The sequence below is a fragment of the Hipposideros armiger genome, unplaced genomic scaffold (assembly GCF_001890085.2).
Source record: "Hipposideros armiger isolate ML-2016 unplaced genomic scaffold, ASM189008v1 scaffold_358, whole genome shotgun sequence".
Classification (NCBI taxonomy): domain Eukaryota; kingdom Metazoa; phylum Chordata; class Mammalia; order Chiroptera; family Hipposideridae; genus Hipposideros; species Hipposideros armiger.
The window spans coordinates 688585-760673 of NW_017731708.1; the positions used below are offsets into that span (position 1 = coordinate 688585).

At 36.5% G+C, this 72089-nt stretch overlaps 2 protein-coding genes across 6 annotated transcripts in view; both read left to right on the forward strand.

Moving 5' to 3' along the window:
* The first annotated feature begins 3092 nt into the window (after window positions 1–3092).
* CFAP206 (cilia and flagella associated protein 206) lies at window positions 3093–34658 on the forward strand. Of its 3 annotated transcripts, none has more exons than XM_019661709.1 (13): window positions 3093–3391; window positions 4594–4702; window positions 5725–5808; window positions 7959–8049; window positions 9417–9605; window positions 10536–10694; window positions 12408–12616; window positions 20269–20388; window positions 21587–21785; window positions 22912–23052; window positions 26456–26649; window positions 31161–31301; window positions 34249–34658. In XM_019661709.1, the coding sequence occupies exons 2-13, from the start codon at window positions 4595–4597 to the stop codon at window positions 34477–34479; spliced, it is 1866 nt and encodes a 621-aa protein (XP_019517254.1). In that variant the 5' UTR covers window positions 3093–3391; window position 4594; the 3' UTR covers window positions 34480–34658. The 3 variants fall into 3 exon arrangements, with proteins under 3 accessions (XP_019517254.1, XP_019517256.1, XP_019517255.1); XM_019661711.1 differs by lacking the exon at window positions 34249–34658 and adding an exon at window positions 27282–27438 and having other exon boundaries at window positions 31161–31247; XM_019661710.1 differs by lacking the exons at window positions 3093–3391; window positions 4594–4702; window positions 5725–5808 and adding an exon at window positions 5832–6054.
* Window positions 34659–44743: 10085 nt separating this feature from the next.
* The window catches only part of SLC35A1 (solute carrier family 35 member A1), a 28069-nt gene continuing 723 nt past the window's right edge, over window positions 44744–72089 (forward strand). The window contains exons 1-9 of one of the 3 annotated variants that reach the window (XM_019661718.1): window positions 44793–44829; window positions 47466–47518; window positions 48836–49013; window positions 60816–60975; window positions 61159–61311; window positions 66960–67026; window positions 69077–69253; window positions 69702–69836; window positions 71898–72089. The exon at window positions 71898–72089 is cut by the window's right edge and continues 723 nt beyond it. In XM_019661718.1, coding sequence (XP_019517263.1) covers window positions 48877–49013; window positions 60816–60975; window positions 61159–61311; window positions 66960–67026; window positions 69077–69253; window positions 69702–69836; window positions 71898–72025 — 957 coding nt within the window. In that variant the 5' untranslated portion in view covers window positions 44793–44829; window positions 47466–47518; window positions 48836–48876 and the 3' untranslated portion in view covers window positions 72026–72089. Of the gene's footprint in view, window positions 44830–45534; window positions 45598–47465; window positions 47519–48835; window positions 49014–60815; window positions 60976–61158; window positions 61312–66959; window positions 67027–69076; window positions 69254–69701; window positions 69837–71897 lie in introns of all 3 variants that reach the window. The other 2 variants (XM_019661716.1, XM_019661717.1) reach the window with 2 other exon arrangements.

A 72089-nucleotide genomic window follows, 5' to 3' on the forward strand; every position in this document is an offset into this window, starting at 1 on the left:
TCTCTAGTAACATAGAACAGCAGCTTACATGAATGGAAGAATAATATCACATTAAAGACATGGAATAGAAGTGTTTTATCCATATAAAAACTGATAATAAATAACATCTGTCAGGACAAAGTGAGAGAGAAGAGATGGGATGGAGTGGGGGAAGGGAGATGGAAGAAGGAAACAAGGGAAGATAAGAGAAAGGATGATGGAGAAAGGAAGGTAGCTTGAAGGAGGCAAAGGGGGTCAATAAGAGAGACCCAGGGTGGATAAAGCTTAGGTACACTGCTAGCAAGAAGCTTCAGAAGATTCCCTCATTTGTGCACTTCCCTGTGCTGACAACTTTCTCTCCTCTTCCATCACTGGCACTGTCTCCAAAGTTCTGAACTGGGTACTTGTTGCTGCTCTCCAAATCGAGGAATAAAGAGAACCTAAGGGTTATATTTAGGTCATGGTTCACACGATGACAAGACTCGCAATGGCCTGTGAGTAGATAATGATTTTAGGAATTGCCTGCTTTTGCAAAAGGCTTATTTACAGATATGTAATCTACTGCAAAGACATTTCACTTTTCAAAGTGCCTTCACGTCTATTACCTCCTTTGGCATCAATCTGCCTTCTCTTCTTCTCCTTCCTTTCTCCTCCAGTCGTCCCTGTTTCCTTTTTCCATTTCCCTTTGATCTCCCAGGTATGTAGGACAAGCATTCTTATTCTCATTTTACAGATCAGATGAGGTAAAATGGTTGTAGGCTCTTCCTGAGTAAGTGATATCTAGCTCCCAAAAGACCATCTATGGCCATTAGGATGTCACCTTGGTAGAAACTTGAGGACATGAGTGGATCAGATGTCTGGAGGGTGAGTGGAAACTATCTTAAGTCTTGATAAAGCACCAATAACATTTTTAAATCAATGATTATATAACCTATTCATGTTTTTTCTTTAGGGGGATCACAGTTTATTGTAGTGTATTGTAGTGAAAAAGGTACTAGGCTGAATCCAAATATCTGAATTTTAATAGTAATAATGATATTAGCTAATACAATAGCTACGTTTAACAAGTGTGTATGCCAGACACTGCACTAAACCGCTTACTTGTATTATTTCCTTTAATTTCCACAACAACTGAATGAGTTCAACACTATTTCCTGATAAGTGATGTAACTAAGGTTTAGACAGTGTAAGTAATTTGGCCAAGGGTTTTAGTTTAGGCAGTCTGATATGGTTGCTCTGTGATATCACCAGGAACTCAGGCTCCTTTTTAGATATTTGTTCTACCATCCTTAAGGTGTGTTCCTTATCTTCATGTTCACAAGAAGGCTGCTGGAACTTCAGCCAGTACATTCTTATTTTAAGTACACAGAAAAGGGAAGGAGACATAAAATGAAGGTTTTTTTCTGACCCTGTCCAGTGATTCCACTTACATCTCATTGGCCAGCACCATGTCACAGGCCACCCCTAGCTGAAAGAGGGATTAAGATATCTTTCCTTTTCTTTTTCCCCCCAGCAGATAATATTGTCATTCACAACATAACTAGGATTAGTAAGGGAAAAGGAAACTGATTTTAGGTATGAAGTTAGTATCAGATATATACACAGGAAGTATTTGTGCCAGGTTTTGCCCAGTAGTTTAAAATTATACTTAACATGATGGCATTACTCTTACCATCTTAAAAATATTTGATATTCTAATTTATAAGTAATACATACTCATGAAAGACATTTTGCTAGATATTTTAAAGTATAAAGAAAACAGCCATGATCTCATTGCCCAGATATAACCATTGTTAAAATTTTGCTATATCACTTTCTTTTGATTATTTGGACTTGCATATTTACAATTTCAAAATTGGGCTCATTCTCTACAAGCAGCTGGCCCCCTTTCATCGTTATTTTTTCTTTATTTTGTCTTATAGATCATAAGACAGTATATACTCATTATAGAAAATCTAGAAATACCAGAAAAGTACAAAAATTAATAACAACCATTCTCAAATAATAAACAAATAAACAAAATAAATAATAACTTACCCTTACTTAGATCCAAACACTACTAATGATATTGATAAATTGACATGTGCACTTTTAATATATATATATATATATGTGTGTGTGTATGAATATGGTTGAAGTCATATTGTATATAAAATTTGCATTTGGTTTTTTAAAAATATAAGACAAAAACTTAAGATTTTTGTTCACATTTTTTTGTAATGTCTGCCTAATATCTCACTTTAATCAACATTTCTTAAATATCAGGTCTGTAGAATTCCAATGTTTTACTATTACATATCTTGCTATTCTGATAATCTATTTTTGCACAAGCTTCATCCACATTCCAGGAACATTTTCTAGAAGGGAAAAATAAATAAAATACTTTCATACTATGACTTGCGTATTTTTGTGTTAATTTATTTTGTAGTAATCTGGGAATGTCCTGACGCAAAGTATATTCTGTATATTTGTTTGCAATTTGAGAAAAATTACTGACAGTGGTCAAAAAACAAGACGTTGTTGTTTGATGTCCTGCTTCTAATGTCAGTTGAATCCTGTTTTACACTTTCATGTTGCTGGCCTAAAGAACATTAATGTTAAAGTACAAAACCTCAATTTGCCAACTCCTGACAAGGATGTGTCATTATCATGGGCTCCTTGAATGTTCAGTTTTCTCCTCTGACATCTTGGATCATCCTGTTACGGACTTCCTTTGACAACAGCACATGAAATTAAACTTTGGTCCTTTTTACTTTTGTGTTTTAATATCAGATACTTTCATATGAACTCCATTTCTCAACGATACAACCTCTCGGTTTTCCCATCCTCTCCGAACTGGCTCCTGCCTCCCAAAGACCCTCCTTTTTTTAAATGCCTATAGGTTCCCACTCTAGCAAGTTAATACTCTTGTTTAAGAAATCTTGTGTTTGTCACTCTTAACCTTGCGGTGTAGTGAACCTGCCCTTCTCTGCCTGGGGTTTGGGCCTCTGTGTTTTTTGTTTGGTTTTTAAAGTTCTTCCCGCCCATCCTTCGGGGAAAGACTCTCAAGGTTGGCCCCGCCCACACCACGGCCCCACCCCCTTCGGTCTCTAGCATTCGATCGCCATGGTTACGCGACCGCTGCGGAGAGCGCCGAGCTGCCCTGAAGGCCTGGGCAAAGATCCCGGAGTAGTGTCGGATAGACACGACTCTTCTCGATTCCGGCCAATGTCATCCCACCCGGGGCTCCACGCCCTTGAACCGGAGGTGTACCCCGCAAAAAGGCGAGCGTGGGGCGGCGGGCAGAGCCCCGGCCGCTGGAGGATCCGGTCTAATCTGGTGGAGTCTTAACTGTTAGTCAGGACTCCTCCCGCTGCGCGGCCGCTGAGCGGAATCAGCGGTCACTTCGGTTTGGAGGCGCCCAGGTTCGCAGGTCAGACCTCTAATTCCCCTTCCTGCCTCTGCTCCGCGGCGCTGGCACCCCAAAAGGCCAAAACTCGGAAGATTTAGTGCTTCAGAGAGTGGGGCGGGGAAGGTATTGAGGGGAGTCAGTAGCGACCCAATGCAGGGAACCTGACGGCGCTCGCGCGCGCGCTCGCGCACACAAAGACACGGACATGCGCACAAACGCGCGGCTAACGGTGCTTGTTACAAGCTGCTATTTTAAGAACTTTATGCCACTAAATATATAAGTATATAAATTATTTTAACCACTGAATATATAAAACTCAGTCCTCGAAACGACTCTGAGAAGAAGATAGTAATCGTATCTGTGTGTTCAGATAAGGAAACCGCCTTGCAGAGAGGTAAAGCAAATGTCCAAGGTCTCAGCTAGGAAATGGTCGGGTCACAGTGTATGGCAGCCAGTCTGGTTCTACTGGACAAAATGCCAACTGCTATCTTGCCTGAACACTAATAATGCTGAGAGTTAGCGTTATCTACCTGGAATGGCCTTTCTTGTTCTCTACACGCTAAGTTCCCCTGTGCTCAGTTACTGATACTCAGGAAAATGAGGCAACTCCATAAACATTAAAACCTACCACCTTATCCTGGTTTATAATGGAATTAATAGCCAGAAGTTCATTTTTTTCCCCATGACGCATGACTCTCACAATATATTTTGGTGTTTTGCTTTTATATTTTTAATTAAGAGCCTAAACTCCAACTTGAATGTGCAGGAAAGATAATTTAGATCTGAGCAAGAATTGTTTTCCAAGAGTCCTACAATATGAAAAGTCATTTAGTAAATATGGTGGAATAAAAATTTTCTTTTTCAAGCCGTTCTCTGCCACCTACACAGATGGGGTAGGGTTTCTCGTTAATTCTACAACCCTCCCCCCATACTTGTTTTTAAATTAAAAAATATCATGATATAAAGTGCTTTTGGTAGCCGCCATCATTTAAATAAAGAGATGTTTCAATCATTTGAAATCCCAATTGCTCTCTCTGCATCAATAAAGTCCTTAATTTTGATAAATCTAAAACTAACCAGTGAAAACATGAGGGGGGCCTCAATGCTAAGTACTAAAGTTAATAAATTATATTATGACTTTACAAATGAAATAGTGGAGAAATCTAAAGAAGAAAAAATATAAATACAATTTGAAAAAAATAACTATTGTTTTATTTTGTTAGAATGCCTCCCACGCAGGCAGAAAGTGTTATAAAGAATATCATTCGAGAAATAGGACAAGAATGTGCAGCCCATGGAGAGATTGTTTCTGAAACTCTGGTTGCTTTTATGGTAAGAATGAATATTTTTGTAAATTACTGCTTTATTAAAAAATGTTAAGCGGTGCCCATTTTCCTCTTAAAATTCGGTAAAGCTTTCCTAAATGTTATTCAGTTGAAAACATACTGATGTCATTGGACCAGTTAGCAAAAAATATTTTTTAAAAGTCTATAAGACATATCAGTTCTAGACTAATAGAGACTGATTTAGAAGATCTTGATGAGTTTTAGAAACATCAGTAATGTTGTATTGGAGTTTTTGTTTTTTTTTTTTAATTGGGGATTTGGGGGTGGGGGAACAGACAAGTTGCTGTCCTTTTGTTCTTCAGTCTAGTTGTGGAGGATCCTGCTTCACTGGCCCATGTTGTTGTTATGATCATCGTGCTCTTTCCGGGTGAGGCAGTCGGTCACTGGCCATTGGACAGCCACTCACGCTGGCTGCTGGCCTCTCATGGCAGCCCACTGCAACCAGCTGCAGCAGAGGTTGCACCCTCTGCCGCACCGGCCATTCACGGCAACCCAGCTCTAGGTCGAGCTGTTGTTCACAATCTTAGCTGTAGAGGGTGCAGTGACACTGACCCCCATGTGGGAACCGAACCAGTGGCCCTGCTGCTCAGATCTCGCACTCCCAAGCCAACTCTTAACCAACTGAGCCACTCTGCAGGCCCTTGGAGTTTTTTTAACGTCTATTTTTGTTCACTTAAAAAATTACTCATTGCTTTGTTCTCTCGATTTTTTCTTTTGATTTAACAATACACAATAATAATATTCAAATAGTTTACCAATCTAAAATCTAGCCATTGCTTTCAACATATTTCTCCATATAATTTTTCTAGCACATATTCAAATTTGATGGTTACTGCTTCCTTTCTTCAACCTCTAATGAAGATGCTGATGGCTGGGTAATAAGAAAATCAGCTGAATAATTATCTCCTGAGTAATCAAGAGGCAGATGCTTATAAAATGAAAATGTATTAAACTAATTTCATAATAATATGAAATAAAATTATTTAATGGACTCTTTCCTACTCTCAGGTGAAAGCTGTTGTCCTGGATCCAAGTAATGGCTTTAACATGGATAGAACCCTTATAAAAAGTGATGTGCAGAAACTTGTTAAGGTGATTATCCAACAATTCTCAAATTTTGAAATATTTATTTGCCATTCTAAATACAGCGTGTTATTTCCTTCAGCTCCACGAAACAAAAACCCACCAAATGGTGTTGCAAACAAATAAAGAATTTATTCTTTTCCTCATAAAACAAAGTCCAGAGGTACATAGGCTGTTTCTCCTGGCTTCCTGGGTCACCAGTGTGATTATGGATTTCATCCCATGGTGGCAAGATGGAATTTCACTTTGAGGCAGGTATGGGGGTGGGAGGAACAATTGGGTCTCTCACTTTCTATCCCGCCTATCCGCTTACATTTATTGACCAGAATGATATTGCAAGTGAGCCTGGGACATTGATTTTTCTTCTTCTTTTTTAATTGAACAAATCTTTGCCCCAATCCAAAACGGGGCTTTACTAGTAAGAAAGAAGGGGTGTGATACTGGCTGGTAGCAGTGTCGGCCACAGTATTTTAGAGACATCTTGTTAGTAAACTAATGTTACATTGAGAACATTTTAACTGCTTTGTCATATACTCTAAAGTTACATAGTACTACATTAAAATTCATATCATTGCTTCAGTGTAATTTCTATTTTTCAATTCTAAAGGAAAAATTGAAGCCAAATTAAAATAATTCATAGTTAGAAATCAAGTAGATGTGCCTGAAAACCAGTTTTAAAAACTAGAGAAGGCAGGAACTTTAGACATCATTAATGTTTTCATATGTTTTAAGTTTGACTCACTGGATTTAGGTGCTTAAATATTTATTTTCTAAATATTCCTAAACATATTTCCTAAAAATTCAACATTTTTATTTCTCCTTGGCCTAATGATTTTAATTCCCTCCTCTACACAAAAGACTTTATACAGTTTTCCCAAACTTGTATATGGATATTTTCTGGGTTCTAACAAATGATAGAGAAAATTTTTATCATCCCCATCTTGCCTCACAGCAATTCACATGGTGGAGCACAGGTCTGGTTGCAGATGCTGGAGGGGTCAGGAAAAGCTTTGGAAGCCTGAGCCGGGGAATATGTTAGGATGACTGTGCGGTAGAGACGCCACGATTCTCCAGGGCAGCCTAGAGCTGTGTCTCTCCATGCTGATTTTAAATGTGGTATAACATCCATTCTTAGCAATAGGAGAAATGACTGACAGTCAGCAATTTTATTGGAAAGCCATGGAGGAGAATCAAGGAGGAACAGAAAATAAGTTTTTCTCCTTTTCATGGCTCAAGAAGTTTTTCTTTTTTCCTGTAATTCAACAAAGTTGGGAAAACAAGCTCAATGTACCTTTAATGTGACAGGAATACTAACTATAAATGTATATCATAATTCAAGTGACAAAGTTTATTTCCTTTTTTTCTCAATTAAAAATCACGTGGATGAGCTAATCTTTGTGAACTCTGTGTTTGGAACAGTACTTCTGCACCTGGAGGGATACAGGCCCACAGGTGGCCCAGCAAGGCAGGATTGGTGCTGAGGAGGTGGGGTGAGGGTATATTAAAGATATAAAACCTAAGGTGTGAGACAGGAAAGAGTGGGGTGGAGGGGTGGAGAGGAGAGGAGAGGAGAGAAGAAAATAAAAATTCATGTTGATCATCTAATCTAAAGGGGCAGAGCAGAGCAGGGGCATGAGTCATTCATGGGGGGTTGGGGGTGGGGAATAAGAGAAAACAGAGCAGAGGAAGCAATTTTGAAACTGAAGGCAGAGCCAGAGAAATTTTGTGAGCAGAGCTTTTCATAAAATGCTTGTGACCTCTAGCATCAGCTAAGAAGGAGTGTTGTTTAAGGCTCAAATAAATAGGAATGAGGAACTCTAGAAAAGCTCTAGACAGGAGTTTAAGCTTCATGGAACATTTAGACTGCATAGACTAATCAAAATGTTAAGTGCCTTGCTTTCAACTAGACTGTTAGCCACCTGGGTATGGTGATATTGGTTAACTCAGGGGAAATAACATCACTTAATAAATGTTGGTTGGGTAAATTACAGATCATGAAGTCCTCAAAGAGAAAATAATAATAAGAGGGGTTATTGGTGGAGAAATATCAGAGACTATTGCTTTGATGTTTCCCTTTATTTTTGAAAATAACTTTAGAAAATACTTCTGATCATTTCAGAAACTATAACTAGAAGCATTCATGGGGTATTCTTTTCTAGCTTTGTGTGAGTCGGCTATTGGACAGTAAAAATCCATCCTTGGACACCATTAAGATGCAAGTCTACTTTGACATGAATTATACAAGTCGAGGTAACATAACATAGCTATTGTGATATGCGTTTTAAAAAGATTCATATTGTATTTAAGGTAACAAGGACTTCATTTGATTGTCAATGAACAATTTCATTTTCTGGTCTATCTTTTGAATTTTTTTTCCAATTTTGAAGAATGTTGGAAATGCTAAATGAGAAAAACACCAATTCTAAGTATGCCCATAATAATTATGTTTCCAAGTCTATTGTGTTTTAACAGTTATATCACTAATACATAATAATTATAAATTAAAACAACCAGTCCATTGAAGTTAGAAGTTGCTGATTTTTTAAATTAATTTGCTGATTTTTTTGTCCCTTGTTTATTTATATTAACTCATAATGCTTACCTAGATTATGTAACTACCCAAAAATGAAATGAATAATGGTAAATTTAAGAACATATTTACTTATGTAAATAGTTTCTTGCATACATCAGAGAAAAACTGGAAGACAAGAGAAAAAGGAAAATGAATTCCTTTATACACTACCCTGCTGTAATGTAATCGTTATTAACCATTTGGTAATTTCCATTGTCTTTTTTTTCCCTGTATATACTGAACTTTCAGTTATGCTACATATGTAAAATTATATATCTTGCTTTTTTTGTTGAACAATAATGAAATTTTTAAGCAAAACTAATCATGGAATTGATGACATAATTTATATTTTTTAATTGAAAAATGTTCTGCTGTTTTTGTGGTAAGATTATAGGTATGAACTGTGCATGCTTAGTATGTTAATTATCATAATAGTAAAATGAGGTGTTTTGTTGAGTTAGTTCCAAGAATTGTGCTGCTGGTAAATTGTGGCTTCCACCACAATTAAGCCTAAACCTCATTGTATCACAGGAAGAAGGGAGAGGGATACAGTTCTTGATGAAACATTGTATTATCAGTAATGCTATTCAGAGGAAATTTATCTAGAACTAAGATAGAAATACACATAATTGAACAGGAATATTTTCACTACATTAATGTGTATACTATATGTGCTTACATATAACATATGTATATTGTACACATATTTATACTATACATGTTTATAATACATATTATGAATTGTCTGTATGCTTTCTGCTTAATTGGGAAGTTGTAGCCCTCTGATATTAGTATTTGGGTTGTCTATTTAAAGTCTTATGTGTTTTGACAAGTACACCATTTAAATTGCTGTAATAAATCTTTACCACTAAATATTTGTCTTGAGGCTACCTGCTGGCCACTGTTTATTATGACATCTTAAGAAAATACTTGGTTTCATGCAATAGAATTGCCATACCCAAGCCATTTTTTTCTCTGGTCCTACTTTCTTATGTGATAATTCTAAGTATCAAATATATGGATCATTGTCCTTTGTCAATTTTAGAGGAATTTCTCGAAGAACATCACCGGGTCCTGGAGTCTAGATTAGGCTCTGTTCTCAGAGAGATTACAGATAACAGAGCATGTGCTCGAGAAGAATTGGAAAGCCTCTACCGAAAGGTTGTCAGCTATATGTTACTGCGCTCTGGGCTTGGATCCCCTACAGATATCAAGATTGTCAGAGAGGCAACAGGTAAAAAATACACACATTTGCCATTCCATAAGTGAGAATATATGAACATTGAATATTATAAAATGTGTTAAATTACATGTATTGAAGATTGAAGTTTCCTTTTCATCTGAAAAAAAAAATCAGCATATGTAAGTGGTTAAAACTTACCCAGACTCCTTTTACACTGAGTATCAACTCTAAAACTCAAGTAGCACCTCTGGAAAGTGAATATTGTTAGATTTCGTAGAGCTGTACATATTTGGGGATCTATTACTCCTCATGAGAGAAAATTGGCAGTATGATTAAGGGTACCAGGCTGATTGGGTAATGGGGACCACTGGAAAGGGATATTTTGCATTGATGAAAGAGTTGAGTCTGTCACCTAAAGCAGATGATGGAAAAGGACACTGTTTTATCCTCAGGAAATACTTGCCTACTTTCATACTTTAAGACAAGAAATAGGCAATATCTCTAACCTTCCTATGGCTTTCTTCCATAATTATTTTAAAGCATCATTTTTTTTCCTACTCAGAGTAATTAGAAACCTTGTTTTAATGCCCATTGCCAAAAATTACTGATGGATGCTTAATTATTAAAAATAGACACAAGGCAATGGCATTATTTCAGTAGCCCAGCTTTTTTTTTTTTTTTAGCTGAACCATCCTGCCACCTGTTGGCAGCTCAGCTGCAGCTCAGCTCAGGCTGGGAATCAAACTGCTGTTGCTCAGAGCTTGCACTCTTGAGCAAGCTCTTAACCAACTGAGCCGCTTAGCCAGCCCAGCCCAGCTTTGATATGGTAAATTTTGCTGTGTATTCTGTAATCAGGTATCAGAAATTTAAAGTCATATAAGTAAAAGACAGGCCTTTTAACTTTTGCTGGAAGAAACATGTGATTTAAGCTCTGCTATTTTTATTCTATCATTTTGTTGTCCTTTTTGTGATTTGTTTTAGCTGCCCTACAGAGTGTTTTCCCTCAGGCTGAGCTTGGGACATTTCTAACTCTTTCTAAGAAGAACAAAGAACGCCAGCTGAAAGACCTCTCCATGCTTGTTACTGGAATTCGTTTGTTTAACCAGGACTGTGGAAAGGGAGGAGAAGGCATTGATGACTGTAGGTATATCATTAGGTTAATTCTGTAAGTTATGTAGGTTTAAATTTTAACTTGCACAGTGAAGAAAATACTACCCAGCACACTACTAGCATTCTTAGATTTAAGATTTGCAGTTTTGTACCTTAGTTACAACTACAATGTATAGTAATTTTTAATTTTGCTGGAGCAAGACTTTAAATTTTATGGGAAAGGAATGAGGGGGCCTGCCCAGAAGCCAGCCCCTGTCCCATTCATTGAGCTTCATATACTTTGCTCCAAATAACGAAAAGGGAGTAAAACTCAGTAATTTAAAAAATAAAAAATTACCCTGAAAAGAAAACAGTTGCTGATGTAGTTAATGGAATGAAAAGGTCCAAGAGGAGATATCTGCTACTCTGTAAATTCTGGAGCATTTACTATGCTGTAATAGACTTAATACATTCACTATCTGTAAGTTTGAAAGTACTCATGAAATATGTAGTCAAGGACCTACCAGTAGAAGTAACTTCCTTATGAGTTTGGTGCACATATAGGCCCACTGATAAGGGGTTAGTGTCTTTTACGAGATCACTGATCCACTGATCTAGTACAATTGGGTAACTTATTGCATTTTAAAAACTCTTTCAAAAAGTTAAATTCCCATTCTTCATAATGTTCCCTATCTTGTTAGACTATTCTGTTATTTTTCACTATCCTGATGAGTTTCTTAAGTTGGACACTTCTCTTATTCTCTTTTTTCTCCTCTTTCCTCTCCCCTTCCCCCTACGCCTTCTTCTTACAAATAGAAAAGATTAAACAGAAGGAGAAATAGAGTGGCTTTTCCAGAGACCCCTGGTCAATAGCACATAATACCGAAGGCTATCAATTCTTTAGGCACTTCTGTCTTTTAGTGACAAAAGCTGATATGCTCTACCTTTTCATTATTGTTCTGTCAATATCTTTTGTTTAGACCATCTTTTTTTTTTCTTCTTTTTTTGGATTCTTTTTTCATGGTGTGGGACCCATGAAATACATACCTCATTATTATTAATTTGGTTGAGAAAAAAACTAAATGCTGAAATATCACTTTCTAGGCTTTTTCGTTTTAATTCTTTGTAAATTTCTTCATGTCTCTCTCTCTCTCTCTCTCTCTCTCTCTCTNTGTCTCTCTCTCTCTCTCTCTCTCTCTCTCTCTCTCTCTCTCTCTCTCTCTCTCTCTCTCTCTTAAAGATTTTTTTGGGGAATTGGGGAAGGGGAACAGTGTTGGGGAATCGGGGAAGGGGACCAGCCAAGTTGTTGTTCTTCAGTCTTCGTTGTGGAGGGCGCCAGTCACCATCTGGCTTCCCGTCAGCAGCTCCTGGCCTCTAAGCTCAAGGTACTGTTTTCAATCTTAGTTGCGGGTGGGTATAGCCACAATCCTATGCAGGAGTTGAACCAGTAGCCTTGTTGTTAAGAGCGCACGCTCTGTCCACTGAGCCATCCAGGCGGCAGCTCAAGGTGCCAAGTTCAGTCTTAGTTGTGGGTGGGCATAGCCCACCATCAAACAGGCAATCTTGTTGTTACTCCAGCTGAGCCATCCTGCCATCTGTTGGCAGCTCAGCGACAGCTCAGCTTGGGCGCAGTGTCACTGGCCCATGTGGGAATCGAACTAGTGGCCCTGTTGCTCAGAGCTCATGCTCTTAAGCCAACGCTTAACCAACCTAGCCACTCGGCTGGCCCTCTTCATGTCTCTCTTAATATGCCTTTAAAAACAGTGCCAGCTATTCTCCGTGAAGCAATTCCAGCCACCACTCAGCATATTGATTCCCAACTTCAGATTGCCCAGGACCTGGCTTACCGCTACACGGCCATCCTTGAGAAAGTAACAGAGAACCCACTCATGAGTATGGAACTGCAGTCATATATGTTAAAAGAAGCACTATATAATGTGCGACAGTATGAGATCTTCCTTCAGACCATTTTGGTAAGTTAATGTCTTAAGATCTGGCCTTCCACATAAAATGCAACCGTGTCAGATATTATGGTGCTGAAACAAAAGGTAAAACCAGGTATTGATAAAGGAAGCAACCTGAATAACTGTTTGGTTTATGTCACATCTATAGGACCAGGAGCTAAAATAGAAATGGGGTAGCTGGATTTTGACTTTAAGGAAAATTTATTGGTAGGAATTAATTTTATACTTGTTGATTCTTTTTGGTACACAGTAGTATGATGCTTAGTATGCTGTAGTTAAGCAGTGGCATGTGTGTGTATGTAAGTAATACTACAGTTAATACTTTATACTCAGAGCAAGTGTCTAATACTGTATTTGCCGGCATATAAGACGACTGGGCGTATAAGACGACCCCCTAACATTTCCACTCAAAATACAGAGTTTGTTATATACTCGCCGTATAAGACTACCCCCTCTTCCGCACACCTTCCACACACCAAATAAAAGGTAAAACAATATCAGATTTGATTTGGCCCACTGAAGTGCAAACAAGCGTATTGTATTTCGTGTCACCACATAACCGTTTTGGCGATGTTGAGCCACCATGTCTGCTACATGTTTTTCGAGTTCTGGCCAGTGTGGGGTGCCTCTTCTTAATGCACACTTACCCCTTGGCATACTCTTTAATGCTTTCTCATTTGATTTCCAGTCCCGAACCATCTTTTCTGTTACTCCATATTGTCTTGCAGCAGCACAATTATTATTTTCCTTAGCAAAGTTTATAACTTTCAGTTTAAAATTTGCATCATACTTCTTTCTTTTGGCTGGTGCCATGATAGGGATGATAGGGGTTTGACTGGTCGACATTTTCTATGCTGTACTGTACAATGGTGCAGTATTGTGGTTGGCTGTTGGCTGTATACAAAGCCTGATTTGATTGGTCCCTGCTCCCTGTTTGCCCGCCCTGTCACTATAGCAGTCTGGTCCACCCTTGCATCAGCATCTCCCTGGGACCTCACTAGTGCGCAAGTGCGAGCTCTTCAACATTCTAACAGGCACCATGATAGCGCAAAATCGCGAATCTTCAATGCATAATATGTAAAGAAATATACGGTAACCCGAATTACCATAACAGCAAAATCGCATAACAGCCGAGCATACACCCAGCAGCGCTGCTGATGCCTGAACGGTATGTGGAATGAAGTGGGCGGGCATCGGGAGGCCACTATGGCACGGGGCAAGCACTATGGGCAGTCTATCTGAAGTGTACCTGGCGTATAAGACGACCCCCCACTTAGAGGCATATTTTTCAGGGCCAAAAAATCGTCTTATACGCCGGCAAATACGGTATATTGTTTGGCAGGTAGTTGACACTCAAATAATTTTTATATAATTATTTGTATTGTAAAATTTGGTAGAAAAGATTTTTATTTCTGATGATTTTAGATCTAATGAACAAGCCAAACAATATCTCCAAAGAGTTTGAAAATATGGTAAAGTGGTGATTTTGAACTTTTTTAAAGTAGCAGAGCTCTTTCTTTCAGACAGATACTTATTCAGAATCCTCAAAATATAAAACAGGTATTTAGATGAAAGGGTTGGAGGGCCTTTTCACCGAGGAACATCCCCGTGCCACCCCAGGGTCCCAGGGCACACAGCTTGTCAGCAATGTCATGACAGCAAGCTGGGTTCCCACCAGTCACTGCTTTTGTCTTTTGGATTTTTGCAGCTTTATTCAGGTATAATTGACAAAATTGTAAGACACTTGAAATGTATAGTGTGGTGATTTTATAAATGTGTACATTGTGATAGGATTCCCCCCATCCACTTAATTAACACATGCAACCCACTGGTTGCTGTTTACCTTCACAGCCCCTACTTTCCAGTAACCATGAGGTGGACAGTCAGCAAGACTGTCTTTTGTATGAGTGAATACTAGTATCCTGAGGGATAGAACAGGATGTGTTCTGATCCTTTCTTCTTCTTAACTGCTATTCATTATGCTAATGAATTGATACTACTTTTTTGATGCTCTTCATCTGTCTTCTTTCTTTACCGCGACTGTAGAGAATATAAAGATAAATATTCAGATGGCATGACTTCATTGCAACAAACTAGGAGTGGTACTCACAACTGACCTACCATCTAATTGCCTTCAGAATGGAGGATTCTAAATCAACTATTCAAAACCAAATCATCCTTTAGGGTAGATGTTCATCTAACATGACTTGTGTAATGAGTCAGATACTAAGGGGATTTTCAAATCAGTTTATCTTGAAGGGCATATGGGTCCACAGAAGTAGACTTCACACTTCCTTTTGTCATTTACATTTAGAAGGATATCATAAGTACCTCGGCAAGCTGTCACACATGCTGTAAGGATGTTGTAGAGAATGTTGTTCATTATACAGTATCTTCTCATAGCTTTCAATCATATATGATATTCAATCAACTAGCTTACAGTCTTACATTCTCACTGGAGTTCTCATTCTCAGAACTAGAGGAACAATGTATAAGTGATGAGTATAGGCTCTACAATCAGGCTGCATGGATTCTCATCTTAACTTTCCCATTTACTAAATCTGTGTTTTTGAGGAAGTTGCTAACTTCTCCGTGCCTTGGTTTCCCCATCTGTAAAATGGGGTTATTGATAGTCTTCACTAAGGTAGAACAGTGTCTGGCACAGAGTAAGAGCTTAATAAGTTGATGATGATGATGATGACATTGCTGCTGATGATGTTCATCAGTACCCTCATCGTTATCGTTAGGGCTTTAGCAGAATAGCTTTGATTTCATTCGAGGTAGGGGCACAAGCTGAAGAGCTCTTATTTTTCTAGATAATATCTAATTTTCAAACTCTGCTGCTCATGTTATTGAGAAAGTTAATTTTCTGATCTTAGCACTTTTCATGATTATTTCGTACTAACTTCAGTGAGGGTGAAGATGAGTTCTGCTAACCTCTGACTTTTTGCTGCTTAATCAGTGTTTCTTTTTGTTGTTTTGTTTTTTTAACTATCCAAACTTCCCCCATCAATCTACCTTAGTTACAGTTAAGGTTGATGATTACAGAATGGATATTGGTTTAATCAGTATTATCTCTAGGTTATAAAATATGTGAATTTATGTTTAGCTGAGACTTTAGCCATCTATGAAATCTATGAATATTCTTTTTTAAAAGACACATTATTTGAACAGATGTTAATATAATTTTTTGAAGTATTGATTTTAAGAAAATTTTCTTTTGCCAATGCTACATTCAGTTTATGTAAACATTTAAAAAAATCCAATTATAGCTTGGGTAAGATAGTGAGTTATTTCATTTTCTTTTGATCAGGAACTTTGCTGCAGTGAACAGATTCAAATATTCTGGAAGAAAAAAGGGAGAGTGATCATAGTCTTGCAGACACTCTTGGCTGAGAGAACAGAATTTCATCCTCTGTGGGTTTTTAAAGTGCAAGGCAGTAACCAAATAGAGACAGCCACTTACTGTATTGTGCAAGTAAAAGTTGCATTTCACACATAACATTTAAAAAATGTATTGTGTAAGACAAGACTTTTGTAGATTTCCTGCTCCCACGCTGTGTTTGCAGGGCCCATTCATAGGACTTCTTGATTTTTCCTGATAATTCAAGAAAAAAAATCAGTTAGGTGTAATTTGTGCTTGTTTATAAGGAACTTATTAGTTAACAAGGGGAGCAGAAGGGGAGAGGAAAAGAAGCATACTGAGATCACATGCTTTCCTCAAGCATTTTTTGGCTGTTTTATGAAAAATTAGTTTTTAAGTGAAAGCATTCTTAGAGAACTAACTGTATTAGTATTTTTTTTAACTGACAATCTTATTAGATTTAAGTGTTAGGATGCTGCCAAGTTCATGGTGGCAGATGCAAGTGTTTCAAAATGAGAATTTTATCACTAGCAACAAAAACTATTGTTTTTCTGAAGTGACAGACTCACATCAATCACTTTCCAGAAAATATCTGCCAAACAGATAAGGCTCAAAAATCAGTTTCTTCTTTCAAGTAAAATTGTGTTCTACTGAGTGGAGGAGGTTAATTCAGCTCACAATTCAATCATGCAAGTGTTTTCCTCAAGAGAACTATGAATTTTAATGTGCAGTAGAAGTCTTTTATATGTACTTTCCATTTCATCACTCTGATTATTTAAAAGCTGTGTCCTTAAGGATCAAGATTTAATAAAATTAATACTTTTTACTGTATCATCAAAGATATTTTTAAGTGAAACAGGCTTTTTTAATTGAGATATAATTGACATATAACATAGTAGTTTCAGGTGTACAACATGATTCGATATTTGTATATATTGCAAAATGATCACCACAGTAAGTCTATTTAAAATCCTTTACCACACATAGTTACAATTTTTTTCTTGTGATGAGAACTTCTAAGATCTACTCTCTTAGCAACTTTCAAATATACAATACAGTATTGTTACCTATAGCCACCATGTTGTTACATTACATCCCCAGGACTTACTTATCTTATAACTGGAAGTTTTTACTCTTTGACCCCCTTCACCCATTTCTCCCAGCCTCCAACCCCAATCTATGGAAACTACCAGTCTTTTCTCAGTACCTCTGAGCTCTTTTTTGGGGGCGGGGTTCCACCTATAAATGAGATCATACAATATTTGTTTTTCTCTGTCTGACTTATTTCACTTAGCATAATGTCCTCAAGGTCCATCCATGTTGTCACAAATAGCAGGATTTCCTTCCTTTTTATGGCTAAATAATATTCCATTGTATATGTGTATACATATATACCACATTTTCTTTATCCATTCATCCATCAATGGACACGTAGTTTGCTTCCATGTCTTGGCTATTGTAAATAATGCTGCAATGAACATGGGGGTGCATATATCTTTTCCAGTTAGTGTTTTCATTTTCTTTGGATAAATACCCAAAAATGGAATTGGTGGATTATATGGTAGTTCTATTTTTAATTTTTTGAGGAACCTACCTCCATACAGTTTTCCATAGTGGCCGCACCAATTTATAGCCCCAAAAACAGTGCACAAGGGTTCCCTTTTCTCCACATTTTCAACACCTACCTCTTGTCTTTTAGATAATAGCCATTCTAACAGGTGTGAGGTGGTACCTCATTGTGGTTTTGACATGCATTTCCCTGATGACTGGTGATGTGGAGCACCTTTTCATGTACCTGTTGGCCATCTGTATGTCTTCTTTGGAAAAGTGTCTATTCAGATCCTCTGCTCATTTTTTAATTGGATTGTTTGGTTTTTTTTTGCTATTGATTTATATGAGTTCTTTATGTATTTTGGATAATAGTCCTTATCAGATATATGATTTACAAATATTTTCTCCCTTTGGTAGGTTGCCTTTTCATTTTATTGATGATTTTCTTTGCTGTGTAGAAGCTTTTTAGTTTGATATAGTCTCACTTCTTTATTTTTGCTTTTGTTGTCAAAGCCAAAAAAATCATTGCTAAGACCAATGTCAAAGAGCTTACTGCTTATGTTTTCTTAAAGTTTTATGGTTTCAAGTGTATGTTCAAATATTTAATCAATTTTGAGTTGATTTTAGTATATGGCATAATCAGCGGTTCTCAACCTTCCTAATGCCATGACCCCTTAATACAGTTCCTCATGTTGTGGTGACCCCCAACCATAAAATTATTTTCATTGCTACTCTATAACTGTAATTTTGCTACTGTTATGAATCATAATGTAAATATCTTTTTGTTTTCTGATGGTCTTAGGTGACCCCTGTGAAAGGGTCATTCTACCCCCAAAGGGGTCGTGACCCACAGGTTGAGAACCGCTACATAAGATAGTGGTTCAGTTTTATTCTTTTGCATGTGGCTGTCCAGTTTTCCCAACAGCATTTATTGAAGAGACTGCCCCTTCCCCATTGTATATTCTTGCCTCCTTTGTTGTAAGTTAACCACCCATATATACATGAGCTTATTACTGGGTTCTGTATTTTGTTCCATTGATCTATATTTTGATTATTATAGCCTTGTAATAGAGTATGAAATCAGGAAGCATGATGAGTCCACCTGTGTTCTTTTCAAGATTGCTTTTTTTGGGGTATTTTGTGGTTCTATACAAGTTTGGGGATTGTTTGTTCTACATTTATGGAAAATGTTATTGGAATTTTGATAGAGATGGCATTGAACTTATGGATTGCTTTGGGAAGTATGGGCATTTTAGCAATATTAATTTCTCTAATTCATAAGCACAGACTATCTTTCCAGTTATTTGTGAGGACTGACTTTACAACTAAAACCTCAATATGGTTGTGAACAAGCTCTTTTTGCTAAAATGTAACAGAGGGATTGTTTTTAGGACATTACCAGGAAAAACCAAGAAGTTCTGTGAATAGCACATAGTAAGAATAAATGTTAGCAATTATTCCAGATTCAGCATGGACTAAATGGTCTGTGAATGGACCCTACAAACCTAGCTTGGTGGAGAAGATCTAGAGTATTTTCAATTATAGGTTTTATAATAAGAAGTGTTATGTGTTGAATGTAACTTTACTTTGGAGAACATATGCAGATTTGTGTTCCTTGTTGCTGTTGCACCAATCTAAAAAGACTTTAAGGACTACATTTTCATATTTGATTCCTAAAACAAAACTAACAAACATGGGGATAAAATACTCTGTGGGATAGACAAGAGACCCATTAGATAGGTTAGCTAATATTATATGGGAGAATGAGGAGGGGAGATGCTTAAAGACTAATATAGGCAAAATTGAAAAAAAGGATACATGTTATGTTTGTGAATAAAAAATTTCCTTCATTAAAATACAATAATAATGTTTGATATTTGTTGTGAAGTTATTATTTTTGTTATTTAAAAATATTCTAGTAAAGCATATAGTTAGGCTTACAGATATCTGAAAATGCAAATATGCTTTTTTTCTCTTCGAGTAAATGTCACTTTTTTACACTGTACTGATAAACCCATACCACCACCATTTTTTATCGCATCTTAGTGCAATATAATGGGTAAGAGCTGGGCTCTGGGCTCAGATGGTCTGGGGTAGAACCATAATTCTACCCCTTATTAGAATACATCCTTGGGCAATTTACTTACCTTTCTATACCTTGGTTTTCTTATTTGTACTTACCCCTTTTTGTACCTATAAGTATTTAATATGGTGCTTAGCACACAGTAAGAATAAATGTTAGCAATTTTTTCAGATTCAGCATATAGCACCTTATTTTCAGATTACTATTGTATCAGAAATATATTGTTTTTCTTTCAATACTGTGGTTTTTAAGATTTTCTATATTCTTGAATGTAATTTTTAAAAATTTTAGTATCAAAATAGTTTTCAGAGGAACACCTCATTAATTTTATCATTGATGAATGAGAAAATAACAAGTATGCAAAGCTGTGTCAAAGACTCCACTTCTCAGGAATGCAATTACACTGACTATCAAGGAATAACTGTGTACATTTGAGAAAAGGTATAGCATTGCATTTCAAAAGATGCCTTCATTCAACAATTATTTCTGGAGCACTATCCATATGTCAGGACTGTTCTTGGTGTTGGAGATACCACAGAGAACAGACTCTGCTCTCAGTGAGCTTACCTTCAAGGAATGTGGGGAGCAGGTAGGGATTAAAACACCTCTGATTTTTGTAGTGAAATTATAAAAATATTAATGCAAATTATGTTGTCTTCACAGTCAGATATAATTATTTGTGCTCAAGAAGTGGAAATGATGATAAAGCAGTTAGGAGCCCATCTGGAACAACTGAAAATGACTGTAAAATCAAAGACAGCTGTCCCAACATCACAGGTCTTTGTAAGTATTTATCATCAACTTTTACGTTGTTTAAAGGTGAATATACTTTTGAGTCCTATAAAATTGAATCAGAAGTAGTTGTAATTATATTTAATTACTAAAAATGTAATATTAGTTTTATACAAGTTGATACTGTTTTTCATCATTATTTTGTAGTCATAGTATAGAGAGGATTCCCTTGGTGGGCATTTGCTACTAAAGGAAGTGCAGACACACACAGACACACACGCGCACACACACACAAAATCATATTATCACTATTGGCTGTGGCAACAAAAATAATCCATAGTACAGTGTTGAAAATGTGTTCACAGTAGCTATTAGAAATTGCCTTTGGCAAAGAGGTGATGTAACTTGTGACTTTCCTGAAAAGACAGATAATAATCCCTTCAACTACCAGGCCTGCACTTGCTGACTTTTCTGATTATTTACACCATCTTATGGGCAAATCTGATAGCCCTAAGGGGGGGTATAAGGTGCACATACAGTATTTTATAGAACCTCTTGAGGCTCTGATAATTTTCCATGATCGTTCCTAGTATTTGGTTTGAAAAAAACCAAGAAACCAAAGGCTAAGTTGTTTCACCTGAAGTAGGGCCTGATGATTATTATTTTTTATCTCATTGGCCTAAAATCTTTAACTTGCAGCTCACAATACATGCCCCCAGCTATATTTTTAGACTTTCCATGTTCTCTTGAATCATGATTGAGCCAGATAAGTCTAATTATAATGAGTCATATTTAGTTCTTTTATAAAAAAGAAGATATTTTCCCTTTTGAAGAAGATTTTGACCTTTTGAAGTGAAGGACCCATAAATCTTTCTGCTTTTAGGCATGTCAGGAAAAGGAGGGAAGTTTTATTTTCTCCAAAGTATGCCTTTACTTCTAGTTGGAGCCATAATAAGATCATTTGTGGTGCCTGCTGTTTGGAAATAGAGCCAGCTGATCAAATGTATTTGTTTTTGTTTTTTTCTTTTAGTAAATTAACTTTATAGCAATCATACCAAAATAAAATACAAGTTTATTTCCTCCTAATTTATGAGTCAAATATCTTTCTAGTTTCTATTGTCTAACTTCATGAGACTTTTACCTGTCTTAAGAAATAATTTCTTTACAAATAGTATTTCTTTTCAAGACTACAGTGATTTATAATTTTATTAATCAGTTATATTTTGAACATTCTTTTTCTCTTCCTCAGCCCATCTTCATTGCTCTTTCCAATCTGTGGACTAGCTTTCAGGATGAAACTGTTTTGGTCAGTGTCCTCAGTAATTTAACTGCTCACCTGGAGCAATTTCTGGGTGCTCATGAACTACTGTTTCCTGAGAAAGTAATGCAAGATCTTCTAAATGAAGTGACTGTGAAAACTGATGTGTATAGAATAAAAGAACACATGGGTAATCAAAATCATCCATTATTTCCTCTTCCTCTTAAAATTACCTGTAGAATAAAGTCACTCTTTTGATTTAAAATTTTCATATTATATCTTTTTGATAAAGTAGTAAACTTCTTTTTTGATTGTAAGATAGTGTTCATTATTGAAAATGTGGAAAACAAAAAATATAAACTGAACGTCTTACTGTCCAGAAATAGCCATTCCTAATGTTCTGGTTAACGAGGATCATCTGTTCTTACATGTTTCTATTGTAGTCTTAGTGATTTTTATTATTGACTTATAGTAGAAACGGATATTAATCCTTGCTATATTTGTTACAAATAAAGCTCCATTTCTTTGGACTTCCATTTCAACCTCAGATTCAGGTTGAAATTTATAAATCAATAAATTTTATCCTTGCAAAATTAATTGAGCTTATTTTAGACCCTTTAAGAGATGCACTGATTTTTGAAAGGCTGTCTTTATCTATAAACTTCTTTTTATTTTTACGTCAAAACTTTGTATTCACTAGAACACTATTTATCAAGATACTGTTCAAATGAGTTGGGAGACCCAGTGTTCTTCTGAAAGAACTTAATTTACACTTGTCACATGTCATAACTGTTCAAGGCTTTCAGGCATATCAGGAAAAAAGAGGGAAGGTTTATTTTCTCCAATGCATACATTTGCTTTTAGTGGTAGCCACAAGATCATTTGTGGTGTCTGCTGTTTGGGTATTGAGCCAAACACAGAAGTGTAATAGGATTGTGAAAGGTAGAACCTCGGAGATCAATGTTTTTATTTGTGTAAAAAAAATTAGTCAGTTTGCTTATCAAATGTAAGTAGGTAAGCAAACCAACACCAGGAGTAATTTTTAAAAGTATAAAAAACAAAAATTGTACACCTTGTTATCAAAATTAAGTTACTAAGAGATATTCCTTTTCTTTCTGCTTAGAACATTCTTAACTGTTTCAAGAAGCAATAGTCCTCTTAAAAGCATTTTGCCACCTAGTATATAAAACTACACCACCTTGAATGAAGTTGATCTATCTCTGTTAGTCACATAGCAGCTAGTCACTTCTCATTTCCTTGGGTTGTTGACTTGTCTCACTGAATAAAGTTTTTCTTGTCCTCCTCTTTCATTTTAGAAGATAGAGTACATCTGGTGGATTTCAGAAAACAAGAATGGCTTTTCCCAGAAACAACAGCAAATTTTGATAAATTGTTAATCCAGTATCGGGGATTTTGTGCTTACACGTTTGCTACAACAGATGGTCTTCTTCTTCCAGGTATATCATTGGAAATAATATTGCTCCCCCTCCCCCAATGTTTCTTTAAATGAAGTGCTGTCAGTGTCACTTATTTACTTTTTAAAACTTTATGAGATCTGACGGTGAACTAGAAAAGGAGCTACAAAGATGATCCAGACAAAGTGTTCATCTTTGAAGTGCTCACAGTATAATCTGGTAGACTGACATAAACAGGAAATTATAATACAAATGGTCAGTTATGGAATTTGTATATAATGAAATATGGATGCTACGGTATCATAAATGGGGGCTGACTCATATGCCCAGTGAAGGATTCTAGAAATATTACATGACATTACTAAAATATATCATCTTTCTGGGCCAGCCGAGTGGCTCAGTTGGTTAAGAGCTCGCTCAAAGGTTTGAGCTCTGAGCAACAGCAGTTCGAGTCCGGCCCGAGCTGAGCTGCTGCTGAGCTGCCAACAGGTGGCAGGATGGCTCAGCTAAAAAAAAAAATAAATAAAAAAACCCCATATATATATATGTATATATATAAAATCTTTCAAAGTAATTACTTGAAAGAACAGCACTAATTTGACTGATATGTTTATTTAAAAATATTGTCACTTTATGGTTATATTCCACTAACATATTAATAGATCAGGATTTCTGTATAAGGCAGATAACATTAAGGAAATGGCTAATTTCTCATCAAGTAAAATTTCTCTTCATATTATTAGAGCTTCTCCAAAACAAATAGTAAATCAGAAATTTGTGACAACATGGAGGGATCTTGAGATTATCATGCTAAGCAAAATAAGTCAGGCAGAAAAATTCAAGAACCATATGACTTCACTCATATGTGGGATATAAAACTGAAAGCAACAAACAAACCAACAAGCAAACATCATAGGCACAGACAACAGTTTAGTGTTACCAGAGGGTAAGGGGGGAAAGGGGGTGGTAAAAGAGGGTAAAGGGGGTCAAATATATGGTGATGGAAGGAGAGCTGACTCTGGGTGGTGAACACATAATACAGTATATAGATAATATAGAATTGTATACTTGAAACCCATATGTCACCGCAGTAAATTTAATACAAATTTAAAAAAAAGAAAGAAATTGAGATGAAATAAGCTATTATCTAAAAAGTCCTGTTTGTTTGGGCCGGCCGAGTGGCGCGATGGTTAAGAACTCGCTTGGGACGCCAGAGGGCCCCGGTTCGGAGCCCACATGTGAGGGCCAGTGACACTGCCCTCTGCAGCTAAGATGCTGAACAACAGCTCAACCTGGAGCTGGCCTGCCATGAGTCGCCGGCGACGGCGTAGGCTGCAGCCCCTGTGGCAGTGGGTTGCCATGGGCTACCGTATGTAGCCAGCAGCCAGCGTGAGCGGCCAGCAGCCGCAGTGAGCGGCCGTCCAGAAGCCGGCGACTGATCTGCCTTGCCAGAGAAGAGCGCAATGATGGTGCCAACTTGGGCCAGTGAAGCAACATCCTCCACAACTAGATTGAAGAACAAGACGACAGCAACTTGTCTGTTCCCCTTCCCCCAATAAAAAAAAATAATAATAAATAAATAAATAAAAAGTCCTGTTTGAATTGGAAATAACAAGAAGTTGGCTTAGGGCTAGAATGAAAACAGTTTGACAAGATTGTTTCTTATTTACCTTACACCATTAATCTCCTCTTGCTTTTCTTCTTTTTATTTCTTTTCTTTATTTCTTTAGTTATATTTCACTGTTGGGTATTACTTTTTTCACTACAAAGAATTATTGGGATTGTGTATATACATACAAATGGACTAATTTTTTATGGTATTGGATTTTTTCATAATGAGAGTAACAAAAGGTTTACCATGGGGAACTGAGAAAATAATATTCTGAGGCCCCTGTAAGAGTCATTGATACTGGGGAGAAAACAAACAAGAGCCATGAAGAAGTAAAAAGCAATGGAATGTAGATCGTTTCTTTCTTCCCCTCCCCTCCCCTTCCCTTCCCTTCCCTTCCTTTTGTTTCTTTCTTCCCTCCCTCTCTCCCTCCCTCCCTCCTTCACAAATAAGAATGGAAGGGAGTCTTGAGAGACACAAATACAGAGAAACATGGATGTGTGGTGATGACAGAGGTAGCATCATGTGTCTGAAAAAGCTATGGGCTAGGATTCAGGAGATCCTGGTTTCTAGTCTCAATTGTAGCAAATCTCATGCCTGCTGTGGACCTCATTTTCCAGTCAGGAAAAGGAGAGGGTCAACTTGGTTCATTCCATCTTCCACCTACTCTGATTCTAAGAAATAGGGAGAACTAGAAAAGTAGAGGGGCTTGTGGGGCTTGGGTTTCAGAACCCTCTCTGAGAAAGCTAGTCCTGACTACTTTATTTCTGTTTACTACATTCTTTTTACTTACTACATTATTTTCTGGGCAGCAGCAACTTGCACCACCTCATAGGAATCATGTAGTACTTCGCTTCTTCCATTCAGGACTGCAGAGCACGTGGTTTAAATCCTAAGGTGATACTGCGGCTTCCTAGCCATGGTCCTTTTCAGATGACTTCACTGGCTATTGCTTACCACTCTTTACTTGCTCATTATTCCAGTCCCGCTGGCCTTCTAGCTATTATTGAACATTTCAAACCTATTTTCACCTCAGAGCCTTTGCATCTCCTGTTCCCTCTACTTGGAAAGCTCTATCCCCTAGCTAGCTACATATCTTGTCCTTCATTTTATTCAGTTTTCCCTGATTACCCAATTTACAATATCAACATCATCCTTCTTCCTTTTACTGTGTGTTTAAACTGTTTTATGTATTTTTCTGTAGCACTGATCACTCTCTGGCCTATGATTTGGTGAGAGCAGGGACTTTGTTTTCTTCTGTATCCTCAGTGCCAAGAACACGGTCAATATTTGTTGAATAAATGAAACAACAAATAAGTAAGACTGTATTACTGTTTTCTATATAATTCCCATAAACTATGTGGATATTTAATAATCTATATTCTATATAGTATATTTTCACAGTGCGAAATACTTTCTGACATGCAAACTTACATTTTAGAAAAGGTGTCCCATTTTTGTAGTTCTTACAGAATTATTTTTAAAACAATGCTTACATAGTAGTTAATTTAGTTTAAGGAGATTTGAAAAACCTGCCAGATGACTAAGTGGCTTCTCATAAGAGATTTTTAAACATCTTATATCTGGTTAGTGAAATATTTTTATATGAAATCATGCTTTAAAATAAAAATATATAAAATTAGTTAATATGAATTTCACATAAAATATAATTTAACAAAATATATAATTTAACACTGCTAATTGTTACATTTTAGCAAAATAAAAACAAAAGTAATGTTAAAAATGAAGTATATAGGAAATGGTTCTATGGGTGTATTACAAACACAGAATCACTTAATAGTTATACCTCATTTAATTCTTGTTCTTAATTTTCAGGAAATCCAGCAATCGGAATTTTGAAACATAAAGAAAAGTATTACACTTTCAGTACCAGAAGTGCTGCATATTCATTTGCAGAAAACCCCGAAAATTATATTGATTTAATTAGAGAAAAGGCCAAAAAAAACGCAGAGTTAATTCAGCTACTGGAACTTCATCAACATTTCGAAACCCTCATTCCATATTCTCAGGTAGGGCTGGTCAGTGTTTTAAGAATTTATGACATTTAAAAGTATATTTCATTAAAAAGTTGTATTTTGTTGTACATTGGTTCCCAAGTCCAGACAGAGACAGGGTCAGGTGAGGACCTTTCCAGGTTATCTGAAAGGGATTCACACCTGAAGATGGAAACTAAGGAAATCCACCAAGAATAGTGAAAACAAGATAAAGTGTCAAATTGATGAATTAGACTTGGAAAATATGAAAAAGACTACAATTAGATAAATAATTGAAACTATAGTATTTTCTTATCTAAAATTGAAGGAGTTCAGTGCAGATAACATAGGTGATAACTTAAAGTTGTAAACTAATTTAACAGGTTTAAATCGCAAGTCTGAAAGGCCACAAAATGCATCTGAAGGTGTGTTTCTTTGTATGTCGATGCCTGTCAATTCATTCAATAGCTACTTACTGAGCCACTTACTGTGTGCCAGGCACTGTTCTTGGCACAGGGCATTTAGCAATGAACAAAACATATACAAATTCCTGCCTTTGTGGGGCCCACATTGTACTGCTCATTTTCTTCCTCTTGGTTTCTCATTTTTATTGTCCACCTTTTAATTATTCTTTCTGTCTCCTCTCTCTCTCTCTCTCTCTCATTCAGTTCCTCTCTTTTAAGGACACTAAAATAAAAAATAAAAAAACCCCTGAAATACATGGTTTAGAATGTTTTTTGATATTTTTATCAACATTTGACTATGAAGCGAATGGGTTTGGGTACAGCTAGCTGACTGTGTCGGCAGGGACCCAAGCAGTGACTGGTAAGTATGGACAAAGTGGTTGGGGAGTGGGACAGCTGTGGCAGGTAAAACCTGGACAGTTCAGTTGGTGCTCTTGTCTGACAAACTGCTACCAGCCTATTGATGTGACACTCCTTTTGGATGAGGCAATTTTCCAGAGTGCTCTAGGTTCCTTCAGTGGTGGAGAGAGAGTGATATATTTAGTATCTTGCATGTGGCCAAATGGTAGGCCTATAATTTTTGGCTCAACTGAGAGGTTCCTCTCAAAATTTTGGACCAATTTAACTCCAGTCTATGAGGCTTGTTGCTTACCAATAATCCTGCTAGCACTTGCTGTTATCTGGGTTTATAATTTTTGCCAATGTGATGAATTTAAAATGGTATCTCATTATTATTTTATTGTACTTTTTCTGATAGTGAAGTTCAGCATATCTTCTTACATCTATAACTCACTCAGATTTCCCATTCCATACGACTATTCATAACTTTTGCCAGTGTTTTCTTTTCTGTTTTCTGTCTTTAACTTGTTGATTGGCAGGAATTCCTTGTCTATTGTATTTATTCTCTATCAGTTATAAAATGTCCAAATGTCTTTGCCCAGTCTGCTACCTCTTAGCTTTGTCAGTTGAGTCCTTCATTGAAGACTCACCTTTAATTTTAATGTAGTCATAACTATTAATTTTTCTCTTTAAACATTGTGCTTTTTGAAGTTTTGTTTTAGAAATCCTTCATTGTCTTCGGTTATCCATTTACATTTTCTCCTGTTTTAATTTATTATTCACATTTAGGTCTTTAGTCCATTTAGAGATAATAAAAAATTCTAATTTTATTTTTCTTCATGTAGTGAGCCAGCTTTCCTAACATCATTTACTAATAATGTATAGTTTTCCCACTAAATACAATTCCATTTCCATTGTATTAACAGTTAACAATTTGCATACCAAATGGGCTTGTTTCTAGGTTCTTGATTCTGTTCCACTGGCCTATTTGTCTATCTCTATGCTGAGACCATACTGTTTTAATTACTATTGCTCTATAATATATTTTATTATCTGATAGGTCAAACCCTTCACTTCGCCTTTTATTTTTTCAAAATTGTCTTAGACATGCATGGATCTTTATATATCCATGTAAATTTCTTAATGAGTTCAACAACTTTCCCTTATAATCTTCCTGGATTTTAACTGAAATTACATGAAAATAATAAAATAATTTGTGGGGGAATTTATGTGTTTATTAGATTAGGTTGTCCTACCCATAGAAAGTACCATTTACGTAGTTGTTTTTTTTTAACCATCAGTAGTTTCACTAATTATGCCTTATTAAACTTAATGGTTTCATTTATATTTTATACTCTACCTACTTCTAAAACATAAGTGAGATCATTTTTTTGGAAAAACACTTATATATCAATTCTGATAAAATACAACAAAAAGGCTAAAAAGAAAACAACACTACATTGGGGAAATATGTCACACTCATTTTAAATAAATAACTTTTAATTGTAAGAGGGTGCCAAAAAAATGTATACGCATTTTAAGAAAGAAAAACTGTATAAAAATTGTAATACTCAATATATGCTGATAACAAAAGATGAATACAAGTCACGTTTGACTTCTGCAATTACAAGAGGTGCTCAAAGTGTTCCCATCAACGTCCAGACACTTCTGATTACGGCGAACTACTGCTTGAGTTACTGATTGAACTACTGATTGACCAAAGTGTCCACTTGTATACATTTTTTGGCACCCCTGGTATTTATATAAATCAAAGGATATATGATATGCATCACTGTATAAAAACAATGAAAAACAAACACCTGTGTATCCATCACTTATAACAAATATCTCAGAGCCACCTATGCACTCCTTTCTAATCTCATTCTTTTCTCTTCTGCTCATTAAATACTTTATGAATTTGGTGTTATTCATTCCCTGTCTTTTTAGTTTTTGCCATTCATGTATGTATTCCTAAATATATCTGTGAAATGACTATGTCTTTCTTCCAATTTTCTATTGGTAATACGTTGTTTTCTTAGTGATTTGTAGGAGGTGTTTTTTAAAATACATTTTTGATACTAATTCTTTGTTAGATACATGTTGTGCAGATATATTCTCCCAGTGTGTTGCTTATTTTTTATGTCTGTGGTGTCTTTTGATAAACAAAAGTTTTTCATTTTAATATGTAATTTATCTTTCTTTTTTCTTTATGTCTTGAGCTTTTATGTCTTGTTTAAGAAATCCTCATGTATCCTGAGATCATAAAAATATTCTTCTAAATTGCTTTTTTAAAATACAAATTTGCTTTTCACACTAGTCTTTAATCACTTGGATTTGATTTTTGTGTTGGGTGTGAGGTAAAGATCCAATTTTAATTTTTTTCCATTTGAATAGTGAATTGTCCCAGGCTGTATGTTCAATATTCTCTCCTTTCCCCACTGTATCTTATAAACACAGGCTTATTTTTTAGGCTCTCTATTCTGTTCAATTATTTAATTGTTTAAAAATTCCTGTGCCTATATCTTTTTATAAGTTTATAGCAAGTCTTAATATCTGGTAAAGTTCTCCCACCCTTTTTTCTCTAAAGAATCTTGACTATACTTGATTCTTGATTTTTCATATAAATTTGAGAATTATACTGTCAAGTTCTATAGAAAAACTTGAAAGAATTATGAATTTGCATGTCTACAGACAAGAAATATTTGGCCTTGCTATCATTTATTTATAATTTACAGAGTCGTAAGATAGCTCAAAGACACTGCAAGGCTAGAATCAGATAACCAGTAGTTGTGCTGTTTGTAGACAATGCATAGTTTTCCATTAAAGAACAATTTTTTCCTTACATAGCTAGTCTTGTTTTCCCTTTCTTTCTATTTAATTCTCAGCTGTTCTTCAGTAACCTTCAGTACCCTTGGAAGTGGGTTTTCTCTCTCCATATTTTAATGCTATAGTTCTTATTTACTTGCCATTTACTTGTATAGTATTGTTAATTATCTTTTCAGCATTTTTTTTTATCTACCTAACTGTATCATAAGATCATTTTGAAGGTAAAAATTATATCTTATGTTACATGGTAGGCACTCACATCTGTTGCTTGACTTGGGGAAAAAATGTTAATCCTTCTCCCTTCTTTTTACTATGACTAAGCTCCTTAAACGTCTGTCATCCCCTCAGCAACTTCATACCCAGCATAATCATATCTTGTTTAGTGTGGAATTACTGAATACTTAGTATTTGAGTGAGCTTCTGGGTATGCCAGCAGAAAATCAATATATTCATTAAAAGAAAAAATAACAAAAAATCTTCTTGGATAATAATCTGGCTATGTATGCCTAGTTTGAGTTTAAGATGTATTCTGAAGATGTTCTGATACTTTAAACAAACATGATTTATACCTAATATTTAATAGCTATTCTAAACTTCTGTCCATTTCCAACAAGGTATTCACTTACGCTACCAATTGTGAAAGTTGGAGACGTAATGAGTGATGTTGGGTTTTCCCCTTCCAAAATCCACCTCCTACATTAAATTCACAAAATCAGGCACAAAGCCACAATGCCCAGGAAAATAAATTACATTTAGCTTGCTAATTATGAGCTTATTTTTTCTGCTCGTATTACAAGTATATCCCATGTTTAAAAATTTTTATCTTTCTAATCTTTTGTCAGTTTTAGCTAATACTTTAGTTAATAAATAATGCTTATTTTTTTTACAAATATTAATTACAAAACTCCATTTCCTTAGATGAAAGATGTTGATAAACATATAAAACCAATTACAAAGAGTGAAACTGGCACACAGACGGATACACACATATTGCAACCAACAATTGTGAGATCATATGAGTGGAATGAATGGGAATTAAGAAGAAAAGCTATAAAATTGGTTGGTAACAATATTTTCTAAAATTACTTATAGGTTGGGAAATTTTAATATGTTTTTACTCATAGAGTTGATAAGTTAAATTATTTTTATAAAATAACTGTACAGAGTTCTTTGCTAACATAAAAATAATAAGCATAATTTATAATTTGCCAGCTTTACATTGTAAGATTGTCTTCTAATTTTAAGCATATATTGAAATTCAGAAGCATGGGACAATGCTCAAATTATACCAGCCGGTAACTAGAACACTGATAGTTGTTATCTCTTATCTCTATCTTTCTCTATATCTCATCTCTCTATTAATCTATCTAATCATTTTAATTTATTATGCTAATCTATGAATAATGCTAGTATTTAAAGCATTCCCAACTGCCTCTAATCATTTGAAGTATACCCTTTTCTTTTTGGGACTTTTGTTGAGGAACAGAATTTTACCTCTGTTATATCACAGATATTGTCCCCCCTCATTGTCAACATGTCCTCTCCAGACACTGGGCTCTCTAGTCCTTCTGATTCTCAGTCTTCTTAATCACAGTAGGTGCCTACCCTTTAAACTTGTCTTTGAAACGCTCATCCCTATTCACTTAGTGGAATTTCACCCACCTACCATATTTATAGTATCTTGTCATTTTAAACAATTATTTATAGTATTAAGGAAACACTTTTTATAACTGTAGCTTTTTCTTAGTATATTTTATCCATGTCTTTAACTGAAATAAGGTGTGGAAATAAATGAAGACTACCGGAATGAGAACAGAGGCTATTTATTCAGAGCTTGCTATAGTTAAAGGAGTCAGACATCATCGCTTCCCTTTGCCAGAGACTCAAGGGCAGGGAGAGGAGTGGGAAAACTGTATATGAAAACAGGGAGGGCTTCAGGTATTCTCAGATTGGAGGTTGTTGAAATGGGAAACTGGAGGCAGGCATCTTATGTGATTGGTTTGGTGAGCGTATTTGGCTCTCCCTGGTTGGTCCTGAGTTACAGGGTGGGTGGGCACCCAAATAGGGAAGCCGGCCAAGACCTGACTGCTCTGGGCCATGACTGCTACAGACACAGAGGTTGTGGTTTGGCTTCCTGGACTGGTTGCTGCAGAGATTGTGGTCAGAGTTCTATTGTTACATAAGGTCTCTAGCCTTTGTTTGTATATTGAGTCTCTCACAGGCTTTTCACTCGCCACATCATTTCCCTTGCCACCCTCTGATGGCAGCTTTTTACAAAGTCCCTTGATTTCCTGGAATGAGGATGGTTCAGCTTTCTGGTATACCTTCCGGATCGTTGTTCCATTAGCATTCCTATCAGTTATTCTCCTGCAGTTCTTGAAGCTCCCATCCCCCACATTCTTTTCTATTATCTGCCAAACTCACTTGAACTCATCAGATATATACTGGCTAACATATATATTCCACTACCTTGTTCTTCAGGAGCTAAGTCTATCAAGTAGCGTTGATACGCTAAAAATATTTAAGTACCTCTTGCTAAATGGTATAGCAGAAGTGAAATAAAAATTCTACTAAATTGACTTAGGTGACATTTAAGTTGGTTTTGAGATAGAAATAGGCAAAGGAGAAGAGGGGAGTGATGGTTGGATAGGCGATGAGAGTAGAGGTGACAGCACAGGTCTGGACTGGAAATGTTAAGAGAATGGAGTATTTAGTGGGGCTGAATTTCATTCTGACTGAACCCTCTCTTCTCATTCCTCAACCTCCACTTCATTCTGATTTCCATCTTAGACCTTATTATCCCCTAGAATTACATGATGTTGAATGCCAGCTCCCCAGATATCACCAACACAACCTGGTGATAAAACAAAGCTGAGTATATTGGCTCAAAGCCGTGAGGGAAACCATCATATCAGCAGAGCTTAGGCAGTGTCTCAGAGGAGGAACAGCAAGGTCAGAATTTATTGAGCATTTAAAGTTTGGTTGAAGGCAGGTATTTCAATGCCAGGGGTAGGTCGGGGGATGGGATGGGGGTTTGAATTGGATTGGGTAAAGATCATGAAAAGCAGTCCAGCATTGATGGGAATAGCAAGGTAATTTTTGAGGCAAGGGATGCAAAGAATCCTAGGGCTTAATCTGTGTGTTAATGCTTACCACTGAAGAACTGATGCATCTTTCAGGATGTTCTGTAATGAACAATCAAGTTATTTGCTTTCACAAGAGCCTCTTGGAATAGTAAAATTATGCTAACAAAGACGGTGGAATAGTAAAGTTATATTAATGTAGACAATAAACTGTGTGGGGGGAGGTAGTTTTGCTTCTCAATCACTTGCAGTATCTCAGATTCTGAAATGTTTCCTCTAATTCCAAGTCTTTCCTTCTTAATTCACATGCTCTAATTCCTTCTGAGTTTTTTTCCCTGGACTTCACCATAACCTCAGTAGCTCCTATTCTTTGTATAAGCTCCTCCTTGGTTTTCATCCTGAGTAATCTGTTTAACTTCATGTTTACTAGTAATCCATAAAAAGAGCAAGCAAAGTGTAGAATAACATAAAATATATTCTGAAAACATCAGAGCTTTTTATATTAAGTCTTGGGTGAAGCCTATTTAAATAAGATAATGGAAATCTTAAATTTTTGTCTTTACAAAAATAAACCAAGAATGGTGGAAAAAATCCAAGTTGTGTGAATCTCAAAGCATAGTAAAGAAGGTATTAGAAGATTATATTAAATAATTGAACTCAATGTAAATTTGAACCTGTATGTTATTTCTTTGGGTCCATTTTCATTATTTATTTTCTTACTTCTTGGCAAAGGATATTTATTTTCTGTTATATTCTAGATTTTATAATATTCTAATGTTTTGTAGAAAAATCCTATGTTGCAAAACTAATTTCTTTGAGAATTGAGAAAAAATAGGTAATATTAACTGGTACTTGGTAATATTTTATATTATTTGTTCTTTATAGAAATGTTAATTTTTTGTGTGTATTCTCTTTCTACCTAGGCCAATTTGCGTCAGAAAGTTACTCACTCTGTACAAACTGATCTTAGTCACATGAGAAGAGAAAATTGTTCACAAGTGTACCCTTCAAAGGACACTAGCACACAATCTATGAGGGAAGGCAGCACCAGAGTGCCCAGGCCCCAGATCTACATAGCTGGCCTCCGAGGGGGCCAGGCTAAAACTTCCTATGGTGTCAGGGTGAACTTAACAAGAGCTGTTGATGAAACCTAGTTAGCGGCCATATTTTTAAAGTAGATATCACCAAATTATGAACAATGGCAAATATTTAAAAGTATTTTTGCATCCATGAAATGTAGCTAATTTTGTGGTGCTGTCACATTCATTGGTTAAGTGAATTTTTTTGGATTCCCGTATTCACTGTCAAACTGCTACAAAAAATTAAAAATTGTTTTCTGTGACACATTTTTCATTCTATTAAAATTGAAAAGTTAAACTGTGTCCATTCATCTTTTATTTGTTAGAAAAAGTTTGGCAGCATTAAGACTGAAATTATGATGTCACTTAGATATTAATGTAAGATTATTATGACTGTGATAGTTTATTTCTAAAACCATATTTAGTGGTAAACATTAAAAATTTAAAACCTAGACAATAGTTTCAGCTTCATTAGCTATTATTGTTAACATAGATTAAATTGATAATATAGCAGTCCCCCTTAGCCGTGGTTTCGCTTTCCACCCTTTCAGTAACTCACAGTCAACTGTGTTCCAAAAATATTGAAAGGAAAATTCCAGAAAAAAACAATTCATAAATATTAAATTACATGCCATTTTGAGTAGCATGATGAAGTCTTGTGCCATCCTGCTCTGTCCTGCTCAGGACGTGAATCATCATCCCTTTGTCCGGCGTATTTACACTGTACATATAGTACAATGAGATATTTTGAGAGAGAGAGAGACCACATTCACTTAACTTTTATTATAGTACAGAGGGTGCCAAAAAAATGTATACACATTTTAAGAAAGGAGAAAAACTATTAATATTGTAATACTCAATTTATACCAATAACAAAAGATGAATACAAGTCACTTTTGATTTCTGCAATTACAAGAGGTGCTCAAAGTGGTTCCCATCAGTGTTCAGACACTTCTGATTAAGGAGAACTATTGCTTGAGTAACATTGAACAAGTGTCCATTTGTATACATTTTTTTGGCACCCCCGGTATATTGTTATAATTATTTCATTATTATTGTTTTTAAGCTCTTACTGTGCCCAATTTATAAATTAAACTTTATCATAGGTATGAATGCATAGGAAAAAGCATATCATATATAGGGTTTGGTACTACTGAGGTTTCAGGGGTGTTGGAATGTATCCCCTGCAGATAAGGGGGAGGGGGACTACTGTATAATAAAACCTCACTAATTTGGAACAATTAGAGCAAGGTTTCTTAAAACCTGGAAATTTTACATACAATCTGAACTTTGGCCCTTTAAAGAAATCAGACTGTCTGGCAACACTTAGCTGGCATTGCTGTGAGTGGTAGCTGGCCCTTTATTAGGACAGGCACTTCCAGTTTAGTTTCTGCTGCCTTCCGGCTCTCCCCCTGCCTTATCTGCCTCACCCCAGAGGCAGTGGTGTTAGGGCCTCTGTGAATCACTGATAGCCACATTTAGAGATGTAGTTTTATTACTTTCTTCCATACTTCTAATATCAACTCATGGATAAGTAAGGCTCCCAAGTGGAGGGGCTGTTAAACCTGCTTTAATAGCTAGAGGGTCGTTCACCTTTAGCTTAATTTTTCCGCCTAAGCGACTTTTACTAAGGTGTTTGTATAATTTGTTTTCTATGTAGGTTAAATGTTATTATAATATGAATAGGCTTCAAAATCCACTTTCCACAGCTTTTATAAAAGTAAACTTCAAAAAGACCTACTTCTAAGGTTTCATGATTTTCATAATTGTGATTTTAAAATGATGTTAAAGATAGACTGACTGGCGTTGAGGCAAGGCCTGGGGCCAGGGGCACCGGGGGAGTGATCCTTACTTTAAGGATGTGGGATGGTTAAAGCTGACACTAAACAGGAAATTCAGGAATTTGATTTTATCTGTTCTATCAAACCCTCATTCAGTTCTGGAAGAGTCCTAAACACAGAAGAATAAGCCACAATTCGGGGATATAATGTTAAGGCTGAAAGTAAAATTGCACAGCGAATAAAAAGACCAAATATAATTTGCAAAGCTAAACTTAATATTAGAAAATTTTTGGTAAGTACAACAGAATCAGAATAAGGAGACCTAGATCAAATAGTAAACTCATCTTCTCCCCGCACCTCCACCGTCTACCCAAGCCCCACTGCTCTCTAAAGATTTCCAACTGCATGCTGGACCCCGTGTCAGATGGTCACCCCCATTTTAGCAGGTCACAGGCTGAACTCATGTTCTCTGCCAAACGTGTTTCTCTCTGTGTGTATGTATTTCCCTGTATAGTCAAAGGTAGCACCATCTACTCTGTAGCATAAATTAAAAACTTCTTGATTTTCTTTCACAGCATCTACATTTAATGAGTCATCAAGCCCTGTTGATTTGGCTTGAATCGTCTTTAGGAGTCATGTCTTCCTAGTCTCACCACCACTGCCATCGTTCAGGACTGAGTCCTATTACCTGATTCATTGGCATAATTTTTCTATTACTAACACACACACCTGATCACATCACCTGGCCCCCCAACCCCTAATCTCCACTTTCCTTGCTTAAAAACTTACCATGGCTCTTTTCCATTACCTACGGGATAAAGTAAAAACTCCTTTACACATTTTCTAAGACTTTTCAAAATATAGCCATTTACTTTCCAGTTTCTCTTTCTACCCCTCTCATGCTACCTCCACAAGCTATACATATTAGGCAAATTGAACCAAAACTCTTCAAATATGTCATGGTCTTTAATACCACCCCTCTCTCCTCTTGTTTTTCACTCTGTCAGCTGGAATGTACTCTACAGACACCCAAACAGCCTGATTGGATTTACCTTTTCAGTGAAGGTTTTTTCTTTGTGAGAATTAATTGCTTCTTCCTCTGGATTTTCACTAGTTTTATTTATATTTATTTGCTTGTTTGTTTGTTTACTTAATTTCCATCCCCCCTCCCTTTGGCAACCATCTGCTTGTTCTCTATGAGTCTATTTCTGTATTGTCTTGTTTATTCATTTATTTTTTTTAGATTCCACATGTGAGATCACATGGTATCTCTCTTTCTTTGTCTGACTTACTTCGTTTAGCATAATACCCTCTAGGTCCATCCATGTTGTTGCAAACAGCAAGATTTCATTCTTTTTTATTGTAGAGTAATATTTCTCTCTCTCTCATTCTCTCTCTATATATATATCTGCGCGCACACACACACACGCACACACACACACAGAGTACCAAAAAATTGTATACACATTTTAAGACAGGGAAACTGTATTAAAATTGTAATAATATATACCAATAACAAAAGATGAATACAAGTCACATTGGGCTTCTGCAATTACAAGAGGTGCTCAAAGTGGTTACCATCAGCGTCCAGACACTTCTGTAGTTCGTCCACATGGCGAACTACTGCTTGAGCAACATTGACCAAAGTGTCCACTTGTATCCATTTTTTTTTGGCACCCCTGGTATATATACCACATCTTCTTTATCCATTCATCTATTGATGGACATCCAGGTTGCTTCCATATCTTGGCTATTACTAGTAATTCTGCAGTGAACATGGGGGTGCATGTATCTTTTCAAATTAGTTTTTTGGGTTTTTTTTAAGTTTTTATGGGGGAATTGGGGGGGAACAGCATTGAGGAGTTGGGGAAGGGGAACAGACAAGTTGCTGCCCTTTTGTTCTTCAGTCTAGTTGTGGAGGACGTCGCTTCACTGGCCCTTGTTGGTGTTATCATTGTGCTTTTCCCGGGTGAGGCAGTTGCTCGCTGGCCATTGGACGGCCACTCACGGCAGCTCACGAAAGCTCACACCAGGTGCCGGCCAGCCCCACTGCAGCCTACGTCGTTGCCAGCAACTCACAGCAGTCCAGCTACAGGTGGAGCTGTTGTTCACCATCTTAGCTGTAGAGGGCACAGCGTCACTGACCCTCATGTGGGATCCGAACTGGGGTCCTGCTGCTCAGAGCTGTGTCCCAAGCCAACTTCCAACCAACGTGCCACTCAGCCAGCCCTCAAATTAGTTTTTATTTTCTTTGGATAACTACCCAGAAGTAGAATTGCTGGATCATATAGCAGCTCTATTTATAATTTTTTGAGGAATCTCCATATTGTTTTCCATAGTGGCTGCACTAATTTACAATCCCACCAACAATGTATGAGGGATTCGCTTTTCTTTACATTCTCACCAGCACCTATTATTTATTCATTGATGATAGCCATTCTGACAGGTGTAAGGTGATATTTCATGGTGCTTTTAATTTGCATTTCCTTGATGATAAGTGAAGTTGAGCATCTTTCCATATGTCTGTAGGCCATCTGTATGTCCTCTTGGTAGAAATGTCTATTCAGGTCTTCTCAGTTTTTTTTTTAATTGGATTTAATTATTCTTGGTGTTAAGTTGTATGTTTTTAAATATATATATTTTGGATATTAACCTTTATCAGATGTATTATTTGTGAATATCTTCTCCTATTCAGTAAGTTGTATTTTCATTTTGTTGATGGTTTCATTGTACAAAAACTTTTTAGTTTGATGTAGTCCCATTTGTTTATTTTTTCTTTTGTTTCGCTTGCTTGAGGAGATATATCCAATATTTGTACTCTTATTATAGTACTTAAATAGGTATAGATTCTTTTCTGTACTCTCCCTGTTAGATTGTGATTTTCTTGAAATTTAAAACTGAATTTTAGTTATTTTTACATCTCTGGCATTTGTATAGATTCTTGGTGGATGAATGAATGAAAGGACGAACTAGAAGCAGGGTTTGGTTGAATGATTTTTTTAATAGACAAGGTGGGAGTTGACAAGGAGTTCAGCAGCAAAGTAGTTATTGGAAAGGAAGAGAGAGGAAACTGAGAGGAAAAACGAGATTATTTTTTTGGGAAGTGGGGGGAAATAAAGTTAGATAAGTTGGGTTGGTATAGCTTTTGGAGGACTTTGAAAACCAAGAAGGAGGAATATGTTGCCTTCCTGTTGTAGGATATTAGAAAAACACTGCAGATTCTTGAACATTGATTGTGGGAGAGCAGTATTGGAGTTAGGGATATGGCTAGGAAGCTATTGAAAGAACTAGGGCATGTGATAATGGATGACGTGAAGGATGAGATTTAATGAGTGCGATATAACATCTCAGGAAAGGGTAGGAAAAAAATCAAAGTATGATCTCAGGGTTTTCTCCCTAGGAGACCAAGGATAATTGGGAAGAGGAACTGATTAATCAAAAAAGATAACATATTCGGGCCCGCTGAGTGGCGCGTTGGTTAGGAGTTGGCTTGGGATGCCAGCTCTGAGCAGCAGGACCCAGTTCGGATCCCGCATGAGGGTCAGTGACGCTGCGCCCTCTACAGCTAAGATGGTGAACAACAGCTCCACCTGTAGCTGTGCTGCTGTGACTCGCTGACAATGGCATAGGCTGCAGTGGGGCTGGCTGGCAGCGGGGGCATGAGCTTTCGTGAGCTGCCGTGAGCCACCATGAGTGGCCATCCAATGGTGGGTGAGCAAGTGCCTCACCCAGGAAGAACGCAATAACATCAACATGGGCCAGTGAAAAGACATCCTCCACAACTAGACTGAAGAACAAAAGGACAGCAACTTGTCTATTCCGCTTCCCCGACTCCCCAATGCTGTTCCCCTCCCCCAATTCCCCAATAAAATCTTTAAAAACAAAACAAACAAAAAAACATATTCAGAGTAGAAAAATTGAGGTTAAGAGCTCACTCAAGAGTGCGAGCTCTGAGCAACAGGGTTGCCTGTTTGATTCCTGGCCCGAGCTGAGCTGCCGCTGAGCTGCCAACAGGTGGCAGGATGGCTCAGCTAAAAAAACAAAACAAAAAAACAGTAGAAAATTTGAGTTTTAGGGATGACAAAAATAGTAAGGCAGAATTGACTGGAATTTGAGCTGGAAAAAGATAATTTGGAAGGTCAACCCCAAGGAAATAGGGATGGAATGAGGAGAAAGAGACAAATGAGACAAGAGGAACAGTCAGAAGAGTGAAAAAAGACATAAAGGAATCTCTGTGGTCAGGCAAGTAAAGTCTAGGTCTACTACTTACCAGCTGTTTTACTTAATATCTCTTTGCTGCAGTTTCTTCATCAGAAAAATTGGGATAACAGTAGTTCCCTGCTAATTTGGTTGTCAAGGAAACTAAAGGAGTTAAAATGTATACAGCACTTACATGGCAAGGGCTTTGTCACTGTTAGCCAAGGGAACAGAGATTCTCCATTGCCTCATTCTACGGCACTCCTATCCTTGCTTTTCTCACTTTCTAGTTTCTAGCTCTCAGTTAGTATGTAGAATAATTCTTGGCACAGTACAGCTTCCAGGAAATATCTGATGACTAAACAAAAAAGGATGATGAATGGGAAAAGGTCAATGGAGCAGGCAACTGCTGAGCTCTGCCCTAATAGAGTTGGCTTGAGTGGAAATAAGATCGCAGCAAGTTAAGCAGAAAATGGTAGAAATAAGTACAGACTATACATATCAGTGACTGTCAGGAAAAGAAAAATAAGATATGGTAACTAAAAAGGAAGCAGCAGCAAGGGAGAGTTAAGATCAAATAAGAAATGTTTAGATATTGATGATTATTACTCATGTTTAACTCTTCTAGTCCAGATGCTGAATTTTACGTTGTCTCCTTGTATTTTATTATTTTCTCAATTGTAAAATGCAACAATTCTTCTGGCTTGTCTTTAGTAATATTGCATCATAGGAAAGAATTATTCTAAAATAACAACAACCTGGGGCGGCCGGTTGTTGGATAACACCAAGGTTGCCAGTTTGATCCCCACATGGGCCACTGAGTTGCACCCTCCACAACTAGATTGAAACAACTACTTGACTTGGAGCTTATGGGTCCTGGAAAAACACACTGTTCCCCAATAAAAAATTTAAAATAAAATAAAATAACAACAACCTAGAAAATTGGTTTTGGATGTTTTTCTCAATAGCAGGATGATAGTAGTATGTTTAAACTGTCTTGGAAACAATTATGTTGCGATATCTGCTTTTGTCTACATGTTCTTTATGGTTATCATTTACTATACTTTAAACCTTAGCACTTTAATAATCTATTATATAGCTAATATATTTTAATTTGACTATAACCTCCTTAAGCCTTTTGGTATTTGCTTACTGCACAGCCTTTTTGTTTAAGTTCATGCTTTTACTTTATTACCAGTGGGTATAGTACTTGCTTTCCCTTTATACAATTCACTGAAACTCGGGTAGCTCTCATGCCTGAGCAGAGATGGAGTGAGCAGAGTCAAGGCAGCATGGTAGTGACAATTAGGAATATCATTAGTGTCTCAAATGGCAATAGAAATAGCTGCTTCAGGCACTGTAAGCTTAGCTCATTATGAGGCAAATTACCATGTGGTTCACACATTGAAGACTGATGCTTCTTGCACTAACCAGGGTTATACAGAAAGCTAGGCATACATAAAAGAAACACATTAAGCCAATATTTTCTCCTCCAAGACTTTGGATAATTCAGAATAGGAAAGGAAAAATCAGTTCAAACTAAGAATGTAAATATTTGCTTGGGCCTTCATTGGGCTGGGGTAACAGAAAAGCCAGCTGCAAAGTTAATAGGAAATAATATTACTCCCAAGAATATGCTGTAAAGTATTAATAACAACCCCCTCTTTTGAGTGTCTCCTTCCTAACTCACTTAAAAATTTTGTTCTCTACAATCGTACACTATTGGAACCTTGCTGTTGAAATTACATCAGTAAGAGTGAAACACCTGACTCTTGCTTGGAGACTTTAAAGCATTTTGACACAAAGAAGCAGCCTCAATTTCCAGCCTAGGTACAAAGCCTTAATTTAAGGGGCTCCTGAATATAGCAGTCCATATCTATAATAATTTTGTGGTTTCCAAGAAACAAGATCCCGAGACTATTCTGCAGTCCAGATCTGACGTTGACCTCATACATACAGCCCTGCTCTGAATTTATCAAAACACTGCTTCCTCTAAGTTCATTCTTCCTCTGGATCCTATAACCCTGTCTTTTCCTTTATTTCCGGAAACATCCCATAGTTCCTCTTGTGTGCAGTTTCCCTCACTGGAATGGGTCAATAATCCTGACTCTATCTGATGATGTAGGTTTTGTCCCTGGTGGTCTTGGGCTGATCAGGTTAGGACAAAAGGCATCAAAATCTAGTCAAGGTTATTGCCAATGAGTAGAAAGTCTTTGTGGGCAGTGAAAATGTGTAACAAAAGTAGGGTTCAGCAGCATGATATGTTAATTGAAACAGAAATGCCACAAGAAATGGCCTGACAGCATTTTACCCACCACTCTAATTGTGATCTCTGTGTGTAATACTATTCTCCACCAGAAGGAACCATAGTTTCTTGAAGTGTAGTGGATTGCAGGATCTAGGACACAGAAAAATCAAGATTGGCCTGGAACCTCTTGTCACCAGAAATAAAAGAATATTCAAAAATCTTTTGCAGGCTTAAAGAAAGGAGCAGGCTTACAAGGGCCATATTGGGGTACTCTGAGCATCAAAGGAGAGTAATTATAGCTAATTAAACTAAGTTGAAACTATAATGATATTCCAAAATGGAAAGAGCTAAACTGTACAAAGTAGTTGTAAAACAAAAAAGGAATGTATGATAGAATATTTTAATTTTTTTTAAAAAGATTTTTATTGGGGAATTGGGGGGATGGAAACAGTGCTGGGGAATTGGGGGAAGGGGAACAGACAAGTTGCTGTCCTTTTGTTCTTCAGTCTAGTTGTGGAGGACGTTGCTTCACTGGCCCAAGTTGGCACCATCATTGCGCTCTTCCCTGGTGAGGCAGATCAGTCGCCGGCTTCTGGATGGCCGCTCACTGCGGCTGCTGGCCGCTCACGCTGGCTGCTGGCTACACACGGTAGCCCATGGCAACCCACTGCAGCAGGGGCTGCAGCCTACGCCATCGCCGGCGACTCACGGCAGCCCAGCTCCAGGTTGAGCTGTTGTTCAGCATCTTAGCTGTGGAGGGCAGTGTCACTGGCCCTCATATGTGGGATCTGAACTGGGGCCCTCTGGCGTCCCAAGCCAGCTCTTAACCATCACGCCACTCGGCCGGCCCAGAATATTTTAATTTTAAAAATTAGTTTCAAGTACACATTTGAGTTTTCTTGTGGTTATTTAAGTGTATATACAAGAACATATACAGTAGGGAACTGAATGATTCCACAAGTGGGATCTGTGTCAATTACAGGAAGAGGTGATTAACACTAGTGAGCACACATAAAACCAGGTGGAAGGTCCAACACTGTTCCAAAGTGAAATTAATCAAATGTCTGACTCTGCAAAATCAACTGTGGTTTCCTCTCCTAATATTAATGTGACGCTAATAAGGCATGCAAAATTTTCCAATAATGTTAACAGACTAGATAAATCTGTATGTATTTCTAATGATAAGACAATGGTATATAACATTGACCATTGAAACCTCTAAAAAGTCATTTTGGAGAAAGATCATTCTACAGAAGGTGTAGGCTGCTGGGCCTCTCAAAATCTTGCACCCCTGTTCTTGTGAGGGCTGAGGTACCTTTATAGTATTTTTAACCAAGCCACATATCTTGAGAGCCATTCATTTTGCCAATGAACAATTTCTAACGTTGCTAAATGCTAATTAACGTCCTCTAGTGAAAGGACTATTCTACAGATTATAGCTGTAGAAGTAAATGCCTGTTGACCCGTATTTTTAATACTTTTAAAAGTATTTTTAAATACTTTTAAAAGTATTTTTAATACTTTTAAAGCCCTTTTGTTGTGCGAAGATCATGTAGTTAGAATGTCTGGCTAGGTAAATATAATCAATGCTAATCATGACAATAAGGACCGAGGCATAGGCACAAGACTTCTGGACAATATGCAATATAATTATATTAAGTTTAAATAAGAGGTAACAATGGAAGGGCATAAGCTAGCTGGAAGTTACAACGTTGCCCAAAGTAGTTTCTGTTACTTTACAAATTCTGAGAGCTTCTACAATACCTCTAACAGGAAAGAATCACTAAGCGGAACCCCAATTCCTTAGTTGCCTGCAAGTCACGTCGGTGAGGACTACAATTCCCAGGAGGCAACGCTCCGCTCCTTGACTCCGCTTCCTTAGCCTGCCGGGAGTTGTAGTTTACCGACGATGCCTTCAAAATAGAGTTCTACTCACTTGTTAACAAGGACTCGGCTATAAAGGCCTCTCCTCTATCCGGGTCGTTCCATTTTCGGGCTTACCTCGGATTCCCGAGTCTAATTTTAGTGCTTGGCCGGTCCCGAGCCCGGCTGTTGGTCGCCCGGCAAGGCGCTCTAGGCTGAGCGGTTTCTTCTCTATGACCATAGGAGGCGGTGCCCTGCGTCCAACGCAGGGAACGCGGAGGGGGCGGGCGTCATTTTCCGAGCGGGGTTGTCAGGGAACCATGGCTGCCACAAGAGGTGAGGCTGGGGACCGGTGGGACAGGGGGTGCCCACGGGAGGTGGTGGCGGGCGAACGTCAGCGCTTTCTCGCACCTGTTGGTAGCTGAGCACCCTCGGCCCCCGCCGTGCCCCGGAGCCAGGCTGAGGCGTCGGGCATCAGTTTGTGTTGAGCCGCTCCCGCTGAGTCCGCGCCGCCGCTTGTGAGGGCGCGCGGAACAGCCAGCCTGCCGCTGCGGCTGGCCTCCTCGCGGCGGACTCTGCGCGGGGCAATTCGGCAGCTCCAGACCGCTACTTCCTCGGCGAGCTGTTAGTGGGTGGGCGCTGAATTCAGACAGGCCCGGACTGCTGCCGACCCGGAGAGGGGGCGGGGTACAGGTCCAGGCTGCACCCGGGCCACCCAGCGGGAGGCAGGACCGTTCTCTGTCCCGGCCGGGGTCACCGCGCCTGCGGTCTCTTTTACGCCTCCTGAACTAAGATGCTCAGAGGCTTAAGGGCATGCTACGGGTACAGAGCCTAAGAAGCGTCTGGAGAAAGCAGTCGTTAACAGAGTTCCTCCCACGGAGAATGTTCTGTGTGGTTAGAAGGAACACTGATATTTTGGGTGGAAGGTGAGATACACCTTCCTCTTAGCAGGGATGGTGCATTAGAGTAATACTACTTAATGACTAATTGCCATTTCATGAGGGTGAGTCTGATGAACTCTGCTGCCCTTTTGTTTTGCAGAGTGGGAAAGGAAGTTAGGACCAGAGGCTGAATTTCTGGAAGATCCAACAGTAGCTAGGAGAGGTTGGGCGACACCCTATTCTTTCTTCACCCTTCCCCCATAGAGCACTTGGCTTCACCTCTGAATAAATGTTGAGCAAATATTTAAAGACTATCTTTTGCATGGGTGCCAAGTTATTTTCCTGGTTGGAGAGTCCGCATTTATAATTTAAGCCCTGCCCAGGGGCATTGCCTGTAGTATCATATGCTTCTCGTATGCATTCTCCCATTTCAAATAAGTCCAACCTTAAGGTCTTTTTTTTTTTTTTTTGGTGGCAACACAGGAAGTAAAGGAAAAAAATAGCGTTGTTTTGATAACTTAACAGAATGGGGACAGTAGGATTAATGATGAGCAAAACTTAAAAATTGAAGGAATTAAGTCATAATCTGAAATAGTTGTAACAATTTATGGATTTAGGCTATTGCTAATATTTGTTGTGCCTTGGTCATGTTAGAACTCTTATATGCCTACTGGAAGTATATACTCTTAACAAAAATGCAGTTACCATAGCTTCCTGGTATTCACAAAGAATTTATCTGAAACTTATTGAATTTCCAAGTTTTCAGGTATTATAAATATTATTCCCTCTAAAATATAGTAAAATATAACTGAAACAAAATAACTTCAGACTATAAATTTCTTTTGGGGGACATTTTCCACACAGAAAAAAATAATGAATGGGAGCTAATGGAATTAGAGCAGAAAACAGTGCAGATGTTACTGAGCCAGGGTGCCACCTCCATAATGCATTTTAGTTATGGACTAGCTTTAATAGTTACTGGCCTTGAGCACGATGTGAATACTTAGCAAAATTTACTAAATATTAATACATTATGTATTTACTAATACTATGTATTAATAATACAAAATTAGTGAATACATGATATGGATTTTTGATAACACACTGAGAAAATTGAAATTGCTAATTGAAATTTCATACGGGAGGATTTGTGAATGGAATGAAGAACTTTTGATCTATTGTTAAACTGAATTTAGAGAAAATGCTTAAAATCATTAAGTATTTTTTAAAAGTTTGTTTTTAAATGGTATTTCACACCAAAGCCTATACGTTTTACAGATATCTAAACTTATTTGATTGCTCTTCCATTTAAATCAGTAGTTATTTTCAATAATATAAATTCCTATATAATCACTGTGCAAGTAGGTATACTTTCAAAGTTGATAATAATAATTATAGGTGAGAATATATTTGTAGCTTATAAATATTTGGTTTAGTGTTTAAACATTGTTTTTGAGATCAGGAACCTATATAATAATAGCTAAAACAGTTTTTAGTTTAGCAGTCCCGACCTCTCATTTATGAAAGTGCTGATAATCTAGGACATGGGTTGGCAATTTTTTCTGTAAATGGCTGGATGTCATTTTACCATTGAAGGGCAAAAATGTATCCCAAAACAATTTGGAAACAAAGGAGCATGGTTGTGTTCCAATAATGATTTATTTATAGACACTGAAATTTGAATTTCATATAATTTTCATGTGTCACAAAAGGTTATTTAAAAAGTATTTTTTCCAACTATTTAAAAATTTAAAACTATTCTGAGCTTGAAGGCTGTATAAAAATGAAAGATGAGATGTAGTTTGCTCACCCCTGATCTAGAAGAAGGGAAGTGCTTTCTTCTTTACAGAGTAATTAAAAGTTATTGCTGTTTATTTTTGAAGTCATACAGTTTTTTCCTTATGTAGGAAAGTTTCAGAACAAAGGAAGTATTGTAGTGATCTTCACTTCCTTTTACATAAACATTGCTTTTTGGCTCCTCAGATATTTTGGAAAGAAGGTTTTGGCATATATAAGCTCTGTTTCTTCTATTCTTCATATTACTTTTTAGTCAAGACCTAATGAATTTAAAAATTTGCCTACAATTTACAGATAATTCTTTAATTCTTCCTGGGACATACTTACATTGAAGAACCTGTAACCTTGTAAGTTCCTGCCTTACCTATCTAAAGATATTTTGTTTGAAACTCCAATTTTATTTCCCTATGAAAGTCATCTTTGAATTGTGGTTAGGCTCACAAAGCTATGAACAAAAGCATATTTAGTGTGTATTGTAGTTACAGTTGTGACCCAGATTCACCCTGTGTCCCTCTGATTCTTAACCTGGATCATCAAAGTATTGCCCAGTGGCCAAATCCAGTCTGTCACTTGTTTTTATATGGCCCATGAGCTAAGCATGGGTTTTACAGATGAACATTTGTAATTGATTTGTTGGAACACTAACTCTGAAGCCCAATGAAGTAAAATGTTACCCCCCCCCCAAAAAAAATAATTACATTGTTCCCAGTAGTAGACCTATATTGTAAAGCATTGTACTCAATTATTATTCTTTTGTCAAAAAATTTGTTTTCTATGTTGTTACCTAAGTACCTACTGATACCCTTGATTTTGCCTTATGGCCCGTAAAGTCTAAAATATTTACTATTTGCCCTTTACAGAAAAATTTTGCTGATCCTTGTGTAACCTGAGCCTGAGGATTTAAAATGTTAAGGATGAGAGGTGGGAGATGGGTAAAGAAAGTAGAAATAGTTTGAGCTTTGGGTGATGGTAGCAGTATCAGAGCAGGGCTAGGAGTAAGGAAGTATAAGGGAGCCCTGGTACCCCCAGTACCTGCAGTTTTGTTGAAGGTGTTGGACCTACCTTTGCCCAAGTGATGGCTGCTGCTCACATATATTTGCAAGCAGTTCTTAATTGAGTGTTTATAAATTGTATGCATTCTTGCATTTCAAATTTTATAGTTTCGTTCTTAATACCCATTTTTGTGTTATGAAAAGTTTTTCTGTATTATAAAGTTTTATATTAAGTTCAGCTTTTATCACTCAGTTATTCCTTTTGTTTTCTTTCTGCTGTCTTTAAATTTAGAATATACATTGATGTAATTGTTTTCATCTTTTATGCTTTGCTTTCATAAGTTTGAGTTATAAAGATATATAAAATATGTAATTTGTAACATCCGAAACTAGAGTCAGTATGCCACATTATCTGGTAATTGAGGCGTTCAGTCCTCAGGTACAAAATCAATGCCTAACCAGTTGATATTCAAAGTCAGCTGTGTTTTGTTTACATATATTTGTTTATGTTCATGTCATGGGAAAGTTTGCCTTGAAAAACATTTTAAATATGGGTTTTAAAAAGTATTTTGTGCTTGAAATTGGAAAGCATTTTGAGGTATAATGTTGATTAACTTTTATATACATTGATATTGTCTACTAAATAATATCTTTGTTGCATATATTTTGCAGAAAATGTCAGTTTAATATTCAAGTTATATTGCTTGACAGTGATGACCCTGGTGGCTGCAGCTTATACCATAGCTTTAAGATACACAAGGACATCAGATAAAGAACTCTACTTTTCAACTACAGCCGTGTGTATCACAGAAGTTATAAAGTTATTGCTAAGTGTGGGAATTTTAGCTAAGTGAGTATAAATACTCTTTAGTGTGTTAAATTATTTTTCCACTTAAGGTATTGTCTTTATTAGAAAATTCAAGCTACATCTTTATATGTTTGATTGCTCTAGTGCAGTGTTTCTGAACTCAGGGTGATTTTGCTCCCCCAGAGATATTTTTGGTTGTGCTTACTTAGGGGATGCTACTGGCATCTGGGGGGTAGGGACCAAGGATGCTGTTAAACATCCTACAATGCAGAGGACAGCTCTCCACGACAATTATCCAGACCCACATTTCTTCACTGAGGTTGAAAAACCCTGCTCTAAAGCAGGGTTTGCAGACTGTGGCCTGTGGGCCAAGTTCAGTTTGCTGCTTGTTTTTGTCGCAACAGAAACTGTATGGCTCACAAAGCCTAAACTATTTATCATTTGGCCCTTACAGAAAAAAATTGCTGACACCTGTTTTAAAGGAATATGATGATAATAATAGTTAACATCTCTTGAATGTTTTCTGTGTTAAGTGCTAGGCACTGTGCTGTGTGTTTTTCATTAATTATCTCATTTAATCTTTATACATTCTTAAGGTAAGTGCTATAAATACCCGTTTTACCTGTACAGCACCTGAGGTTTCTCAATATTACACTATTAATATGTGGTAGCACTGAGCTTTGAATTGGTAACATCATATGAGAAACATTTTAGCTAAGGATGCAGTATAACAGAGGGTCAAGAATAGGGCTTTCGAATGAGACAGACCTAATTTTAATCCTAGACTCACTGGGATTATGACTTTACATACATTTCTTAACCTCTCTAAGCTTTAGTTTCTTCAGTTTTTAATTGGAGAAAATAATATAGGGTTGTTAGAATTAAATAAAATCCTGTAGGAAATTACTTTGGGAAAGATTTATGAGATGAGGACCCAACTGGATCATGTGGGCAGGTAAGACTTCATACATGTTTCAGATGTGAGTTGGTCAAAGTGGGGAACCAGTGAGTTACAGCATGTGTGTAGGCTTTTAGGTAGAAACAGATTACATTTATAGAAACATTACATTTAAACACTTGTAAATTTCTTTTAACAAATATTAAGTGATTTCTATGTGACAGTTTTATAGCAGGTACTGAATGTACAGCTGTGAATGAAGTAGATATGGTTTCTGCTTGCTTGAAGCTTAGGTTTAATGGAAGAGACAGGAAACAAACCGGTAAACACAAATACATGATTACAAGTAATCGTGGGGAAAAAAAGTATTGTAAAAATGGCTTGGGGAGGGAGAAAAGAACAGAAAAATAACTTGAGGCCAGAAGGTGGAAAGCTTTAATATATTTAAGTTTAAAATTTATCTTGTAGGCAGTAATACTGTGGGAGCCAACTTGTTCTCTTGGTAAAATCTAAGACCTTTCAGTTTCTTATTTAACAAGATTTATTTTTATGGATATTTGGCTTTCATTATGGGGTTCTTCATTCTGGATAATGTCAGATAAATGAGAGGCCTTATTGTACTTTTAAAAGGCAGTGTTCCAAAGGCAAAAGTCTCTTATGTTTAAACTCCAGAACAGCTTCCATATAACAACCTAAGAGCTAATAAATTAATAAAATCTTAAGGTCAACTATAAGGTTGTTGAAAGTAGAGGGATAGGGGAACATATTTCTTCTCTGTATTTCCTAACTTCCTTACTGAGAAAAAAGTGTGACTCAGGATTGAAACAGGACTGCCAAGCATGAACTCAGCTATTTTAAATTGTAACATAAAATCATGGTTCAGTTGTTTTGTAATTGTTAAGAATTTTTAAAAACCAATGTGCAAAAAAAGCATTGAGGCCTTTGTTGTAACTCAACAGTTCAGCTAGTCTTCTGCCAACCCACCTGTATAGATTTTTTTGTTTTATTTGATGTTTTTCCAGCTTTGCATTGTTTGGTGTATGGTATTTCTTATTCTTCAGTTGTTCAGTGTTTATGTATATAGTCAGTTGTAGTTTGTTTTGTGGAAACTTTTTTGGAAATTATATAAAAATAAAAACACAAAAATTTCTAAAAATTCACCGGACGAGTTAAATAATGGTATTGCAATAACAGTGGAAAGGCAATTATTGCACCTCATCAACTGCATCATCATCATCAATTAGTTTCTGTGTCACCAGCATAATGTAAAAACCCACAGAAAAGGCTCTTCTATGAACATTTACCTCCAAAGTACACAAAGACCAGGGGCAATCAGGAAAAAGTAAAGAATTATGACATACAGAGTTCTAGTGGTTGGCATTTCACATTATGTGCCTAACAGGAATTTGCCATAAAGAAGAATCATTTAAAACATTGGAAAAACAGGGAGTTTCTAAGTGGAAAAAGCACTGGAAAAAAGTTATAAAGCATGCAATGCATTTGAAACTACTGGATTTTATAGTGAATATGATTTTTATGGAGAAATATGTTGGCAAATTATGTGCTTATTCGAAACACTTTGGTAGAAACTGAGTACCTGTTATTCATAACCAAAAACATTTTGTTTCTTAGAACAAAGAGTTTACTTTTAAGAGGTCATCTGTGAAAATATTAATTTCTTGGAATGACAAAAGTAAAAGATGGAGGATTATTTCAATTTATGACGTCACAGATTGATAGCCATACAATGAAATGGAAGAACATTGTAATTGCTTCTTTAGCTTCTTCAGCAATATGTGACGACATAATTGATTTAATGAAACTAAAGCACAGCTATCATTTTGGGAAAGATACCTAGTGAAAACGTTGGAAGTTGGTTCTAGATCTTGAGAGGACAGTTGGCTTATAATAATTCACCTGCAGCAGTTTGAAATAGGGAAAAGATGAGTGAAATACATGGCCAGACTATGATTGGGCCAACAAGAACGAATTGAACAGTTAAAGAGTTGCAGCAAATGAAAGAGCCTAGAACTTTACATTTTTTTCTATCTTTTCTATTTTGTGGTGTGAAGTTTGCAACAAAATAAGATTTTCCAGATATTCTCCATGCTGTCATTTCTTTGAACACATATTAAAATTGGTAATTAAAAAAAGTAAGTGGATCAAAGGCAAATAGGATATTATATAGTTTGTCAAAAACCACAGGTTGGGTGTCAGTGCTTTATTTGCTGTGATGGAGAAACTTCTAAATATCAGAAAATATTTATGAGTTGAAAATTTTATGAGTTGATTTGTTATACACAGAGGAAACTAGAATTGACTTCATATTTTTGAATTTATATTTGTTTGAAAATGCTTTACTGCATAATGTTAAAGCAATTTTTTCTATAAAGCTAAAAACATGAGATTAGACTTTTTGTCTTTATTTTCATAGTAGAAGCAATACTTTTATCATCTGAAAGGATGACAATTCAGGATATAGTGGGAGAATGAAAGAATAATATTAGAAATAACCAAAAGTTTAGAACTTGAAGAACCACCTCTTCAGAGAAGAAAAAGTAATAAAAACTTAGATCTTGATGATTAACATAATGCATTTCCCCATATTCCTAGGAAAATAAAGTTAATGTAAAAATTAGATAATATATTACTAAATTTTAATTTGAAATTTTTGGAAAATGACAGAAAAGGGAAAAAAACGAACTAGTATTTAAATGGAAAAAACTATTAAAGGAAGTAAAAACTTCTTCCCTTCTTTACACTCTTTGCCTTGTGATAATTCCTTTATAGAGTTGATACAAATATTCCAGAACTTTAATTTTATCTGAATTAGGCAGAGCTTAACCTCATTATAGACCAATGAGTTTGGCAGTTTGTTTATTTAGTATGGTCTCTATAATAATGCTCTTTGCTCAGTAATATGTTTGATCTTGACTAATTGTTAAAATAAGTACATATCATTTTATACTGTGTGGAGGTAGAGGCAGAGACTCAGGAAATTTCTTCAAATTCTTAGTGTCTTATAATTAACGTTCACTTACAGAGAAACATATCACTGCCACATCCAAATAATCTGTGTTTCCCTCCCTCCAAACATTTTAAGCATATAGTCATGCTATGTCTATTTCAGTATATTGTTCAAAAGATATAATGGGATAGTCAGGTTCGTTCGTTCGCTCGTTCATTCATTCATTCATACATTCATTCATTCATTCATTCATCAAGCCCCAGTTATGTGCTCAGCAGTGTTCCAGATGTAAGAAGTATAGTTGCAGACTAAATCAGCACAGTTCTATCCTTATGGAATTTATAGTCTAGTAGAACCAGATATTAAGCATATAAACAATAAACTGGAGGTTTTAAGGATAAGTAGAGGATGCTACAAATAAGTACAGTAGAAGGCCTCCATTTGGATTAGAGGGCTTTCTCTCTGAGGAAGTTATATTTAAACCTAGACCTGAAGATTGAGTAGAAGTTAGGCAAGAAGAACAGAGAAAAGGCAAAGAGAAGAGTGTTTGAAGTCCCTAAGGCAGAAAAGTCCTGGATTTTTACAGAACAACAACCAGTTAGTATGTCTGGAGTATTGTGAGGGCAGTGGTGCCAAGATGACGGAGAGGTCAGCAGGGTGTCAAGAGGAATCCTATGGGCCTGTGAAGGAGTTTGAATTTATATCAAGTGCATTAGGAAATCATTGAAAGGTTTAAATCAGGGACTAACATGGCGGCCCATTTTACTTTAAGAGTCACTTTGGCCCCTTTGAGAATTGGATCAAAGCGTGCAAGAGTTGGAAGGAAGCTCATTAGAGGCCAGGAAAGGGACTAATTAATCTCTGACTAATGAACTTGAACTAACCGAATGTAACAACAAGGTTCCAGACCTGTGTTTTAAATGAAAGGCCAGTCTGTCAGAGTTTGAGGTGGTAGGTAATTTCTGTACCTAGGGAATCCTATTTGGACAGAACTCAAGATGGCAGTCTAAGTCAAATGGCTGATATCTAACTTCTTTTCTTTAGAAAGCAAGTAACTGCACTCTAGAATATCACCGGTTAATCACTGTCAAAACATGTTATGTGAAGTGTCAAACATCCTCTTTTAAGATTGCAGCAACTAAATTTGCTGCCTTCAGACATTGAGGATCGTGGCTATTGAGAATGGCAGGCTGCCAGAAAGATGGTATTAAGGAAACATTCTTTCCCATCTGCCCTTAAAAACAGGAGAGGGAACCATACGGGTAAATACAGCTAATTTTCATTTCATTCCTGTGCCTCTATTTTAGCCGTAGCTATGACTTTGTCTTCTATGATGAGAAATCTTAGGTTGAGGGAAGTTTTAATTTGCCAGAGATACCCAGAAAGTGATTGGCAGTGATAGGATTAGAAGACAAGTTCTTGATCTCTAATTTTTAAATGATGAATCTTTCAGAACAATGGCATGGTTAAACAGTTTTTGATTAGCTAGGACAAAAATAAGCACTTAGTAGCACTGTTAAAAATCTCAAGTTTCGTGATTTATTTTTTCTCTTAAGTTTTTATTTCCAATTGTTAATATTTTACCATATATTCTTTCAAATGTATGTATTTGTATGTGTGTGTGTATAATGTTTTTCTGAAGTGTTTGAGAGCAAGTTTTACACAAGATGCTCCTTTGTCTCTAAATTCTTTAGTGCATATCTCCTAAAAACAGGACATTCTCTTATGTAATCACAAAATGTCAACATTGAAACATCAGTATTGATACAATACCATTATCTAATTCACAGACTTTAGATAACTTTGTCAATTGCCTACTAATGCCCTTTAATAGTAAAATAATCACAATTTACATCTAGTTGTCATATACGTATGTAGCTTCCTTTAATCGGAAAGTTCCTCCTTTTTTTCATGTCTTTGACATTGTTGCAGAGCATAGTTCATTTGTTTTGTATAATGTTCCTCAATTTATGTTTATGGTAATATCAAAAAAATGATGTATCTTTCTCAGTGTAACACATCATGAGACACATATCTATTGTCCCATTACTGGTGATTTAACTTTGATTTCTTGATTAAGGTAGTGCCTGCTAGGTTTCTCCACATAAAGTTACCAATTTTCTCTTGTAATTAATAAGTATTTTGTGGAGAGACACTTTAAGACTAGGTAAATGTCCTGTTCCTCATCACACTTTCACTCACTAGTTTTATTGTCCATTGATGTTACCAAATGGTAATTTCCTAATTCCATCATTCCTTGTACATTTATTAGTTGGCATTCTACTCTGAGAAGCCCTTCCCTAGCATAGATTCCACAGATTATTTTATTGTAAGGGCCGGAGTCCATTATCATTCTTTATTTTGATGCTGAAATTGCCTCAGATTTAGACAGTGGTATCTTCTTCAAGCTTCCTTCTGTTTCCTTTTCTTTCTTTGTGTATATAGCGGGGGTGTCAAAAAAATGTATATGCATTTTAAGAAAGAAAAAATCTATTAAAATTGTACTACTCAATATATACTGATAACAAAAGGTTAATACAAGTCATGTTTGACTTCGGCAATTACAAGAGGTGCTCAAAGTGGTTACCATCAGCATCCAGACACTTCTGATTACGGCGAACTACTGCTTGAGCAACGCTGACCAAAGTGTCCACTTGTATACATTTTTTTGTCACTCCCAGTATAGACACCTGTATTTCTGTAGTTATGTATGTCTGTTTATGAGTTATATATATTTTGATGACTATAATTCTGATCCAACACCACAGAGTTAATTGTAACCTTCCCCTTTTCTATATTTGTTCACTTTTTCAGTAGTGATGAGTCTGGCTCCCATTATCCTCAAGATATTTACTTATTTGCTCAATCCTAGAATACATAAGTAGATTTAGAATTTCTAGCATACAACTGTGAAAAAGCAAACCTACTAACTAAAGTGCAGTATTTATAATTAGTACTTTTTGACTTTAGTTTTAGAGCATATAGTAAAAAAACTGTTTTCGAATACTTGGGTTATTTTTCTGTTTCAGAGTAGTTTTGTAATTAATTAAAAAAACTGACAGGTTTTTTTGGTTTGTAATTTGAGTTTTCCCATGCTTTTTACTTAAAATTTTGAGTAATTTTTGGAATACAAAATTATACATATTTTAATTAGAAGTTAGAATTGCAAGAAAAAAAGGGAGTGTGGGGAAAATAAATGGCCACTTTGTATCATATACGGGTATGCTAGTCTCTGTAGATGGGTATTGGTTTGTTTCCAGTCTTTTGCTACAAGAAGACAAAGATGTAATCATTATATTTTTACATACACTGTTTTGCACATGTAGGATTACATCAGATCACTTTTAAATTGAAAAGGAAATTACTAAATCCTGTTTTGGGGGAGGGAGCAATTAGTGGCTTGGTGTTGTATATGTGCATAAGCTCTATATGTGAATACATTGATTTTTTAAATCTTTGAAGTATAAGTTACCAATTTCTAAGTTATCATCTGACTGAAACATAAAACAGTACAACATTTAAAATATTTTGTTTTTTCATAAAACTAATTATTACTACAATTCACAGGAAAATTGCTGGTTACCGATATGCTTTACTAAACCCTGTCACAGCTATTAAAACTGACACTGTCAATTTATTTATTTATTTATGTACTTACTTGGGGGAGTTGGGGGAGGGGAACAGTGTTGGGGAATTGGGGAGGGGGACCAGCCAAGTTGTTCTTAAATCTTAGTTGTGGAGGGTGCCAGTTGCCATCTGGCTGCTCGTCGGCAGCTTGTGGCCTCTAAGCTCAAGGTGCTGTGTTACAATCTTAGTTGCGGGTAGGTGTAGCCACCATCCCATGCAGGAGTTGAACCAAGCAGCCTTGTTGTTAAGAGCGCATGCTCTGTCCACTGAGCCATCTGGGCAGCAGCTCAGCTCAGGGTGCCAAATTCAGTCTTAGTTGCGGGCAGGCGTAGCCCACCATTGAACATACAGTCTTGTTAGGAGCACGTGCTCTCACCAGCTGAGCCATCCTGCCACCTTTTGGCAGCTCAACGGCAGCTCAGCTTGGGCACAGCCCACTAGCCCATGTGGGAATCGAACCGGCGGCCCTGTTGCTCAGAGCTCATGCTCTTAAGCTAACTCTTAACCAACTGAGCCACTCAGCCAGCCCAACAGTGTCAGTTTAAATCTGTCATTTGTGGTATGAAGAAAAGGAAGTGAAAACTTTCACATTGTCGTAGAACAAAGTCAACTTTTTATTGTTTGCTATCCACCACAGTTTATAAAGGCTAAATAAACCTAGCAGGATGTGTTTATGTACATATACTTTGGGTGTGTTTAGTTATAATCCAAATGTGTCTTAAATCTTTGAACTACTTATCCATATAAGGCTGGAGAAAATAATGTAACTATTTCATAGTATTATCTAGAATAATTAATGTAGCTTTCAAATACTTACGTTACAGATTATCCAGCCCTATTCTGTTTCTCCTCTGGTTTTACATTTTGACTGCCTCTTTGTATCCATGCTATCTATCATGGGTGTATGTATGGTCATGGGGAGGAAGTAAAAGTCATGCACCTCACATGATGGGTTTTTTTGTCCTCAAAGGACCTCATTATTGGTTTGTATACCTAGCCCCCAAAGTCTTTTATGTGAGTTAACTATACTTTGCAGATGATAAGAAATTTGTAAGCAAGATTTAAATTTCTTAAGCTCATGAGTAACTTCTGCTATGTTCCATTTTGCACAGTGCCTTGGTAACCTAGCCAAGGATTTTATGCCTCCTAGTAGTTCTCATCAGATCAGGAACTGGAAGAATGAGGCCTGCTTTTGACAAACATAGGTCAGAAAGAATTGGTTTCAGCCATTTGATAGGAAATTTAGCGGGGGAGGCAGCCTCTGAATCTCTCTGCAATCAACATGGAGCTTCAGAATTGCTTCAGGTAACAAAAGGTTGCACGTAGATTCTATTTCAGTGATAAAAAATCAGTCAAGTTTTTCAAATAGGTAACTTAGTGGGAAATACTCTATAAAAATAAGTATGCTTTTTGATTATATATGGTCTCATATCTAGCAGTGTCATTTATAGAATTAAATTTAATCTGTTCTTAACAAATGCTTCTCATTAAAATACTTGGGATTTGATTTCCAAGAAAATATCAGGGTAGGAAAATGGAAGAAAAAAAAAAGACCTTTGTTTTTTATGTGTTACTTTTTATAGTATATGCAAGGCTGTGGTATATTTAGAATTGATCATTTATTTTTGTCTTCTTAATAGTAATAGAAAAGGCTACATGATTACTAGTATTATCTGGAAGATATATAGCTGTTACTTTTTTTTTAACTTTAGTGAGTAAAGCTAAATACAAACTTTCTGAGCTGTATTCTTAACATATTGGGTTGTCGGAAAAGTCATGACGTGTTTTTTTTTTTTTTAAGATTTTTATTGGGGATTTTGGGGGATGGGAACAGTGCTGGGGAATTGGGGGAAGGGGAACAGACAAGTTGCTGTTGTTTTGTTCTTCAGTCTAGTTGTGGAGGACGTTGCTTCACTGGCCCAAGTTGGCACCATCATTGCGCTCTTCCCAGGTGAGGCACATCAGTCGCTGGCTTCTGGAAGACCGCTCACTGCGGCTGTTGGCCGCTCACGCTGGCTGCTGGCTACACACGGTAGCCCATGGCAACCCACTGCCACAGGGGCTGCAGCCTACGCTGTCGCCAGCGACTCACGGCAGCCCAGCTCCAGGTCGAGCTGTTGTTCAGTATCTTAGCTGTGGAGGGCAGTGTCACTGGCCCTCGTATGTGGGATCCAAACCGGGGCCTCTGGCGTCCCAAGCCAGTTCTTAACCATTGCGCCACTCGGCCGGCCCTATTTTTAATGTTTTTCGTTGCAAAAATGCATCATGACTTTTCTGACAACCCAATATATATTAGTGCAAGCAGAATTTAATCTAATTAATACTGACACCATTTATCTCCTTTAAAACTTTCTGTGTACTAGGATTCCCACATACTCTTGTTTATTATACTTCCTAAATCTCTTTATTCTACTTTCTGATGTTTTTCTATTCTTGAGTTTTTGTTTTCTTTTACAAGTTCTTTTAGCATCCTCTGCTATGTTTTGTAACTTATTTCAAAATATTTTATTTATAATTATATAATATTGCTATAATTCAGCTTCTTTAATGTCTGCATTAGTGAGGGAATCAGGAAAAGATACTAAGGCCTTCTGGCAGTGAAGAAGTAGTAGCTCCTAAGCATCCAACAAAAACGGAAATAGAAGAGCCAAAGACCTGAAGGTTAGTCCCAACACACTGTACTCTACTGGTTTATCACAGTGAAGGAAATAAGTACTCAGATTGGCTGGTGATATCTCATAGGCCCTTCTTTTTACTTGAAAGCTGGCAAGTGGAGAAGAGATAAGAAAGGAGAAAAGTGACAGGAGAAGGGACTATAGAAACCTTGATTTTTGTTGCAGGTATGATGGTTATTAGCAGTAGCAATTAGATCTTTAAGTAGCCCCTATTCTGACAGGGCAAAGAGTGCCAGTGATAAAGAGACCAACTCTGTTCTCTTGTTGGCCAAAATTTCACTTGATACCATTGAAGGCTTAGAGTATTTCTAATGGATGAGGGTAAGGTGGCATTGCACGGAGCAGGGGATTAAGGAAAGGATAAATGAGTGATCTTTTTGGTATTCTTTCCCTCTCTGGATAGAGTCTGTAGTCTCCCACCAGGCTGTGTGCATTGCTTTTCAGCATATACTGGTAGATTTGCCATTGCGGTATGGAGCAGGTTGAATTTAGCAGAAGAGGAAGCTCTGTAACTGAGAGGGACACCTTTTGTTTCTGTGGCCTAGGACAAATTTCCTTTCTTACGTAAGCATTTTCTTGGGGGATGGAGTGTTCTACAGTGGATAAGCATTGATAGTCAATTCAACAATGGAATTTTTGCTCCCCCTCAACATAGGTAATCATTTTTGTATGAAGAAATTAAATTTTGATTGAATTTGATTGTTGATTCTAATATGTTAACCAAAAATACAGAGGCTCGTTGTGACTATTATGAACTTAGAGTTGAAACAGATCTATCTCCCAACAAAGTATTATGGTTCTTTCAAGGATATTGTTGAGTTGCGGTGAGGACCCTTTTGATAAAGTACTTTTTTTGGTGTTGATGTTTATTATAAAACATTGTTTTATTTTTATTTCTGGGAAATAAGCTGATTTACAGTGGGCAAAATGAGCCAGATTACTAGTTGCTCCTGAGGAAAAATAAGAATAGTTAACAACATGCATAACCAATATTCAGTCAAGTAGTAAACTTTATATACATTACAGGTACAGTTTACTTTTGTTGGTATTCATAAATTCTTTAGATTTCCTGCAAAATTATACAGATACATACTTGAGTTTTATGAGACTATGCTTAAAGATTTATTGTCTACTGCATAACTGAGCTAATTTACAAATGATACTGACCTAAATCCCTCAATTCCTATCCTTAGTAACTTCCATAGCTACCAAAGCCTTTTTCTTTTGTTTGCAATTTAAATCTATTGTAATTAAAACATTTTTTAATGGATATGTAACCTGATAATTAAAACAATCAGGGTGAACTTGATGTTCTGGCAGTCAAAGTGTCAGGGCTTCAGTTAATTTTTTATAGGTAATATCAGCAATTCTGGTTTCCTGTTATCTCATTATTTAATATACTCAAAAACTCCTGGAGCTTTGACCAGAGGTTGATGACAGTAAACTTAATTATTGTCATATTTTCCCAAATAGAACTTGTAATTGTTTTTTTTAATGCAGTTTTTGGTATATTTCTTTTAATCTAAAATTAGTTGAAAATTATAAAAACAAAATAAGTTTGTTAGTTTACATCAATGGACTTAATATAGCAAGTCTGTGTGTGAAGGAATCTTATCAAAAGGATGCTCTAATTTTCTTCCTTAACTCCTTCTCATTTCCCTCTTTTGTTTTCAAAGAGAAACTGGTAGTCTGGGTAGATTCAAGACATCTTTAAGAGAAAATGTCTTGGGGAGCCCCAAAGAACTGCTGAAGTTAAGTGTGCCATCTTTAGTGTATGCTGTTCAGAACAACATGGCTTTCCTAGCTCTTAGCAATCTGGATGCAGCAGTGTACCAGGTAAGTGGCATAAATAACAATGAGAAGCTCAGAATATTAAAAAAATGTCTTTATGGTGAAATTATTTTTATTAACCCTTTATCACATTATCAAATATTTTTCCTGATAATTCTATTAATGATATCAGAAATATTTGTGTCAGAGACTAATGTTGACTGAATTAATTCATTGTTTTGTTTCTAGGTGACCTACCAGTTGAAGATTCCCTGTACTGCTTTATGTACTGTTTTAATGTTAAACCGGACACTTAGCAAATTACAGTGGATTTCAGTTTTTATGCTGTGTGGTGGAGTCACACTTGTACAGTGGAAACCAGCTCAAGCTACAAAAGTCATGGTAAGAAACAAAATGCTTACCATTAACTAAAATAGGAAACTTCCTATGTTGTATACACTTCAGTCACATTGATGAATATAGCATGATTATATTTCTTTGATTGAAAATAATCTTTGCCCTATAGATAGGCTTTTTTTTTCCCTTTAGGATAATATTTTTAAGGATAACGTAACCTATTGGCTTCCTTTTTAGACGGGAATATGCATAAAATATTAGAGATGAAAGGTGCCTTAAATTTATGTCATCCACCCCCTTCATTTTATGGATGACAAATATTGAAGTCCAAAGAAGTGAAATAAATTGTCCAAAGTTACACAGTTAATAGCTAACCTGTGACTAAAATTGTGCCATCTACTACACTGTATATGTTCAGAACTTCTAGGCCTCTTTTAGACATTTTCTCAGAAACACTGGGCAAGGTTTTCTCCATCTAATTCTCATCTTCCCCAACTCACAAAGTTTTTTATCCTTTTGGATAAATTTCTATCACTGTCAGTGATAGGAATTACAGGGGAATAGTGTTTTTACTGATAATTGATAACTAAAATAGGACAAAAAGTGTCCTTATAACTTAAGTTTGTTAGGAGTTAAATGTTAAGGTGCTAAAAACTTTAATCAGTTACTCAAAGAGCAGGAGGAGTTGGACTTTAGTGAATGACTTTCTGAAAGTCATTAGTTTCCTTCTACAATTGAAGACTCTTCTTCAACTTCTAAAAATACAAAGTTCTCTTAGGAGTATAAGGCAGCTGGGGATATAAGGAGAGGCTGTGAAAATAAGAATTCAGTTCCTTTTTAGGTGTTTACTTTCTAGCATGGTAGAATTTTTTTCCCGGTAGAAAATGAATTTTAGATTAATATTTATTGTCTTCACATGAGGTTTAAGCATGCTCATATTCTTGGTGACATTTCGAAACACTGATTTAATATGCACTGCACATTTAATTCAGTTGTAGACCTGCAGAGAAATAATTTGTTGGGAAGTAAGGCAAATATTAAATGTGAACTTTAAGTAACACCTCATACCATTAGAAAAGATGTTAGGTTCACCTCACATAGATAATGTATGTGAAAAGTTTAGTACCGTATTTGCCGGCGTATAAGACGATTTTTTGGCCCTGAAAAATATGCCTCCAAGTGGGGGGTCGTCTTATACGACAGGTACACTTCAGATAGACTGCCCATAGTGCTTGCCCCGTGCCATAGTGGCCTCCCGATGCCCGCCCACTTCATTCCACATACCGTTCAGGCATCAGCAGCGCTGCTGGGTGTATGCTCGGCTGTTATGCGATTTTGCTGTTATGCGATTTTACCACACTCGCAAAATCGCACACAGCCGACCATACACCCAGTATGATAGCGCAAAATCGTGAATCGCGATTTATGTATATGTTTGATTACATACAGCCTTGTGACAGTTTTCCTGCATGTCATAAGCATTTGAGTATAAATATAAATGTTGAAATCAAATCTGATATTGTTTTACCTTTTATTTGGTGTGTGGAAGGTGTGCGGAAGAGGGGGTAGTCTTATACGGCGAGTATATAACAAACTGTATTTTGAGTGGAAATGTTAGGGGGTCGTCTTATACGCCGGCAAATACGGTAAGCTAAACTTTTGGATCCCTCTAGAACAGTGGTTCTCAACCTTCCTAATGCCATGACCCCTTAATACAGTTCCTCATGTTGTGACCCCCAACCATAAAATTATTTTCGTTGCTACTCTATAACTGTAAGTTTGCTACTGTTATGAATCATAATGTAAATATCTTTTTGTTTTCCGATGGTCTTAGGCGACCCCTGTGAAAGGGTTGTTCGACCCCCAAAGGGGTTGCGACCCACAGGTTGAGAACCGCTGCTCTAGAAAGTTCTTTCACATTTTAAACAGTGTAGCTTCCTGTAACTACCTCTTATTTTTCTTTGTTCTCGTCAGAATAACTCAAATCCCTGACTCCCACATATCCTGAATTTTTGTACAGTGTCGCATCCCCACCCTCCAAGTCTTTTCATCCCCATTGAGACAACCCTGTCAATTTCTTTCTATAATATAGTTTCTAGAGCCTTCCTGATCCTTGCCTCTTGCCCCAGTTCTTCCTTGTATTTCTCTCCTGGATGCATTCATCTGCTCCACACTATCTTTAGATGTTGACTGATCAGTGTGAGGTGTAATTTGCTAATTACCTCCTTTATTCTGCATACTAGAGACTTGTTAAGTCACCATAAGATTATATTAGTTTGTGGTTTTTGGAGGGGAGACTATCCATTATGTAGCTATTTCACATAAATAGTTTTTCTCTAATGTGTCTTGTCACTTTGCTTCTAAACCAAATGCAGGACGTGTTTGTGTTTGTTAAGCTTCTTGGCTTCGGGTCATTGTTCAGGCCCTTGAGTTCTTTCCAGTTCATATCCATTATTAGCTTCTTCTTTGACTATTATGCTTTCTACAGATTTGACAAATACATCTTCTGGGTTGTCACTGGAAATTTTAGACAGGCCAGGACCAGAGTTCTGTGGCTGTACCATTAGACTTCTCCTTATCTGCACTTTTGTCTTGTATAATAAGCATTTGTTATCTTTCACACTTTTTATGGCTCAGGAATTTGAGGGTGCCTTAGCTAGGTAGTTCTGGCTTGAGGTCTCTTAAAGGTTGCAGTCAAGATACTGGGTAGGGCTGTAGTCAACTGAGGGCTTGCCTGGGCCTAGAGGCTGTTTGTGAGGTGGCTCATTCAAGGCAAGCTGGCACTGGTTGTTGGTCTAGTTTGATTTTGCTGTATTTCACTCAGCTGTGAATAGAATTATACTGTTATCACAAAATTTCTGTCTCATTCACAAAAATATTATGCAAATCTGTCAAATTTCTTGCCAAACATTATTTTATCTCTATGGAATTTCCCACATCACTTATACTGGGAATCCTTTCAGTAAGGAAATTTGGTATGTCTCACTTTTGGGTAAGCCATACTGTTTTCAAGTGGTGACCATTAAACTTTTAAGTTAATTCATCTGTTGTAGCATTTTGCTAGTCATCATAATAACAGTAACAGCTGCAATCACTTATACAGCACTAAATACCAGTAATGTTCTAAGTGCTTTACGTATATTAAAACTCACTTATGCCTTCAACAACCACATGAGGCTGGCATTGTTTTTATTTCCATGTTCGGATGAGGAAACTGATAGGCAAAGTTGGTTAGTAATGTGTCCACAGTCACGTTGCTTGACTCCAGGTAGCGTGGCTCCAGAGCCCAGTAAGTGTACTGGGCTGCCTTACAAGTCTCAAGCAGCCGTCTATAATTTCTGCAGCTTTTCTTTCCCTCTGCCTTTTTGAAAATAGGACAGTATTGACCAATTGAAATTTTCTGGCATAGCTTCCATTTTCCATTATTCCTCAAAGGTATAGTTATCAGTATCTTGATTTGCTATGGTTCTTAGTTAAGGTACTTTTGAATTTATGTAGGTAAGTATTCTCATAATAGCAAACCAGATGTCTTAGACTTTAGTTTCATTTTAAATATATTTATTATCCATTAAAAAAAATTGTTCAGAGAAAATGAAAAATAGATTTGGGTAGGTCTGTTTGCTTGCTCTCTAACAGTACATTATTTATTCCAGGGGTTGGCAAACTTTTGAGACAGAAGAGCCAATCCTATCCCTCACAACAATTTTAAAATTATTTGAGAGCCATAAAACAAATGAAATCACCATTATGTGAATAATATCCTTTAAAAATTTTATAAGTGAAACTATGGTAGTTTTATTTTCATTTTCAATGTTACTTCAGAGCCACATGTATGTACCCAAAGAGCCGCATGTGGCTCGCGAGCCGCAGTTTGCCGACCCCTGATCTAGCCCAAGAAACATGCTTTTCTTCCTGAGCTAAACATACTTTTAAAAGCCTTCTTTAATGTTTTAAAGTATTTTTGCAAGCTTCTGCATATTTTTAATTTCTTGATACTAAAATTCCTGGTTAGATTCCTTTTGGTTATATGTACTACCGTTCTTTTGTATGTCCCTATAAAATCAGAATTCACTGAAGACGCTTTTGATTAGTAACACTGACTTCTTTATGTATTATTTTTGTACTCTTCACCAGAGTCTCATTCTTCAGAAACTCTCATCCCTCTGGAACCATCTTCTTATTGGCTATGGAGTTGTAACTCGAAAATGTTTTTTGAATTTTGATTTATTCAAGACTGGAGTCCATGTCTTATTAAGTGTGCTGTGCTTGGCTATTACTCATGCTAAAATGACATAGTGGCTGTTTTTTAAAGTTTCCATCACTTCCACTTCATCATCCAGAAGTTTCTTATCAGAATTAAATCCAGAGAAGCAGTGTCTAGCACCATTTTTCTAATGTAGAGATTAAACGGGCAGAAAAGCAAGCCAAGAATTTATCAGATACTATTTTAGTAGCTTGAGCTTCCTAGCAGTTGTTGGGATAGGTGAAATTTCACACCATTACTTTTTCCTCATCTCCATGCCAGTCTTGTAGTTTGTATTAGGAAAGCATCCACGTTTATCAAGTGAAGTCTATAGCAGTGGATCTCAAACTTCAGTGAACATCAGAATCAACTGGGAGGTTACATGGATTGTTGGGCCCCATCCTCATAGTTTGATTCAGTAGGTCTGGGGTGGGGCCTGTCCATGTTTATTTCTAACAAGTTCCTGTGGGCTGCTGCTGCTGTTGGTCCAGGGGCCATACTTGGAGAACCACTAGTCCATAATATCTTCTATTTCTTTTTTTATCTTCATGCAAACATTTTAGACCAAGCTTTCTTTTTTCAGGTACTTTACATGAAGTAATACTCTCCTTATTTATTTTGAACAAGGTATGTGCTTGTCCTATTATAGTCATGCACCTCCACTCTTTAGTTTCAGTGTTACTACTGAGAGAGTATTTATCTCTGAGGAAAGACTGATGGAAGCTCCTGAGGGTTATAGGGAAGAAAGAGGAAATCGAGTTGCAACAATAGGTTGGAGCCCATGTGCGTCATGTGTTAGCAAGGTATTGTGGTTACATGTACCTACCTGCCAGTCTCTCCCAGCCATGCACTATTTAAGACCAGAACTGTACATCATCTTCATCTTTATTCATTCAGTATATAACACAGGCTATGTGGTATGTAGCAAGTACGCTGTTAGTATTTGATACAAATTCAGTAAAGTAGGAAATCATAAAAGTCATTACTTCATCCTGTAGGTGACAACGGAATATATAAAACCAGTTAAAACTGTTACTGTTGCTGTGATTGATGCTATAAGGGCTTGAGGTGGGGTGGTGGCAAAAGTTCAAATTAAGAGGTAGGCTGACTATGCAAAATTCTATGCCAGGGTGCCTGTCGCTATTAGGAAGTAGGAATGTGTTATATTAAGCATTTACTATGGCTGCGATTTGAGGGACACATTTTTAACATCAGTGCTTTGGTTAATCTCTGGGTGGCCTTTTTTTGGTCCTGTCTTATTCAGTAGAATAGCTGTGTCTGATATGACACATACTTTCAGTAGAATTGTAACACAAACTTTTGTATTCTATTTGGTGTCTTGGGTTTTTATTTTTATTATTAGTTACTAAAAATTTATTATTAGTTTATTATTAGTTACTAAATTCTATTTATTAGTTACTAAAAATAACTTAAAACATTACTATTGCAGGTGGAACAGAATCCATTATTAGGGTTTGGCGCTATAGCTATTGCTGTACTGTGCTCAGGATTTGCAGGTAAATCATAAAGGCATTATTTTATTCTGTTGTCAAATTAAAAAGAACTTTAAATAGAGACCTAATTTATCTTGTTTTATTATATAACTAACAATTTTATTCACATTAAAGCTTACCTTCTTGCTTATAGTTTTGTGTCAGCTGTTTTTCCAGTAAATGTATGGTAGTGTTTATCTCAGGTCAGACCCCAGTCCTTATCCATACTTGCAGTTATGAAAGAATATACTTGTCATCCTTGACCATCCTTAGTCCAGCCAAGAACCCAAAAGTACATGAAAAAAGACCTCTGGAAATGGAGGAAGTTAGCCACAGAAAGTTCTAGTACCTCTTTCCATTTTCCTGGAACTGTCACTATCCTTAGGCTAGATTCTGTGCTTTAGGGTGTTAAGTCACCAGCTCAGTATCTGTTTTTCCCTGGTAACTTCAAGTGCTTCCTCTGCTTCAACAGATTAGGAAGCTCGGAGTAGGGAGAAAAAAGGGCTGAGGTGGAGGGTACCTCAGAAAACTTAATACATAAAAGTAAAAGCCAAAAAGAAAGGGACAAGACCCAAAATCTGTAACATCAACTAAACAAGGAAGTCTGGAATCATGTGTAGGGACAAGCAATCCTCCACTCAGTCAAGAGGCAATGTATGAATATTAAATATAACAGAAGGAAAAGTGTTTTAGAAATAGTTCCAACAGAAGAAACTGAAAGTTCTTTTGTGAAGAGTATATTAGTTATAGTATATTATAGTATATTATATATATAGTTTAGTATATGTCTATTATTTATCTTTATTTGTGTTATTTCAAGGGTTAGGACTGTTTTTATTTTTGACTAGGAAAACAGACTGGATATGGAAGGAAATATTGCTTGTAAAAAGATGTTTGATAAGGGGAAAATCCAAATTTGGGAATATATACTTAATGATAGTACCATGCTAAACTTTTATTCTTAGGAACCAGCAAATTAGAAACAAAATTGAATTACCCACAAAACAGTGTACTATTTGATTTTGAGCACTATTTTGAACAATTCAATGTTTGTGTCCAATATTCTATTTAGTTCAACTTCTCAATACACCATTGAGGAAATGGTGGGTGGTTTAATATCCTTCTATGCTTGGAGTAACTGAGCACTCAGTAATTACGTGGTTTTCCCAGATAGGAAACTCAAAACTAGAAATAGGAATAGCGATTATATGCTTGTTCCCATTCTCTGGCTCTTTTCAACATATATTTGTTAAAAACAATCCTGTTTTTCATTAGACTTTTTAGTGGATTAGTACTTCAGTGGCAGTTTCGAACTCTAATTAACATGGTGTTTATAATTAAAACCTTCAATGTTCTTGTTAAACATACATTCATTTTAAGTATAAAAACTTACAGCAGTGGTACATGATTTTTTGGGGGGTGGGGTGGGGAGGGGTCATGTGTTCTTTTGGAGTATCTGAAAAAAGCTATGTACCCTCAACCCCAGAAAAATGCACATGCACACAAAATGTATTTATCTACTTAGGGAGTTCTTGGTCTTCCTGACATTGTTTATGAACTTGGCGTGTAGAACCCTGCTTTAAAGGAAAATGGCTCCACTCAGCAAGTTTTGGTTTGGTTGTATTACTTTTGAAAAAATCCCAAGTGGTGATTATATAGGTTATTTTGCAAATTTGGGCATATTTATTACTAGACAGATATTATAGGGGTATGATTAAGATAATTGACTCTAATAGTCTTCCAGCTGAGCAAAGCAAGTCTTTTATGGGCATTAACAGAGAGCTTTTGTGATCTTACTGCTATAATAAAAGGCAGAAACTGTTCTTATTAAGAGTCTTATTAAATGTAGGTTAGAAAGTTCCCTCTTGTTATTAATTCTGTGCTCTATAATACAAATTGGTAATGTTCAGTATGTCATGTGTCACAACCAACATACTGTGCATTTAATGTAAAATGTGTTTGTTCCCCAAATCATATTATCATATCTCTAGGTTATTGTTCTAAGTGAAAGACATTTTAAATTAATTTCTAATAATATCTTTATTTCATATTTGCATGTCTACTTTTTTTTCAGGAGTGTACTTTGAAAAAGTTTTAAAGAGTTCAGACACTTCCCTTTGGGTGAGAAACATTCAAATGTATCTATCAGGGATTGTTGTGACATTAGTTGGCGTCTACTTGTCAGATGGAGCTGAAATTAAAGAAAAAGGATTTTTCTATGGTTACACATATTATGTCTGGTTTGTCATCTGTAAGTATCCAGGAATTAAAGGTTCTGGGTAGACTTTTTTTTTTAAGAAAAGTTAGATGTCCATTTTAAGCATTTGTGGCATTCTGAAATTGTTCTTTGATACTGTGAACACCAGTTTGAAAATGTAATTTTGGTTTTATTGACTGACTTTTGTGGCATCGCTGTCTCAAAGCAATTTTGCCTTCACAGTCAAAAGTATCTAATGTGTTAGCAGTAAATGTGTACAATTCAGCAGTCGACCACATAGCCCTTTGGGCATCTGAAAAACAATGTTTTGTAGGAACTACTCAATTTTAGTATAAACTTTCTCAGATGGCTGCTTCTAAGGAAAATAGTATTTTCCCATGTAAATTACTGTGGCATCTCTGGGGATGAAAAGTGCTTCACCGTCATAGAATATTTCATTTATTTGAGTGCTCAGATTTTCTTTCTTTCTGTATACTACAAGTTCTCGCAAGTGTTGGTGGTCTCTACACTTCTGTGGTGGTCAAGTACACAGACAACATCATGAAGGGCTTTTCTGCAGCCGCCGCCATCGTCCTTTCTACCATTGCTTCAGTGATGCTCTTTGGATTACAGATAAGTATGTCTTAGTTTTTACTTTTACGTTCTTAACATGGAAAAGCTTCTCACTTCCTTGATTCATCTTTTATTAACTATAGTGTTTACAGAAATGCTTAGTTTTGTTGTAACTTATTCTGTAAGTGCAGCAGTTCACAATTGTGTGGCATGTGGGGCAGCAGTACTTAGGCTATTTAAATGGTCCAAGAGCATACATAAGCTGGGAGATACTGTTCTGTGCGAAAGTGAGGGGGCTGCTCAGTTACTAGAAAGAGCTTTTTTTGCAGTCAAGGACTCCCTGTTCCCCAGGTGTTAGATATAAAACAACTTAAGTGCTTCAGGATGAATACAGTATGATGAGATACAAAAGGAAATAAATACAAGGACTTTAGGAAATGATTACTTTCAGCAGTAGAATTTGAATAAACGGCTTTTTATTTTGAGGAAATAACAGAAAAGTTCTTTTATTTCCCCCTTAGTTTGTACCTTCCTGTTTTGGACTTGAGTACAAACTGGTTTTGAAATCACAATTCAAATATAAATTTTCTTTTATAAAGATCTTTATTTCATTTAGTAATTAATACAAAATTCATTACTGTACAGGGCATTCTGGCATTGCCATTATGCTAGTCCTTTTAAAATAATTTTCCTGGGCCCACATCCAGCATTAAGTTGGCTTCTGAATTATTTAAGCAGTGATGTTAATTTTTCATGGTGCTTTTGTGCTGTAATAACCATTTTATTTACTGATCAATTGTGCTGTATACTAACACATGAGGAAAATTTGTCAAATATCTATTGTGAGTAAAAGTAACAGACCTGGCCTGTGTTTAGATTTCATTTTAAAATTGACTATTGTTATAAACGCAAATGGAAGAATACCAGCCCTGTAGAAATCTTAAAAAAACATTTTATGGTATGGTTAAAATCTTGCCTGTACCATCATTTATTAGCTGTGCAGCCTTGGGGAAGTTACTAACCTATGTCAGTTTCTTCATCTGTAAAATACCTAACCTGTTGCCTAGGGTTGTTTTAGGTAAAGTGCGTAGCACAGTGCCTGGTACATAGTAAGTATTCTGTTTAAGGCCAACCCCTTACCATTTCAATATCAGGTATTTATAACCTTCCTTTAGATCTTTTTCTTATCTGATTTGGGTGAACTTTTACTTGTAGTTCTGATCCATCCGTATGCGCAACAAATCCTTAAGACTTTGCTCCTAAGGAATATTTGAGAACTGTAAAAAATGCTTTTTGGTCAATGTTCTCTGTCTTACTGATGGTCAAGGAAATTAATTAGCAATCTTCCAGTTTTCTATTTAGGTTTAATTTATCCCCTTCCCCTTTTTTGAAGGCAAAGCTAGTCTTTTCTGGTTAGGGGTGAACTAAAAATTAGCTTGATGTCACTCTGCATGCCATTTTTAAAGCTATTAAGACTAGGCCATTGTACTGTAGAATGTAGTTCAGTTTTGAAGGGAATATAGAGTTTTAACATAAGCACTAATTTATAAAGTGGTTTGGACAAGTTGTAATTCAGTTTTTGTCCTAAGTTTCAGGATTAAGATAAAAAAAAAGTCAAGGCTAGCAGGAAATGGAATTTTACTTAGTAAATCACCAGCTCTTCTATTTAGATATCTTTAGTGGTTTAAGCCATTGGTCACCTAACTCTGAATTTTGCTCAGCTACCTTTGCTCAAAATTTTCACAGGTTACTAGTTCTGATGGAAAGCCACTTTTCACTGCTTTTTATTTTAAGCACCATATAGGGAATTTAGTATGTTTTTTGTCAGTGGTCCAGACACTGAACTTCAAAAGTATATAGTCAGTGATTGTCACTTCCTTGATTTTATTTTTTATTTTTTGGCTAGAATTGATGATCTTTCTAAACCTTACCATCATAAAAATAGAACACATAGATTTACTTATTTTTCATATTACAGTTCATTTGTAAATTGGCTCTTTTCATAAATGCAAATGGAGGAATGGGGTAAATCCACAATTGAAAGTTTCAAAATTTTAAAATTAGTAATTGTTATACAGTTTTAAGGACACAAATACAGATTACGCTTATTTTGTTTTCTTTTCAGCACTCACCTTTGCTCTGGGTACTCTTCTTGTATGTATTTCTATATATTTCTATGGATTGCCCAGACAAGACACTACATCCATTCAACAAGGAGAAACAGCTTCAAAAGAGAGAGCCAGTGGTGTGTGATTTCACCCTCAGAAGAGATCCCTGCTAAGACTCAACCATTTGCATTAAACTAGAGCCTTAAGTA

Excerpts from the sequence above, each read along its gene's own strand:
- CFAP206 (XM_019661709.1), top strand. The coding sequence starts at position 4,595 with ATGCCTCCCACGCAGGCAGAAAGTGTTATAAAGAATATCATTCGAGAA. Across the intron at positions 5,809-7,958 it reads ATGTGCAGAAACTTGTTAAG|CTTTGTGTGAGTCGGCTATT; the intron begins GTGATTATCCAA and ends ATTCTTTTCTAG. Across the intron at positions 9,606-10,535 it reads GATTGTCAGAGAGGCAACAG|CTGCCCTACAGAGTGTTTTC; the intron begins GTAAAAAATACA and ends GATTTGTTTTAG.